Source organism: Schistocerca serialis, unplaced genomic scaffold, assembly GCF_023864345.2.
Source record: "Schistocerca serialis cubense isolate TAMUIC-IGC-003099 unplaced genomic scaffold, iqSchSeri2.2 HiC_scaffold_1417, whole genome shotgun sequence".
Classification (NCBI taxonomy): domain Eukaryota; kingdom Metazoa; phylum Arthropoda; class Insecta; order Orthoptera; family Acrididae; genus Schistocerca; species Schistocerca serialis.
In genome coordinates, this window is record NW_026047644.1 from 22,006,826 (window position 1) to 22,078,914 (window position 72,089).

The window sequence follows — 72,089 nt, forward strand, 5'->3', positions numbered from 1 at the left end:
ACCATGAAACACATAAATATCAACGGAATTAAATACAAAAGGAACAATGCCGACTTAAGTACAAGAAGACTGAATCTTCTTACTGTCTATGTTCTGAGCCTTTCCTGTTAGACCAGTTTTAGACACCGATATTTTACTTCCGGTTTCCTGTATCCCTCGGACCTTCTTATTGACGATGAAACACAAATATTGCATCGGAATGAAATACAAAATGCACAATGCCGACTTAAGATCAAGAAGACTGACTCTTCTTACTGTCTAAATTTGAACCGTTCTTGTGGGATCAGTTTTAGATTCTGATGCTTCAATTCGGGTTTACTATATCTCTTGGACCTTCATATTGACGACGAAACACAGAAATTGCATCGGAATTAAATACAAAGGCACAATGCCCACTTAAGTACAAGAAGACTGGCTCTTCTTACTGTCTACGTATTGTGCCTTTCCTGAGAGACCAGTTTTATATTCCGATGCTTCACTTCAGGTTTACTGTATCCCTTGAACCTTCATATTGACGATGAAACACAGAAATTGCATCGGAATGAAATACAAAAGGCACAATGCCGACTTAAGAACAAGAAGACTGTCTCTTCTTACTGTCTATGTTTTGAACCTGTCCTGTGAGACCAGTTTTAGATTCCGATGCTTCACTTCAGGACCTATACATGAGTATTGCTCATCAGTGTGGGATCCGTACCAGATCAGTCTGACGGAGGAGATAGAGAAGATCCAAAGAAGAGCGGCGCGTTTCGTCACAGGGTTATTTGGTAACCGTGATAGCGTTACGGAGATGTTTAATAAACTCAAGTGGCAGACTCTGCAAGGGAGGCGCTCTGCATCGCGGTGTAGCTTGCTTGCCAGGTTTCGAGAGGGTGCGTTTGTGGACGAGGTATCGAATATATTGCTTCCCCTACTTATACCTCCCGAGGAGATCACGAATATAAAATTAGAGATATTAGAGCGCGCACGGAGGCTTTCAAACAGTCGTTCTTCCCGCGAACCATACGCGACTGGAACAGGAAAGGCAGGTAATGACAGTGGCACGTAAAGTGCCCTCCGCCACACACCGTTCGGTGGCTTGCGGAGTATCAATGTAGATGTAGATGTAGATGTAGATTACTGTATCCCTTGGACCTTCTTATTGACGATGAAACACAGAAATTGCATCGGAATGAAATACAAAGGGCACAATGCCGTCTTAAGAATAAGAAGACTGACTCTTCTTACTGTCTATGTTTTGAACCTTTCTTGTGAGACCAGTTTTAGATTCCGATGCTTCACTTCCGTTTTACTGTATCCCCTGGACCTTCTTATTGCCGAAGATACACAGAAATTGCATTAGAATTAATTACCAAAGGCACAATGCCGACTTAAGTACAAGGGGACTGACTCTTCTTACTTTCTATGATTTGAACCTTTCCTGTGAGACTAGTTTTAGATTCCGATGCTTCACTTCAGGTTTACTGTATCCCTTGGACCTTCTTATTGACGATGAAATACAGAAATTGCATTAAAATTAAATACAAAAGGCACAATGCCGACTTAAGTACCTTAAGACTGATTCTTCCTACTGTCTATGTTTTAAACCATTCCTGTGAGAGCAGTTTTAGATTCCGATGCTTACCTTAAGGTTTACTGTAATCCTTGGACCTTCTTATTGACGATGAAACACAGAAATTGCATCGGAATTAAATACAAAAGGCAAAATGCTGAGTTAAGTACAAGAAGACTGACTCTTCTTACAGTCTATGCTTTGAACCTTTGCTGTGAGATAAGTTTTAGATTCCGATGCTTCACTTCAGGTTCACTGTATTCCTAGGACCTTCTTATTGACGATGAAACACAGAAATTTCATCGGAATTAAATACAAAAGGCACAATGCAGACTTAAGCACAAGAAGATTGACTCTTCTTACCGTCGATGTTTTGAACCTTTATTTTAAGACCAGTTTTAGATACAGATGCTTCACTTCAGGTTTACTGTATCCCTTGGACCTTCTTATTGACGATGAAACACAAAAATTACATCGGAATTAAATACAAAATGCACAATGCCGACGTAAGTGCAAGAGGACCGACTTTTCTTACATTCTATGATTTGAACCCTTCCTGTGAGACCAGTTTTAGATTCCGATGCTTCACTTCAGGTTCACTGTATCCCTTAGACCTTCTTATTGACGATGAAACACAGATATTGCATCGGAATTAGATACAAAAGGCACAATGCCGATTAAGTACAAGAGGACTGACTCTTCTTACATTCTATGATATGAACCTTTCCTGTGTACCAGTTTTAGATTCCGGTGCTTCACTTCAGAATTACTGTATCCCTTGGACCTTGTTATTGACGATGAAACACAGACATTGCATCGGAATTAAAAACAAATGGCACAATGACGACATAAGTACAAGAAGACCCGAGTCTTCTTACTGTCTATGTTTTAAACCTTTCCTGTGAGAGCACTTTTAGATTCCGATGCTTCACTTCAGGTTTAGTGTAATCCTTGGACCATCTTATTGACGATGAAACACAGAAATTGCATCGGAATGAAATACAAAAGGCACAATGCCGTCTTAAGTACAAGAGGACTGACTCTTCTTACATTGTATGATTTGAACCTTTTCTGTGAGACCAGTTTTAGATCCCGATGCTTCACTTCAGGTTTACTCTATCCCTTGGACCTTCATATTGACGATGAAACACTGAAATTGGATCGGTATTAAATACAAAAGGCACGATGCCCACTTAAGTACAAGAGGACTGACTGTTCTTACATTCTATGATTTGAAAATATCCTGTGAGACCAGTTATGATTCCGATGCTTCACTTATGGTTTACTGTATCCCTTGGACCATCTGGTTGACGATGAGACACAGAAATTGCATCGGATTTCAATACAAAAGGCACAATGCCGACTTAAGAACCACAAGACTGACTCTTCTTTCTGTCTATGTTCTGAACCTTTCCTGTGAGACCAGTTTTAAATTCCGATGCTTCACTTCAGGCCCTATACATGAGTATTGCTCATCAGTGTGGGATCCGTACCAGATCGGTCTAACGGAGGAAATAGAGAAGATCCAAAGAAGAGCGGCGCGTTTCGTCACAGGGTTATTTGGTAACCGTGATAGCGTTACGGAGATGTTTAATAAACTCAAGTGGCAGACTCTGCAAGAGAGGCGCTCTGCATCGCGGTGTAGCTTGCTCGCCAGGTTTCGAGAGGGTGCGTTTCTGGATGAGGTATCGAATATATTGCTTCCCCCTACTTATACCTCCCGAGGAGAGCACGAATATAAAATTAGAGATACTAGAGCGCGCACGGAGGCTTTCAGACAGTCGTTCTTCCCGCGAACCATACGCAACTGGAACAGGAAAGGCAGGTAATTGCAGTGGCACGTAAAGTGCCCTCCGCCACACACCGTTGGGTGGCTTCCGGAGTATCAATGTAGATGTAGATGTAGATGTAGATTACTGTATCCCTTGGACCTTCTTATTGTCGATGAAACACAGAAATTGCATCGGAATGAAATACAAAGGGCACAATGCCGACTTAAGAATAAGAAGACTGACTCTTCTTACTGTCTATGTTTTGAACCTTTCTTGTGAGACCAGTTGTAGATTCCGATGCTTCACTTCAGTTTTACTGTATCCCTTGGAACTTCATATTGACGAAGAAACACAGAAATTGCATCGGAATGAAATACAAAAGGCACAATGCCGACTTAAGTACAAGAGGACTGACTTTTCTTACATTCTACGATTTGAACTTTCCTGTGAGACCAGTTTTAGATTCCGAAGCTTCACTTCAGGTTTACTGTATCTCTTGGACCTTCTAATTGACGATGAAACACAGAAATTGCCTCGGAATTAAATACAAAAGGTATAATGCCGGCTCTACTACAAGTAGACTGACTCTTGTTACTGTCTATGTTTGAACCTTTCCTGTGAGACTAGATTTAGATTCCGATGCTTCACTTCAGGTTTACTGTATCCCTTGGACCTTCTTATTGACGATGAAATACTGAAATTGCATTGGAATTAAATACAAAAGGCACAATGCCGACTTAAGTACCAGAAGACTGATTCTTCCTACTGTCTATGATTTGAACCTTTCCTGTAGGACCAGTTTTAGATACCGATGCGTCACTTCAGGTTTACTGTATCCCTTGGACCTTCTTATTGACGATGAAACACAAAAATTGCATCGGAATTAAATACAAAATGCACAATGCCTACGTAAGTGCAAGGGGACCGACTTTTCTTACATTCTATGATTTGAACCTTTCCTGTGAGACCAGTTTTAGATTCCGATGCTTCACTTCAGGTTCACTGTATCCCTTAGTCCTTCTTATTGACGATGAAACACAGATATTGCATCGGAATTAGATACAAAAGGCACAATGCCGATTAAGTACAAGAGGACTGACTCTTCTTACATTCTATGATTTGAACTTTTCCTGTGTACCAGTTTTAGATTCCGATGCTTCACTTCAGGATTACTGTATCCCTTGGACCTTCTTATTGACGATGAAACACAGACATAGCATCAGAATTAAAAACAAATGGCACAATGCCGACATAAGTACATGAAGACTGACTCTTCTTACTGTCTATGTTTTGAACCTTTCCTGTGAGAGCAGTTTTAGATTCCGCTGATTCACTTCAGGTTTAGTGTAATCCTTGGACCTTCTTATTGACGATGAAACACAGAAATGGCATCGGAATGAAATACAAATGGCACAATGCCGTCTTAAGTACAAGATAACTGACTCTTCTTACATTATATGATTTGAACCTTTCCTGTGAGACCAGTTTTAGATTCCGATGCTTCACTTCAGGATTACTGTATCCCTTGGACCTTCTTATTGACGATGAAACACAGAAATTGCATCGGAATTAAATACATAAGGCAAAATGCCGACTCTAGTACAAGAAGACTGACTCTTCTTACTGTCTATGTTTGAACCTCTTTCTGTGAGACTAATTTTAAATTCCGATGCTTCACTTCAGGTTTACTGTATCCCCTGGACCTTCTTATTGCCGAAGAAACACAGAAATTGCATCAGAAATAAATACCAAAGGCACAATGCTGACTTAAGTACAAGGGGATTGACTCTTCTTACATTCTATGATTTGAACCCTTCCTGTGAGACTAGTTTTAGATTCCGATGCTTCACTTCAGGTTTACTGTATCCCTTGGACATTCTTATTGAGGATGACATACAGAAATTGCATTGGAATTAAATACAACATGCACAATGCCGACTTAAGTACAAGTAGACTGATTCTTCTTACTGTCTAAGATTTGAACCTTTCCTGTGATACCAGGTTTAGATTCCGATGCTTTATTTCCGGTTTACTAAGTCTCTTCAACCTTTCTTACTGACGATGAAACACCGAAATTTCATCGGAATTAAAGACAAAAGGCACAATGCCGACTTAAGTACAAGAAGACTGACTCTTCTTACTGTCTATGTTTTGTACCTTTCCTGTGAGACCAGTTTGAGATTCCGAAGCTTCGCTTCAGGTTTACTGTATCCCTTGGACCTCCATATTCACGATGAAACACAGAAATTGTATCGGAATTAACTACATAAGGCACAATGCCTATTTAAGTTCAAGAGGACTGACTCTTCTTACATTCTTTGATTCGGACCTTTCCTCAGAGACCAGTTTTAGATTCTGATGCTTCATTTCAGGTTTAATGTATCCCTTGGATCCTCTTATTGACGATGAAACACCTAAATTGCATCGGAACTAAATACAAAAGGCACATGCCGAATTAAGTACAAGTAAACTGACTCTTCTTACTGTCCCTGTTTTGAACCTTTCCTGTGAGACCAGTTTTAGATTCCGATTATTGACTTCAGGTTTATTGTATCCCTTTGACCTTCTTATTGACGACGAAACACAGAACTTGCATCGGAATTATATACAAACGGCACAATGCCGTCTTAAGTACAAGAAGACTGACTCTTCTTATTGACTATGTTTTGAACCTTTCCTGTGAGACCAGTTTTAGATTTCGATGCTTCACTTCAGGTTTACTGTATCCCTTGGACCACCTTGTTGACGATGAATCGCAGAAATTGCATCGGAATGAAATACAAAAGGCTCAATCCCGTTTTTATTACAAGAAGACTGACTCTTCTTACTGTCTATGATTTGAACCCTTCCTGTGAGACCGATTTTAGATTCCGATGCTTAACTTCAAGTTTACTGTATCCCTTGGACCTTCCTATTGACGATGAAACACAGAAATTGCGTCGGAATTAAATACAAATCGCACAATGCCGACTTAAGTACAAGAAGACTGACTCTTCTTACTGCCTATGCTTTGAACCTTTCCTGTGAGTCCAGTTTTATATATCGATGCGTCACTGCAGGATTACTGTATCGATTCTACCTTCTTATTGACGATGAATCACTGAAATTGCATCTGAATTGAATACAAAAGGCACAATGCCGACTTAAGTACAAAAGGACGGACTCTTCTTGCTGTCTATGTTTTGAACCTTTCCTGGGAAACCAGTCTTAGATTCCGATGCTTCACTTCAGGTTTACTGTCTCCGTTGGACCTTCTTATTGATGAAACACAGAAATTGCATCGGAATTAAATACAAAAGGCACAATGCCGACTTAAGTACAAGTAGACTGACTCTTCTTACTGTCTATTCTTTGAACCTTTCCTGTGAGACCAGTTTCGGATTCCGATGCGTCACTTCAGGTTTACTGCATCCATTCTACCTACTTATTGACGATGAAACACAGAAATTGCATCTGAATTAAATACAAAAGGCACAATGCCGACTTAAGTACAAGAAGACTGACTCTTCTTACTGTCCATGTTTTGAACCTTTCCTGTGAGACCAGCTTTAGATTCCGATGCTTCACTTCAGGTTTACTGTATCCCTTGGACCTTCTTATTGACGACGAAACACAGATATTGCATCGTAATTAAATACAAAACGCACAATGCCGAATTAAGTACAAAAAAACTGAATCTTCTTACTGTCTATGTTTTGAACATTTCCTGTGAGACCAGTTTTAGATTCCGATGGTTCACTTCAGGTTTACGGAATCCCTTGGACCCTCTTATTGACGATGAAACACAGAAATTGCATCGGAAATAAATATAACAGGCACAATGCCGACTTAAGTACTAAAAGACTGACTCTTCTTACTGTCTATGTACTGAACCTTTCCTGTGAGACCAGTCTCAGATGCCGATGCTTCACTTCAGGTTCACTGTATCCGTTGGACCTTCTTATTGATGAAACACAGAAATTGCATCGGAATTAAATACAAAAGGCACAATGCCAACTTCAGTACAAGAGGACTGACTCTTCTTACATTATATGATTTAAACCTGTCCTGTTGGACCAGTTTTCGATTCCGATGCTTCACTTCAGGTTTACTGTATCCCTAGGAACTTCATATTGACGATGAATCACAAAAATTGCATCGGAATTAGATACAAAAGGCACAATGCCGATTAAGTACAAGAGGACTGACTCTTCTTACATTTTATGATTTGAACATTTCCTGTGTACCAATTTTAGATTCTGATGCTTCACTTCAGGCGTAGTGTATCCCTTACACCTTCTTATTGACGATGAAACACAGAAATTGCATCGGAATTAAATACAAAAGGTACAACGCCGACTTAAGTACAAGAAGTCTGACTCTTCTTACTGTCTATGCCTTGAACCTTACCTGTGAGACCAGTTTTAGTTTCCGATGCTTCACTTCAGGTTTACTGTATCCCTTGGACCATCTAATTGACGACGAAACACAGAAATTGCATCGGAACTAAATACAAAAGGCACAATGCCGAATTAAGTACAAGAAAACTGACTCTTCTTACAGTCTCTGTTTTGAACCTTTCCTATGAGACCAGTTTTAGATTCCGATGTATCACTTCAGGTGTACGGAATCCCTTGGACCTTCTTATTGACGATAAAACACAGAAATTGCATCGGAAATAAATATAACAGGCACAATGCCGACTTATGTACTAGAAGACTGACTCTTCTTACTGTCTATGTATTGAATCTTTCCTGTGAGACCAGTTTTGGATTCCGATGCTTCACATCAGGTATACTGTATCCCTTTGAGCTTATTTTTGACGATGAAATACAGATATTGCATTGGAATTAAGTACAAAAGTCACAATGCCGACTTAAGTACAAGAAGACTGATTCTCCTTACTGTCTTTGCTTTCAACCTTTCCTGTGAGACTAGTTTTAGATTATGATGCTTCACTTCAGGTTTAATGTTTCCCTTGGACCATCTGATTACCGATGAAACACAGAAATTTCATCGGAATTAAATACAAAAGGCACAAAGCCGACTTAAGTACAACAAGACTGACTCTTCTTACTGGCTATGTTTTGAACCTCTCCTGTGCGACCCGTTTTAGATTCCGATGCTTCACTTCAGGTTCACTGTATCCCTTAAACCTTCTTATTGACGATGAAACACAGAAATTGCATCGAAATTAAATACAAAAGGCACTATGCCGACTTAAGTACAAGTAGACTGACTCTTCTTACTGTCTATGATTTGAAACTTTCCTGTGAGACCAGTTTTAGATTCCGATGCTTCATTTCTGGTTTACTGTATTTCTTGGACCTTCTTACTAACGAAGAAACGCAGAAATTGCATCGGAATTAAATACAAAACGCACTATGCCGACTTAAGTGCAAGAAGACTGTCTCTTCTTATTGTCTACGCTTTTGAGCATTTCCTGTGAGACCAGTTCTAGATTCCGATGCTTCAGGTTTACTGTATCCGTTGGACCTTCTCATTGACGATGAAACACAGAAATTGCATCGGAATTAAATACAAAAGGCACAATGCAGACTTAAGTACAAGAAGACTGACTGTTCTTACTGTCTATGTTTCAAACCTTTCCTGTGAGACCAGTTATACATTCCGATGCTTCACTTCAGGTTTAGTGTATCCCTTGGACCTTCTTATTTACGATGAGGCACAGAAATTGCTTCGGAATTAAATACAAAAGCCACAATGCCGACTTAAGTACAAGAAGCCTGGCTCCTCTTAATGTCAATGATTTGAGCCTTTCCTGTGAGACCAGTTTTACATTCCGATGCTTCACTTCAGGTTTACTATATCCCTTGGACCTTCATATTGACGATGAAACACAGAAATTGCATCGGAATTACAAACAAATTGCACAAGACCGACTTAAGTAAAAGAAGACTGACTCTTCTTACTGTCTATGTTTTGAACCTTTCCTGTGAGACCAGTTTTCGATTCCGATGCTTCATTTGATGTTTTCTGTATCACTTGGACCTTCTTACTGACGAAGAAACACCGAAATTGTATCGGAATTAAATACAAAAGACACAATGCCGACTTAAGTATAAGAAGACTGACTCTTCTTACAGTCTACGATTTGAGCCTTTCCTGTGAGACCAGTTTTAGATTCCGATGCTTCACTTCAGGTTTACTGTATCCCCTGGACCCCCTTGTTGACGATGAAGCACAGAAATTGCATTGGAATTAAATACAAACCGCAAGATGCCGACTTAAGTACAAGAAGACTGACTCTTCTAAACAGTCTATGATTTCAACGTTTCCTGTGAGACTAGTTTTCGATTCCGATGCTTCACTTCAGGTTGATTGTATCCCTTGGACCTTCTTACTGACGATGAAACACAGAAATTGCATCGGAATTAAATCCAGATGCACAATGCCGACTTAAGTACAAGAAGACTGACTCTTCTTGCTGTCTATGTTGCGATCCTTTCAAGTAAGACCAGTTTTAGATACCGATGCTTCACTTCAGGGTTACCGAATCCCTTGGACCTTCATATTGACGATGAAACACAGAAATTGCATCGGAATTAAAAACAAATGGCACAATGCCGACATAAGTACAAGAACACTGTCTCTTCTTAGTGTCTATGTTTTGAAAATTTCCTGAGAGACCAGTTTTAGATTCCGATGCTTCATTTCAGGTATACTGAATCCCTTGGACCTTCTTAATGACGATGAAACACAGAAATTGCGTCGGAATTAAATACAAAAGGCACAATACCGACTTAAATACAAGAAGACCGCCTCTTCATACTTCCTAAGGTTGGAACCTTTCCTGTGAGACCAGTTTTAGATTCCGATGCTTCACTTCAGGTTTACTGTATCCCTTGGACCATCATATTGACGATGAAACACAGAAATTGAATCGGTACTTTATACACAAGGCACAATGCCGACTTAAGTACAAGAGGACTGACTCTTCTTACATTGTATGATTTCAACCTTTCCTGTGAGCCCAGTTTTGGATTCGGAAGCTTCACTTCAGGTTTACTGTATCCCTTGGACCTTCTTATTGACGTTAAAACACAGAAATTGCATTGGAATTAAATAGAAAAGCAACAATGCCGACATAAGTACAAGAAGACTGACTCTTCTTACTGTCTATGATTTGAACCTTTCCTGTGAGACCAGTTTTAGAATTCGATGCTTCACTTGAAGTTTACTGTATCACTTGGACCTTCTTATTCACGATGAAACACAGAAATTGCATCGGAATTAAATACAAAAGGCACAATGCAGACTTAAGTACAAGAGGTCTGACTCTTCTTACATTCTACGATTTGAACCTTTCCTTTGAGAGCAGTTTTAGATTCCAAAGCATCAATTCAAATCTACTTTATCCCTTGGACCTTCATATTGACGATGAAACACAGAAATTGGATCGTTATTAAATACAAAAGGCACGATGAAGACTTTAGTACAAGAAGACTGACTCTTCTTACATTCTATGTTTCGTACCTCGCCTGTGAGACCAGTTTAAGATTCAGATGCTTCACTTCAGGTTTACTGTATCCCCTGGACCTGGTTATTGACGAAGAAACACAGGAACTGCATCGGAATTAACTACAAAAGGCACAATGCCGACTTAAGTACAAGAGGACTGACTCTTCTTACATTCTATGATTTGAACCTTTCCTGTGAGACCAATTTTAGATTCCGATGCTTCACTTCAGGTTTACTGTATCCCTTGGACCTCCTTGTTACGATGAAGCACAGAAATTGCATTCGAATTATATACAAAAGCCAGAATGCCGACATAAGTACAAGGAGACTGACTCTTCTTACAGTCTATGCTTTCAACCTTTCCTGTGAGACTATTTTTAGATTCCGATGCTTCACTTCAGGTTTACTGTATCCCATGGACCTTGTTACTGTCGATGAGACACAGAAATTGCATCGGAATTAGATACAAAAGGCACAATGCCGACTTAGGTACAAGAAGACTGACTTTTCTTACTGTCTAAGTTTTGAACCTTTCCAGTAAGACCAGTTTTAAATACCGATGCTTCACTTCAGGGTTACAGTATCCCATGGACCTTAATATTGACGATGAAACACAGAAATTGCATCGGAATTAAAAACAAATGGCACAATGCCATCATAAGTACAAGAAGACTGACTCTTCTTACTGTCTATGTTTTGAACCTTTCCTGAGAGATCAGTTTTAGATTCCGATGCTTCATTTGAGATATACTGATTCCCTTGGATCTTCTTACTGACGATGAAACACAGAAATTTCATCGGAATTAAATACAAACGGCACAATGCCGACTTAAGTACAAGAAGACTGACTCTTCTTATTGTCTATGTTTTAAGCCTTTCCTGTGAGACCAGTTTTAGATTCCGATGCCTTACTTCAGGTTTACTGTATCCCTTGGACCTCCTCATTGACGATGAAACACAGAAATTGCATCGGAATTAAATACTAAAAGGCACAATACCGACTTAAGTACAAGAAGACTGACTCATCTTACTGTCTATGTTTTGAACTTTTCCTGTGAGACCAGTTTTAGATTCCGATGCTTCACTTCAGGTTTAATGTATCCCTTGGACCTTCTTACTGACGATGAAACACAGAAATTTCATCGAAATTAAATTCAAAAGTCACAATGCCGGCTTAAGTACAAGAAGACTGACTCTTCTTACTGTCTATGATTTGAACCTTTCCTGTGAGACCAGTTTTAGATTTCGATGCTTCACTTCAAGTTTACTGTATCACTTGGACCTTCTTATTCACGATGAAACGCAGAAATTGCATCGGAATTAAATACAAAAGGCACAATGCAGACTTAAGTACAAGAGGTCTGACTCTTCTTACATTCTACGATTTGAACCTTTCCATTGAGAGCAGTTTTAGATTCCAAAGCATCAATTCAAATCTACTCTATCCCTTGGACCTTCATATTGACGATGAAACACAGAAATTGGATCGTTATTAAATACAAAAGGCACGATGAAGACTTTAGTACAAGAAGACTGACTCTTCTTACATTCTATGTTTCGAACCTCGCCTGTGAGACCAGTTTAAGATTCAGATGCTTCACTTCAGGTTTACTGTATCCCCTGGACCTGGTTATTGACGAAGAAACACAGGAACTGCATCGGAATTAACTACAAAAGGCACAATGCCGACTTAAGTACAAGAGGACTGACTCTTCTTACATTCTATGATTTGAACCTTTCCTGTGAGACCAATTTTAGATTCCGATGCTTCACTTCAGGTTTACTGTATCCCTTGGACCTCCTTGTTACGATGAAGCACAGAAATTGCATTCGAATTATATACAAAAGCCAGAATGCCGACATAAGTACAAGGAGACTGACTCTTCTTACAGTCTATGCTTTCAACCTTTCCTGTGAGACTATTTTTAGATTCCGATGCTTCACTTCAGGTTTACTGTATCCCATGGACCTTGTTACTGTCGATGAGACACAGAAATTGCATCGGAATTAGATACAAAAGGCACAATGCCGACTTAAGTACAAGAAGACTGACTTTTCTTACTGTCTATGTTTTGAACCTTTCCAGTAAGACCAGTTTTAAATACCGATGCTTCACTTCAGGGTTACAGTATCCCATGGACCTTAATATTGACGATGAAACACAGAAATTGCATCGGAATTAAAAACAAATGGCACAATGCCATCATAAGTACAAGAAGACTGACTCTTCTTACTGTCTATGTTTTGAACCTTTCCTGAGAGATCAGTTTTAGATTCCGATGCTTCATTTGAGATATACTGATTCCCTTGGATCTTCTTACTGACGATGAAACACAGAAATTTCATCGGAATTAAATACAAACGGCACAATGCCGACTTAAGTACAAGAAGACTGACTCTTCTTATTGTCTATGTTTTAAGCCTTTCCTGTGAGACCAGTTTTAGATTCCGATGCCTTACTTCAGGTTTACTGTATCCCTTGGACCTCCTCATTGACGATGAAACACAGAAATTGCATCGGAATTAAATACAAAAGGCACAATACCGACTTAAGTACAAGAAGACTGACTCATCTTACTGTCTATGTTTTGAACTTTTCCTGTGAGACCAGTTTTAGATTCCGATGCTTCACTTCAGGTTTAATGTATCCCTTGGACCTTCTTACTGACGATGAAACACAGAAATTTCATCGAAATTAAATTCAAAAGTCACAATGCCGGCTTAAGTACAAGAAGACTGACTCTTCTTACTGTCTATGTTTTGAGCCTTTCCTGTGAGACCAGTTTTAGATTCCGATGCCTCACTTCAGGTTTACTGTATCCCTTGGACCATCATGTTGACGAGGAAACACAGAAATTGGATCGGTATTTTATACACAGCGCACAATGCCGACTTAAGTACAAGAGGACTGACTCTTCTTACATTCTGTGATTTGAACCTTTCCTGTAAGACCAGTTTTAGATTCCTTTGGTGTCACCGCCAAACACCACACTTGCTAGGTGGTAGATTAAATCGGCCGCGGTCCATTTAGTACATGTCGGACCCGCGTGTCGCCACTGTGTGATCGCAGACCTAGCGCCACCACAAGGCAGGTCTCGAGATACGATAGAGCACTCGGCAAAGTTGTACGACGACATTGCTAGCGACAATATGGACGAAGCCTTCCTCTCATTTGCCGAGAGACAGTTAGAATAGCCTTCGGCTAAGTCCATGGCTACGACCTAGCAAGGCACCATTAGCCTTCCCTAGTTTGAGAGTTATCGTATAAATGTCTCAAGACGAACGCTGTATTCATCAAAGAATAAAAGTTAAGTATAAAGCAGCTACGTACTTTTCTTGCTACCATTCATTAGTTATCCTGTTCCAGAAATGACGCCAGTAGGCGTGTGCCTTTCTTTCGGCTCCCTTCCCAGTGTGGCGTAGCAAGCTTGTTACGCCACAACAATTCTGCTGCTTCCCTTCAGGTTTAATGTATCTCTTGTACCTTCTTATTGACGATGAAACACAGAAATTGCATCGGAATTAAATAAAAAAGCACAATTCCGATTTAAGTACAAGAGGACTATTTCTTCTTACATTGTATGATTTGAACCTTTCCTGTGAGGCCAGATTAGGATTCCGATGCTTCACTTCAGGTTTACTGTATCCCTTGGACCTTCTTAATGACGATGTAACACAGAATTTGCATCGGAAACAAATACAAAAGGCACAAAACCGACTTAAGTACAAAAAGACTGAGTCTTCTTACTGTCTATGATTTGAACCTTTCCTGTAAGACCAGTTTTAGATTCTGATTTTTCACTTCAGGTTTACAGTATCCCTCGGACCTTCATAATGACGATGAAACACAGAAATTGCATCGGAATTAAAAACAAATTGCACAATGCCGACTTAAGTACAAGAAGACTGACTCTTCTTACTGTCTATGTTTTGAACCTTTCCTGTGAGACCAGTTTTAGATTCATATGCTTCATTTATGGTTTACAGTATCCCTTGGACCTTTTTACTGACGATGAAACACAGGACTTGCATCGGAATTAAATAGAAAAGGCACAATGCCGACGTAAGTACAAGAAGACTGACTCTTTTTACTGTCTATGATTTGAACCTTTCCTGTGAGACCAGTTTTAGATTACGATGCTCCACTTCAGGTTTACAGTATCTCTTGGACCTTCTTATTGACGATGAAACACATTAATTGCATCGGAATTAATTACAAAAGGCACAATGCCGACCTAAGTACAAGAAGACTGACTCTTCTTACTGTGTATGAGTTGAACCTTTCCTGTGAGACCAGTTTTGGAGTCCGATGCTTCACTTGAGGTTTATTGTATGCCTTGGACTTTCTTATTGATGATGAAACACAGAAATTGCATCGGAATTAAATACAAAAGGCAGAATGCCGACTTACGTACAAGAGGACTGACTCTTCTAACATTCTATGATTTGAGCCTTTCCTCTGAGACCAGTTTTAGATATCGATGCTTCACTTCAGATTTACTGTATCCCTTGGACCTTCTTTTCTTGATGAAACTCAGAAATTGCATCGGAATTAAATATATAAGGCACAATGCCGACTTAAGTACAAGAAGACTGACACTTCTTACATTCAATGATTTGAGCCTTTCCTGTGAAACCAGTTTCAGATTCCGAAGCATAACTTCAGATTTACTGTATCCCTTGGACCTTCTTATTGTCGATGAAACACGTAAATGGAATCGGAATTAAATACAAAAGGCACAATTCCGAATTAAGTACAAGAAGTCAGACTCTTCAAATTCTCTAAGCTTTGAGCCTTTCCTGTAAGACCAGTTATAGATTCCTATGCTTCACTTCAGGTTTACTGTTTCCCTTGGACCATCTTATTGACGCTGAAACACAGAAATTGCATCAGAATTAAATACAAAAGGCACAATGCCGACTTAAGTACAAGAGGACTGACTCTTCTTACTGTCTATGTTTTGAACCATGAATGTGAGACCAGTTTTAGATTCCGATGCTTCACTTCAGGTTTACTGTATACCTTGGACCTCCGTATTCACGATGAAACACAGAAAGTGCATCGGAATTAATTACAAAAGGCAGAATGCCGACTTAAGTACAAGAAGACTGACTCTTCTTACTGTCTATGTTTTGTACCTTTCTTGTGAGACCAGTTTTAGATTCCGATGCTTCACTTCAGGAATACTGTATCCCTTGGAGATTCTTATTGACGATGAAACACAGAAATTGCATCGGAACTAAATACAAAAGGCACAATGATGACTTAAGTACAAAAGACTGCCTCTTCTTACTGTCTATGGTTTGAACCTTTACTGTGAGACCAGTTATAGATTCCGAAGCTTCACTTCACGTATACTGTATACCTTGGACCTTCATATTGACGATGAAACACAGAAATTGCATTGGAATTAAATACAAAAGGCACAATGCCGACTTAAGTACAAGAGGACTGACTCTTCTCACATTCTCTGATTTGAACCTTTCCTGTGAGAACAGTTTTAGATTCCGAGGCTTCACTTCAAGTACACTGTATCCCTTGGACCATCTCATTGACGATGAAACAGATAAATTGCATCAGAATTAGATACAAACGGCACAATGCCGATTAAGTACAAGAGGACTGACTCTTCTTAAATTCTATGATTTGATCCCCTCCTGTAAACCGGTTTTAGATTCCGATGCATCACTTCAGTTTTACTGTATCCCTTGGACCACCTTATTGTCGAAAAAACACAGAAATTGCATCGGAATTAAATACAAAAGGCACAATGCCGACCTAAGTTTAAGAAGACTGACTCTTCTTATTGTCTATGATTTGAACCCTTCCTGTGAGACCAGTTTTATATTCCGATGCTTAACTTCAGGTTTTCTGCATCCTTTAGCTCTTCGTTTTGACGATGAAACACAGAAATTGCATCGGAATTAATTACAAAAGGCACAATGCCGACTTAAGTACAAGAAGACTGACTCTTCACACATTCTATGATTTGAGCCTTTCCTCTGACTCCAGTTTTAAATATCGATGCTTCACTTCAGGTATACTGTATCCCTTGGACATTTTTTTGACGATGAAACTCGCAATTTGCATCGGAATTAAATATAAAAGGCACAATGCCGACGTAAGTACAAGAAGACGGACTCTTCTTACATTCTATGATTTGAGCCTTACCTGTGAAACCAGTTTCAGATTCCGATGCTTCACTTCAGGTGTACTGTAGCCCTTGGACCTTCGTATTTACGATGAAACACAGAAATTGCATCGGAATTAAATACTAAAGGCACAATGCCGACTTAAGTACAAGATGACTGACTCTTCTTACCGTCTATGTTTTGAGCCTTTCCTGTGAGACCAGTTTTAGATTCTGGTACTTCACTTCAGGTTTACTGTATCCCTTGGACCTTGTAATTGACGATGAAACATAGAAATTGAATCATAATTAAATACAAAAGGCACAATGCCGACTTAAGTACAAGAGGACAGACACTTCTTACATTACATAATTTGAACCATTTCTGTGAGACTAATTTTAGATTCCGATGCTTCACTTCAAGTTTACTATATTCCTTGGACCTTCTTATTGACGATGAAACACAGAAATTGCATCGGAATTAATTACAAAAGGCACAATGCCGACTTAAGTACAAGAGGACTGACTCTTCTCACATTCTCTGATTTGAACCTTTCCTGTGAGACCAGTTTTGGATTCCGATTCTTCACTTCAGGTTTAGTGTATCCCTTGGACCATCTTACTGACGATGAAACATAGCAATTGCATCGGAATTAAATACAAAAGGCACAATGCCGATTTAAGTACAACAAGACTGACTCTTCTTACTGTCTATGATTTGAACCTTTCATGTGAGCCCAGTTTTAGAATCCGATGCTTCACTTCAGGCTTACTGTATCCCTTGGAACTTCTTATTGACGATGAAACACAGAAACTGCATCGGAATTAAATACTAATGGCACAATGCCGACTTACGTGCAAGAAGACTGACTCTTCATACATTCTACGATTTGAACCTTTCCAGTGAGACCAGTTTTAGATTCCGATGCTTCACTTCAGGTTTACTGTATCCCATGGACCTTATAATTGACGATGAAACACAGAAATTGCTTCGGAATTAAATACAAAAGGTAAAATGCCGACTCTAGTACAAGTAGACTGACTCTTCTTACTGTCAATGTTTGAACCTTTCCTGTGAGACTAGTTTTAGATTCCGATGCTTCACGTCAGGTACACTGTAGCCCTTGGACCATCTTACTGAAGAAGAAACACAGAATTTGCATCGGAATTAAATACAAAAGGCACAATGACGACTTAAGTACAAGAAGTCGGTCTTCTCTCTCATTTTGTGATTTGAGCCTTTCCTGTGAGACCTGTTTTAGATTCCGATGTTTCACTTCAGGTTTACTGTATCCCTTGGACCTTCTTATTGACAATGAAACACAGAAATTGCATCGGAATTCAATACAAAAGGCCCAATGCCGACTTAAGTACAAGTGGACTGACTCTTCTTAAATTCCATGATTTGAGCCTCTCCTCTGAGACCAGATTTAGATATCGATGTTTCACTTCAGGTTTACTGTATCCCTTGGACCTTGATATTGACGATGAAACTCAGAAATTGAATCGGAATTAAATACTAAAGGCACAATGCCGACTTAAGTACAAGAACACAGACTCTTCTTAAATTCTATGATTTGAGCCTTTCCTGTGAAACCAGTTTCAAATTCCGATGCTTCACATCAGGTGTACTGTATTCCTTTGTCCTTCTTATTGACGATGAAACAAAGAAATTGCATCGAAATTAAATACAAAAGGCACTATGCCGACATAAGTACAAGTAGACTGACTCTTCTTACTGTCTATGTTTTGAACCTTTCCTGTGAGACCAGTTTTAGATTACGATTCTTCACTTCAGGTTTACTGTATTCCTTGGAGCTTCTTATTGACGATGAAACACAGAAATTGCATCGGATTAATATACAAAAGGCACAATGCCGACTTAAGTACAAGAGGACTGACTCTTCTTACATTATATGATTAGAAAATTTCCTGTGAGACCAGTTTTAGATTCCGATGCTTCACTTCAGGGGTACTGTAGCCCTTCGACCATCTTACTGACGATGAAATACAGAATTTGAATCGGAATTAAATACAAAAAGCACAATGACGACTTAAGTACAAGAAGCCGGCCTCTTCTCACATTCTGTGATTTGAGCCTTTCCTGTGAGACCAGTTTGACATTATCATGTTTCACTTCAGAATTACTGTATCCCCTGGACCTTCTTATTGACGATGAAACTCAGAAATTGAATCGGAATTTAAAACTAAAGGCACAATGCCGACTTAAGTACAAGAACACTGACTCTTCTTAAATTCTATGAATTGAGCCATTCCTGTGAAACCAGTTTCAAATTCCGATGCTTCACTTCAGGTGTACTGTATCCCTTAGTCCTTCTTATTGACGATGAAACACAGAAATTGCATCGAATTTAAATACAAAAGGCACTATGCCAAGTACAAGTAGACTGACTCTTGTTACTGTCTATGTTTTGAACCTTTCCTGTGAGACCAGTTTTAGATTCCGATTCTTCACTTCAGGTTTACTGTAACCCTTGGAGCTTCTTATTGGCGAAGAAACACAGAAATTGCATCGGAATTATATACAAAAGGCACAATGCCAACTTAAGTACAAGAAGACTGACTCTTCTTACTGTCTATGATTTGAACCTTTCCTGTGAGACCAGTTTTAGATTCCGATGCTTCACTTCAGGTTTACAGTATCCCTTGGACCTTCTTACTGACGATGAAACACATTAATTGCATCGGAATTAATTACAAAAGGCACAATGCCGACCTAAGTACAAGAAGACTGACTCTTCTTACTGTCTATGATTTGAACCATTCCAGTGAGACCAGTTTTGGAGACTGATGCTTCACTTCAGGTATATTCTATCCCTTGGATCTTCTTATTGATGATGAAACATAGAAATTGCATCGGAATTAAATACAAAAGGCAGAATGCCGACTTACGTACAAGAGGACTGACTCTTCTTACATTCTATGATTTGAGCCTTTCCTCTGAGACCAGTTTTAGATATCGATGCTTCACTTCAGGTTTACTGTATCCCTTGGACCTTCTTTTTCTTGATGAAACTCAGAAATTGCATCGGAATTAAATATAAAAGGCACAATGCCGACTTAAGTGCAAGAAGACTGACTCTTCTTACATTCTATGTTTTGAGCCTTTCCTGTGAAACCAGTTTCAGATTCCGAAGCTTCACTTCAGGTTTACTGTATCCCTTGGACCTTCTTATTGTCGATGAAACACGTAAATTGAATCGGAATTAAATACAAAAGGCACAATGCCGAATTAAGTACAAGAATTCTGACTCTTCTAGCCCTCTATGCTTTGGGCCTTTCCTGTGAGACCAGTTACAGATTCCTATGCTTCACTTCAGGTTTACTGTATCCCTTGGACCATCTTATTGACGCTGAAACACAGAAATTGCATCGGAATTAAATACAAAAGGCACAATGCCGACTTAAGTACAAGAAGACTGACTCTTCTTACTGTCCATGTTTTGTACCTTTCCTGTGAGACCAGTTTTAGATTCCGATGCTTCACTTCAGGTTTACTGTAACCCTTGGAGCTTCTTATTGGCGAAGAAACACAGAAATTGCATCGGAATTATATACAAAAGGCACAATGCCGACTTAAGTACAAGAAGACTGTCTCTTCTTAGTGTCTATGTTTTGAACCTTTCCTGTGAGACCAGTCTTAGATTCCGATGCTTCATTTCAGGTATACTCTATACCTTCGACCTTCATATTGACGATGAAACACAGAAATTTCATCGGAATTAAATACAAAAGGCACGATGCCGACTTAAGTACCAGAGGACTGACTCTTTTCACATTGTCTGTTTTGAACCTTTCCTGTGAGAACAGTTTTAGATTCCGAGGTTTCACTTCAGGTTCACTGTATCCCTAGGACCATCTTATTGACGATGAAACAGATAAATTGCATCAGAATTAGATACAAACGGCACAATGCCGATTAAGTACAAGAGGACTGACTCTTCTTACATTCTATGATTTGATCCTCTCTAGTGTACCGGTTTTAGATTCCGATGCTTCACTTCAGTTTTACTGTATCCCTTGGATCACCTTATTGTCGAAAAAACACAGAAATTGCATCGGAATTAAATACAAAAGGCACAATGCTAACTTAAGTACAAGAAGACTGACTCTTCATACATTCTATGATTTGAACCTTTCCTCTGATACCAGTTTTAGAGATTGATGCTTCACTTCAGGTATACTGTATCCCTTGGACATTTTTTTGACGATGAAACTCGCAATTTGCATCGGAATTAAATATAAAAGGCACAATGCCGACGTAAGTACAAGAAGACGGACTCTTCTTCCATTCTATGATTTGAGCCTTTCCAGTGAGACCAGTTTTAGATTCCGATGCATCACTTCAGGTTTACTGTATCCCTTGGACCATCATATTGACGATGAAGCACAGATATTGGATCGGTATTAAATACAAAACGCACAATGCCGACTTAAGTACAAGAGGACTGACTCTTCATACATTCTACGATTTGAACCTTTCCAGTGAGACCAGTTTTAGATTCCGATGCTTCACTTCAGGTTTACTGTATCCCTCGGACCTTCTAATTGACGATGAAACACAGAAATTGCTTCGGAATTAAATACAAAAGGTAAAATGCCGACTCTAGTACAAGTAGACTGACTCTTCTTACTGTCTATGTTTGAACCTTTCCTGTGAGACTAGTTTTAGATTCTGATGCTTCACTTCAGGTATACTGTAGCCCTTGGACCATCTTACTGACGATGAAACACGGAATTTTCATCGGAATTCAATACAAAAGGCACAATGCCGACTTAAGTAGAAGAGGACTGACTCTTCTTACATTCTGTGATTTGAGCCTTTCCTCTGAGACCAGTTTTAGATATCGGAGTTTCACTTCAGGTTTACTGTATCCCTTGGACCTTGTTTTTGACGATGAAACTCAGAAATTGAATCGGAATCAAAAACTAAAGGCACAATGCCGACTTAAGTACAAGAACACTGACTCTTCTTAAATTCTATGTTTATAGCCTTTCCTGTGAAACCAGTTTCAAATACCGATGCTTCACTTCAGGTGTACTGTATCCCTCGGTCCTTCTTATTGACGATGAAACACAGATATGGCATCGAATTTAAATACAAAAGGCACTATGCCGACTTAAGTAAAAGTAGACTGACTCTTCTTACTGTCTATGATTTGAACCTTTCCTGTGAGACGTTTTAGATTCCAATTCTTCACTTCAGGTTTACTGTATCCCTTGGAGCTTCTTATTGACGATGAAACGCAGAAATTGCATCTGATTTATATACAAAAGGCACAATGCCGACTTAAGCACAAGAGGACTGACTCTTCTTACATTATATGATTTGGACTTTTCCTGTGAGACAAGTTTTAGATTCCGATGCTTCACTTCAGGTTTACTGTTTCCCTTGGACCTTCACATTGATGATGAAACACAGAAATTGCATGGGAAGTAAAAAGAAATAGCACAATATCGACTTAAGTACAAGACGACTGACTCTTCTAACTGTCTATGTTTTGAACCTTTCCTGTGAGACCAGTTTTAGATTCCGATGCTTCATTTCTGGTTTACTGTATTTCTTGGACTTTCTTACTAACGAAAAAAAGCAGAAATTGCATCGGAATTAAATACAAAATGCACTATGCCGACTGAAGTACAAGAAGACTGTCTCTTCTTATTGTCTACGCTTTTGAGATTTCCTGTGAGACCAGTTCTAGATTCCGATGCTTCAATTCATTTGTACTGTATCCCTTGGACTTTTCTCTTATTGTCGATGAAACACAGAAATTGCATCGGAATTAAATACAAAAGGCACAATGCCGACTTAAGTACAAGAAGACTGACTGTTCTTACTGTCTATGTTTTCAACCTTTCCTGTGAGACCAGTTATACATTCCGATGCTTCCTTTCAGGCTTAGTGTATCCCTTGGACCTACTTATTTACGATGAAGCACAGAAATTGCTTCGGAATTAAATACAAAAGCCACAATGCCGACTTAAGTACAAGAAGATTGGCTCCTCTTAATGTCAATGATTTGAGCCTTTCCTGTGAGACCAGTTTTACATTCCGATGCTTCACTTCAGGTTTACTATATCCCTTGGACCTTCATATTGACGATGAAACACAGAAATTGCATCGGAATTAAAAACAAATTGCACAGGACCGACTTAAGTAAGAGAAGGATGACTCTTCTTACTGTCTATGTTTTCAACCTTTCCTGTGAGACTAGTTTTACATTCCGATCCTTCACTTCAGGTTTACTGTATCCCATGGACCTTGTTACTGAGTTGAGACGAAGAAATTGCATCGGAATTAGATACAAAAGGCACAATGCCAACTTAAGTAAAAGAAGACTGACTCTTCTTAGTGTCTATGTTTTGAAAATTTCCTGAGAGACCAGTTTTAGATTCCGATGCTTCATTTCAGGTATACTGAATCCCTTGGACCTTCTTACTGACGATGAAACAAAGAAATTGCATCGGAATTAAATACAAAAGGCACAATACCTACTTAAGTACAAAAGGCTGACTCTTCATACTTCCTACGGTTGGAACCTTTCCTGTGAGACCAGTTTTAGATTCCGATACTTCACTTCAGGTTTACTGTATCCCTTGGACCTTCGTATTGACGATGTAGCACAGAAATTGCATCGGAATTAAATGCAAAAGGCACAATGCCGACTTAAGTACAAGAGTACTGACACTTCTTTCATTCTAGGATTTGAACCCTTCCAGTGAGACCAGTTTTAGATTCCGATGCTTCACTTCAGGTTTGCTGTATCCCTTGGACCATCATATTGACGATGTAACACAGAAATTGATTCGGTACTTTATACACAAGGCACAATGCCGACTTAAGTACAAGATGACTGACTCTTCTTAAATTCTGTGATTTGAACCTTTCCTGTAAGACCAGTTTTAGATTCCGATGCCTCACTTCAGGTTTAGTGTATCCCTTGGACCATCTTATTGACGATAAAACACAGAAATTGCATCAGAATTAAATACAAAAGGCACAATGCCGACTTAAGTACAACTAGACTGACTCTTCTTACTGTCTATGATTTGAACCTTTCCTGTGAGACCAGTTTTAGATTCCGTTGCTTCACTTCAGATTTACTATATCGCTTGGACCTTCTTATTGACGATGAAACACGGAAATTGAATCGGAATTAAATAAGAAAGAACAATGCCGACTTAAGTACAAGAGGACTGACTCTTCTTACTTTGTATGATTTCAACCTTTCGTGTGAGCCCTGTTTTGGATTCCGATGCTTCACTTCAGGTCTACTCTATCCCTCGGGCCTTCATATTGACGATGAAACACAGAAATTGGATCGGTATTAAATACAAAAGGCACGATGCCGACTTAAGTACAAGAAGACTGACTCATCTTACTGTCTATGTTTTGAACTTTTCCTGTGGGACCAGTTTTAGATTCCGATGCTTCACTTCAGGTTAACTGTATCCCTTGGACCATCATATTAATGATGAAACACAGAAATTGGATCGGTATTTTATACACAAGGCACAATGCCGACTGAAGTACAAGACGACTGACTCTTCCTACATTCTGAATTTGAACCTTTCCTGTAAGACCAGTTTCAGATTCCGATGCTTCACTTCAGGTTTAGTGTATCTCTTGGACCATCTTATTGACGATGAAACACAGAAATTGCATCAGAATTAAATACAAAAGACACAATGCCGACTTAAGTACAACTAGACTGACTCTTCTTACTGCCTATGTTTTGAACCTTCCTGTGAGACCAGTATTAGATTCCGATGCTTCACTTCAGGTTTACTGTATCCCTTGGACCTACTTATTGACGATGAAGCACAGAAATTGCATCGGAATTATATAAAAGAGCACAATGCCGACCTAAGTACAAGAGGACTGACTCTTCTTACTTTGTATGATTTGAACCTATCCTGAGAGACCAGTTTTCGATTCCGATGCTTCACTTCAGGTTTACTGTATCCCTTGGTCCTTCTTATTGACGATGAAGCACAGAAATTGCATTGGAATTAAATACAAAAGGCAAAATGCCGACTTAAGTACAAGGAGACTGACTCTTCTTACAGTCTATGTTTTCAACCTTTCCTGTAAGACTAGTTTTAGATTCCGATGCTTCACTTCAGGTTTACTGTAGCCCTTGGACCTTGTTACTGACGATGAAACACAGAAATTGCATCGCATTTAAATACAAAAGGCACAATGCCGACTTAAGTACAAGGAGACTGACTCTTCATACTGTCTATGTTTGAACCGTTCCAGTAAGAACAGTTTTAGATACCGATGCTTCACTTCGGGTTTACTGTATCCCTTGGACCTTCATATTGACGATGAAACACAGGAATTGCATCGGAATTAAAAACAAATTGCACAAAGCCGACTTAAGTACAAGAAGACTGACTCTTCTTACTGTCTATGTTTTTGAACCTCTCCTGTGAGACCAGTTTTAGATTCATATGCTTCATTTCTGGTTTACAGTATCCCTTGGACATTCTTACTGACAATGAAACACAGGAATTGCATCGGAATGAAATACAAAAGGCACAATGCCGACTTATGTACAAGAAGACTGACTCTTCTTACTTTCTACGTTTTGAGCCATTCCTGTGAGACCAGTTTTAGATTCCGATGCTTCATTTCAGGTTTACTGTACCCCTTGGCCCTTCTCATTGGCGATGAAACACAGAAATTGCATCGGAATGAAATACAAAAGGCACAATGCCGGCTTAAGTACAAGAAGACCGACTCTTCTTACTGTCTATGATTTGAACCTTTCCTGTAAGACCAGTTTAGGTTCCGTGGCATCACTTCAGGTTTACTGTACCCCTTGGACCTTCATATTGACGATGAAACACAGAAATTGCATCGGAATGAAATGCAAAAGGCACAATGCCGACTTAAGTACAGGAAGATTGACTCTTCTTACATTCTATGACTTGAACCTTTCCTGTGAGACCAGTTTCAGATTTCGATGCTACACTTCACGTGTACTGTATCCCCTGGAGCTTCTTATTAACGATGAAACACAAAAATTCCATCGGTATTAAATACAAGGGGCACTATGCCAGCTTCAGTACAAGAAGACTGTCTCTTCTTACTGTCTATGATTGAACCTTGCCTGTGAGACCAGTTTTAGATTCCGATGCATCACTTTAGGTTTACTGTTTCCCCTGGACCTTTATTTGACGATGAAACATAGAAATTGCATCGGAATTAAATACAAAAGGCACAATGCCGAGGTAAGTACAAGAAGACTGACTCTTCTCACTGTCTATGTTTTGAAACTTTCCTGTAAGATCAGTTTTAGATTCCGATGCTTCACTTCAGGTTTACTGTATTCCTTGGACCTTCTTATTGACGACGAAACACAGAAATTGCATCGGAATTAAATACAAAACGCACAATTCTGACTTAAGTACAAGAGGATTGACTCATCTTACTTTCTATGATTTGAGCCTTTAATGTGAGACCAGTTTTAGATATCGATGCTTCACTTCAGGTTTACTGTATCCCTTGGACCTTCTTATTGACGATGAAACACAGAAATTGCATAGGAATTAAATAAAAAACGCACAATGCCGACTTAAGTACAAGAGGAATGTCTCTTCTTTCTGTCTATGTTTTGAACTATTCCAGTGAGACCAGCTTTAGATTCCGATACTTCACTTCAGGTTTACTGTATCCCTTGGACCATCTTATTGACGATGAAACACACAAATTGGATGGGAATTAAATACAAAAGGCACAATGCCGACTTAAGTACAAGAAGACTGACTCTTCTTACTGTCTATGTTTGAACCGCTGCTGTGAGACCACTCTTAGATTCCGATGCTTCACTTCACGTTTACTGTATCCGTTGGACCTTCTCATTGACGATGAAACACTGAAATAGCATCGGAATTAAATACAAAAGGCACAATGCCGACTTAAGTACAAGAACACTGACTCCTCTTACTGTCTATGTTTTGAACCTTTCCTCTGAGACCAGTTTTAGATTCCGATGCTTCACTTCAGGTTTTATTGTATCCCTTGGACCTTCTTATTGACGATGAAACACAGAAATTCCATCGGAATTAAATACTAAAGGCACAATGCCACCATAGGTACAAGAAGACTGACTCATCTTACTGTCTATGTTGTGAACCTTTCTTTTGAGACCAGCTTTAGATTCCGATGCATCACCTCAGTTTTACTATATCCCTTGGACTTTCTTATTGACGATGAAACACAGAAATTGCATCGGAATGAAATACATAGAGCACAATGCCGACTTAAGTACAAGAAGACTGACGATTCTTACTGTCTACGTTTCGAAACTATCGTGTGAGACCAGTTTTTGATTCCGATGCTTCACTTCAGGTTTACTGTATCCCTTACACCTTCTTAATGACGATGAAGCACAGAAAATGCATCGGAATTAAATACATAAGGCACAATTCCGACTTAAGTACAAGAGAACTGACTCTTCTTACTGTCTATATTTTGAACCTTTCCTGTGAGACCAGTTTTAGATCCCATGCTTCACCTCAGGTTTACTGTATACCTTGGACCTTATTTTTGACGATGAATCACAGAAATTGCATCATAATTAATTACAAAAGGCACAATGCCAACTTAAGTACAAGAAGACTGACTCTTTTTACAGTATTTGATTTGAACCTTTCATTTGAGACCAGTTGTAGATTCCGATGCATCACTTCAGGTTTACTGTGTCCCTTGGACTTTCGTATTGACCATGAAACACAGAAATTGCATCGGAATTAAATACAAAAGGCACAATGCCGACTTATGTACAAGAAGACTGACTCTTCTTTCTGTCTATGTATTGGACCTTTCCTGTGAGACCGGTTTTAGATTCCGATGCTTTACTTCAGGTTTACTGTATCCCTTGGACCTTCGTATTGACGATGAAACACAGAAATTGCATCGGAATTAAATACAAAAGGCACAATGCCGACTTAAGTACAAGAGAACTGTCTCTTCTTACATTCAATGATCTGAACCTTTCCTGTGAGACTACTTTTTGTTTCAGATGCTTCACGTCGGGTTTACTGTATCCCTTGGACACTCTTATTGACCATGAAACACAGAAATTGCATCGGATTTAAATACAAAGGGCACAATGCCGACTTAAGTACAAAAAGACTGAATCTTATTACTGTCTATGTTTTGAACTTTTCCTGAGAGACCAGTTTTAGATTCCGATGCTTCACTTCAGGTTTACTGTTTCCCTTGTTCCCTTGGACCTTCATATTGACGATGAAACACAGAAATTGCATCGAAATTAAATACAAAAGGCGCAATGCCGACTCAAGTACAAGAGGACTGATTCTTTTTACATTCTTTGATTTGAACCTTTCCAGTTAGACCAGTTTTAGATTTCGATGCCTCACTTCAGATTTACTGTATTCCTTGGACCTTCGTTTTGACGATAAAACACAGAAATTGCATCGGTATTAAATGCAAAAGGCACAATGCTGACTTATGTACAAGAGGACTGACACTTCTTACTGTCTATGTATTGACCCTCTCCTGTGGGACCAGTTACAGATTCCGATGATTCACTTCAGGTTTACTGTATCCCTTGGACCTTCTTATTGACGATGATACACACATATTGCATCGGAATTAATACAAAAGAAACAATGCCGACTTACGTACAAGAAGACTGACTCCTCTTACTGTCTATGTTTTAATCCTTTCCTGTGAGACCTGTATCGGATTCCGATGCTTCACTTCAGGTATACTGTATCTCTTGGACCTTCTAATTGACGATGAAAGACAGAAATTGCATCGGAATTAAATACTAAGGCACAATGCCTACTCAAGTACATGAAGACTGACTCTTCTTACTGTCTATGTTTTGAACCTTTCCTGTGTGATCAGTTTTGGATTCTGATGCTTCACTACAGGTTTACTGTATCCCTTGAACCTTCTTGTTGACGATGAAACACAGAAATTGCATCGGAATTAAATACAAAAGGCACAATGCCTACTTAAGTACAACAAGACTGACTCTTCTTACATTCTATGATTTGAGCCTTTCCTGCGAGACCAGTTTCAGATTTCGTTGCTTCACTTCTGGTTTATTGTATCCCTTGGACCTTCTTATTGACGATGAAACACAGTAATTGCATCGGAATTAAATACAAAATGCACAATTCCGACGTAAGTACAAGAGGACTGACTCTTCTTACTGTCTATGATTTAAACCGTTACTGTGAGACCAGTTTTAGATTACGATGCTTCACTTCTGGTTTACTGTATTCCTTGGAGCTTCTTATTGACGATGAAACAGAAATTGTATCGGAATTACATACAAAAGGCACAATGCCGACTTAAGTACAAGAAGACTGACTCTTCTTACTGTCTATGTTTTTAACCTTTCCTGTGAGACTAGGTTTAGATTTTGATGCTTCAAGTCTGGTCTACTGTGTCCCTTGGACCTTCTTATTGACGATGAAACATAGAAATTGCATCGGAATTAAATACAAAAGGCACAATGCCGACTTAAGTACAAGAAGACTGACTCCTCTTACTGTCTATGGTTTGAGCCTTTTCTTTGACACCAGTTTTAGATTCCGTTGCTTCACTTCAGGTTTACTGTATCCCTTGGACCTTCTTATTGACGATGAAACTCAGAAATGGCATGGGAATTAAATACAAAAGGCACAATGATGACTTAATTACAACAGGAATGTCTCTTCATACTGTCTACGATTTGAACTCTTCCTTTGAGACCAGATTTAGATTCCCATGCTTCACTTCTGGTTTACTGTATCCCTTGGACCTTCCAATTGACGATGAAACACAGAAATCGCATCGGAATTAAATACAAAAGACGCAATGCCGACTTAAGTACAAGAAGACTGACTCATCATACTGCCTATGCCTTCAACCTATCCTGTGAGACCAGTTTTAGATTCCGATGCTTCACTTCTGGTTTACTGTGTCCCTTGGACCTTGTTATTAAAGACGAAACACAGAAATTGCATCGGGATTAAATACAAAAGGCACAATGCAGACTTAAGTACAAGAAGACTGTCTCTTCTTACTGTCTTTGATTTGAACCTTTCCTCTGACACCAGTTTTTGATACCGATGCTTCACTTCATGTTCACTGTATCCCGTGGAAATTCCTATTGACCATGAAACACAGAAATTGCATCGGAATTGAATACAACAGGCACAATGCCTACTTAAGCACAAGAAGACTGACTCTTGTTTCTGTCTACGTATTGAACCTTTCCTGTGAGACCAGTTTTAGATTCCGATGCTTCACTTCAGGTTCACTGTATCCCTTGGACCTTCTTATTGACGGTGAAACACGGATATTGCATCGGAATTAAATACAAAAGGCACAATGCCGGCTTAAGTACAAGAAGACTGACTCTTCTTACTGTCTTTGATTTGAACCTTTCCTGTGAGACCAGTTTTAGATTCCGATGCATCACTTCAGGTTTACTGATTCCCCTGGATATTTTTATTGGCGATGAAACACAGAAATTGCATCGGAATTAAATACAAAAGGCACAATACCGACTTAATTACAAGAAGACTCACTCTTCTTATTGTCTATGTTTTGAACCTTTTGTGAGACCAGATTTAGATACCGATGCTGCACTTCAGGTTTACAGTATCCTTTGGACCTTCTTATTGACGATGAAACACAGAAATTGCATCGGAATTAAATACAAAATGCAAAATGCCAACTTAAGTACAAGGAGACCGACTCTTCTTACTGTCTATGCTTTGAACCTTTCCTGTGAGACCAGTTTTAGATTCCGATGCCTCAATCCAGGTTTACTGAATCCCTTGGACTTTCTTATTGACGATGAAACACAGACATTGCAAGGAGTTAAATACTAAAGGCACAATGCCACCATAAGTACAAGAAGACTGACTCATCTTACTATCTATGTTGTGAACCATACTTTTGAGACCAGCTTTAGATTCCGATGCATTACTTCAGTTTTACTGTATCCCTTGGACCTTCTTATTGACGATGAAACACAGAAATTGCATCGGAATTAAATACAAAAGAACACAATGCCGAATTAAGTACAAGAAGACTGACTCGTCTTACTATCTGCGCTTTGAACCTTCCCTGTGAGACCAGTTTTAGATTCCGATGCTTCATTACAGGTTTAGTGTATCCCTTGGACCTTCTTATTGACGATGAAACACAGAATTCGCATCGGAATTCAATACAAAAGGCACAATGCCGACATAAGTACAAGCGGACTGACACTTCTTACTGTCTATGTTTTAAACCTTTCCTGTGAGACCATTTTATATTCCGATGCTTCACTTCAGGTTTACTGTATCCCTTGGACCTTTTTTTTGATCATGAAACACAGAAATTGCATCGGAATGACATACATAAAGCACAATGCCGACTTAAGTACAAGAAGACTGACGATTCTTACTGTCTATGTTTCGAACCATTCGTGTGAGACCAGTTTTTGATTCCGATGCTTCACTTCAGGTTTACTGTATCCCTTAGTCCTTCTTATTGACGATGAAGCACAGAAAATGCATCGGAATTAAATACATAAGGCACAATGCCGACTTAAGTACAAGAGGACTGACTCTTCTTACTGTCTATGTTTTGAACCTTTCCTGTGAGACCAGTTTAAATTCCGATGCTTCAGTTCAATTTTACTGTATCCCTAGGACCTTCTTATTGACGATGAAACGCAGCAACTTCATCGGAATAAAATACAAAAGGCACAATGCAGACTTAAGTACAAGAGGACTGACTTTTCTTACATTCTATGATTTGAACCTTTCCTGTGAGTCCAGTTTTAGATTCCAAAGCCTCACTTCAGGTTTACTGTATCCATCGGACCTTCGTATTGACGATGAAACACAGATATTGCATCGGAATTAAATACAAAAGGCACAATGCCGAGTTAAGTACAAGAGGACTGACTCTTTTTACAGTATTTGATTTGAACCTTTCCTGTGAGACCAGTTATAGATTCCGATGCTTCACTTCAGGTTTACTGTATGCATTGGACCTTCTTATTGACGATGAAACACAGAAATTGCATCGGAATTAATTACAAAAGGCACAATGCCAACTTAAGTACAAGAGAACTGTCTCTTCTTACATTCAATGGTATGAACCTTTCCTGTGAGACTAGTTTTTGTTTCCGATGCTTCACTTCTGGTTTACTGTATCCCTTGGATCTTCTTATTGACGATGATACACACATATTGCATCGGAATAAAGTACAAAAGGCACAATGCCGACTTAAGTACAAGAAGACTGATTCCTCTTACTGTCTATGTTTTGATCCTTTCCTGTGAGACCTGTATCGGATTCCGATGCTTCACTTCAGGTATACTGTATCTCTTGGACCTTCTAATTGACGATGATACACAGAAATTGCATCGGAATTAAATACTAAGGCACAATGCCTACTCAAGTACATGAAGACTGACTCTTCTTACTGTCTATGTTTTGAACCTTTCGTGTGTGCTCAGTTTTAGATTCTGATGCTTCACTACAGGTTTACTGTATCCCTTAAACCTTCTTACTGACGATGAAACACAGAAATTGCATCGGAATTAAATACAAAAGGCACAATGCCTACTTAAGTACAACAAGACTGACTCTTCTTACATTCTATGATTTAAACCGTTACTGTGAGACCAGTTTTAGATTACGATGCTTCATATGTGGTTTACTGTATTCCTTGGAGCTTCTTAATGACGATGAAACAGAAATTGTATCGGAATTACACACAAAAGGCACAATGCCGACTTAAGTACAAGAAGACTGACTCTTCTTACTGTCTATGTTTTGAACCTTTCCTGTGAGACTAGGCTTAGATTTTGATGCTTCAAGTCTGGTCTACTGTGTCCCTTGGACCTTCTTATTGACGATGAAACATAGAAATTGCATCGGAATTAAATACAAAGGGCACAATGCCGACTTAAGTACAAGAAGACTGACTCTTCTTACTGTCTATGGTTTGAGCCTTTCCTTTGACACCAGTTATAGATTCCGATGCTTCACTTCAGGTTTACTGTATCCCTTGGACCTTCTTATTGACGATGAAACTCAGAAATGGCATGGGAATTAAATACAAAAGGCAAAATGATGACTTAATTACAACAGGAATGTCTCTTCTTACTGTCTATGATTTGAACTCTTCCTTTGAGAAAAGATTTAGATTCCCATGCTTCCCTTCTGGTTTACTGTATCCCTTGGACCTTCCAATTGACGATGAAACACAGAAATCGCATCGGAATTAAATACAAAAGACGCAGTGCCGACTTAAGAACAAGAAGACTGTCTCATCATACTGTCTATGCCTTCAACCTATCCTGTGAGACCAGTTTTAGATTCCGATGCTTCACTTCTGGTTTACTGTGTCCCTTGGACCTTCTTATTAACGACGAAACACAGAAATTGCATCGGGATTAAATACAAAAGGCACAATGCAGACTTAAGTACAAGAAGTCACAGTCTTCTTACTGTCTATGACTTGAGCCTTTCCTCTGACACCAGTTTTAGATACCGATGCTTCACTTCAGGTTAACGGTATCCCTTGGAAATTCTTATTGACGATGAAACACAGAAATTGCATCGGAATTGAATACAACAGGCACAATGCCTACTTAAGTACAAGAAGACTGACTCTAGTTTCTGTCTACATATTGAACCTTTCCTGTGAGACCAGTTTTAGATTCCGATGCTTCACTTCAGGTTCACTGTATCCCTTGGACCTTCTTATTGACGGTGAAACACAGATATTGCATCGGAATTAAATGCAAAAGGCACAATGCCGGCTTACGTACAAGAAGACTGACTCTTCTTACTGTCTTGGATCTGAACCTTTCCCGTGAGACCAGTTTTAGATTCCGATGCATCACTTCAGGTTTACTGATTCCCCTGGACATTTTTATTGACGATGAAACACAGAAATTGCATGGGAATTAAATACAAAAGGCACAATACCGACTTAATTACTAGAAGACTCACTCTTCTTACTGTCTATGTTTTGAACCTTTTGTGAGACCAGATTTAGATACCGATGCTGCACTTCAGGTTTACAGTATACTTTGGACCTTGTTATTGACGATGAAGCACAGAAATTGCATCGGAATTAAATACAAAATGCAAAATGCCTACTTAAGTACAAGGAGACCGACTCTTCTTACTGTCTATGCTTTGAACCTTTCCTGTGAGACCAGTTTTAGATTCCGATGCCTCAATCCAGGTTTACTGAATCCCTTGGACTTTCTTATTGACGATGAAACACAGAAATTGCATCGGAGTTAAATACTAAAGGCACAATGCCACCATAAGTACAAGAAGACTGACTCATCTTACTGTCTATGTTGTGAACCATCCTTTTGAGACCAGCTTTAGATTCCGATGCATTACTTCAGTTTTACTGTATCCCTTGGACCTTCTTATTGACGATGAAACACAGAAATTGCATCGGAATTAAATACAAAAGAACACAATGCCGACTTAAGTCCAAGAAGACTGACTCGTCTTACTATCTGCGTTTTGAACCTTCCCTGTGAGACCAGTTTTAGATTCCGATGCTTCATTTCAGGTTTAATCTATCCCTTGGACCTTCTTATTGGCGATGAAACACAGAATTCGCATCGGAATTCAATACAAAAGGCACAATGCCGACTTAAGTACAAGCGGACTGACACTTCTTACTGTCTATGTTTTAAATCTTTCCTGTGAGACCATTTTATATTCCGATGCTTCACTTCAGGTTTACTGTATCCTTTGGACCTTTTTTTTGATCATGAAACACAGAAATTGCATCGGAATGACATACATAAAGCACAATACCGACTTAAGTACAAGAAGACTGACGATTCTTACTGTCTATGCTTCGAACCATTCGTGTGAGACCAGTTTTTGATTCTGATGCTTCACTTCAGGTTTACTGTATCCCTTAGACCTTCTTATTGACGATGAAGCACAGAAAATGCATCGGAATTAAATACATAAGGCACAATGCCGACTTAAGTACAAGAGGACTGACTCTTATTACTGTCTATATTTTGAACCTTTCCTGTGAGACCAGTTTTAGATCCCATGCTTCACTTCAGGTTTACTGTATACCTTGGACCTTATTTTTGACGATGAATCACAGAAATTTCACAAGAATTAATTACAAAAGACACAATGCCAATTAAAGTACAAGAAGACTGACTCTTCTTACTGTCTATGTTTTGAACCTTTCCTGTGAGACCAGTTTAAATTCCGATGCTTCACTTCAGGTTTACTGTATCCCTTGGACCTTCTTATTGACGATGAAACACAGAAATTGCATCGGAATTAATTACATAAGGCACAATGTCAACTTAAGTACAAGAGAACTGTCTCTTCTTGCATTCAATGATATGAACCTTTCCTGTGAGACTAGTTTTTGTTTCCGATGCTTCACTTCTGGTTTACTGTATCCCTTGGACATTCTTATTGACCATGAAACACAGAAATTGCATTGGAATAAAATACAAAAGGCACAATGCCGACTTATGTACAAAAAGACTGAATCTTCTTACCGTCTATGTTTTGATCCTTTCCTGTGAGATCAGTTTTACATTCCGATGCTTCACTACAGGTTTACCGTAGCCCATTGGACCTTCTTATTTATGATGAAACACAGAAATTGCATCGGAATTAAGTACAAAAGGCTCAATGAGGACTTAAGTACAAGAAGACTGATTCTTCTTACTGTCTATGCTTTGATTCTTTTTGTGAGACCAGTTTTAGATTCCGATGCTTCACTTCAGGTTTACTGTAATCCTCGGACCTTCTTATTGACGATGAAACACAGAAATTGCATCGGAATTAAATACAAAGGCACAATGCCGTCTTATGTACAAGGAGACTGACTCTTTTTACTGTCTAAGTATTGAATCTTCCTGTGAGACCAATTTCAGATTCCGATGCTTCTCTTCAGGTTTACTGTATCCCTTGGACCTTCTTATTGACGATGATACACAGATATTGCATCGGAATTAAATACAAAAGAAACAATGCCGACTTAAGTACAAGAAGACTCACTCCTCTTACTGTCTATGTTTTGATCCTTTCCTGTGAGACCTGAATCGGATTCCGATTCTTCACTTCAGGTATACTGTATCTCTTGGAAATTCTAATTGACGATGAAACACAGAAATTGCATCGGAATTAAATACTAAGGCACAATGCCGACTCAAGTACATGCAGACTGACTCTTCTTACTGTCTATGTTTAGAACCTTTCCTGTGAGATCAGTTTTAGATTCTGATGCTTCACTACAAGTTTACTGTATCCCATGAACCTTCTTATTGACGATGAAACACAGAAATTGCATCGGAATTAAATACAAAAGGCACAATGCCTACTTAAGTACATCAAGACTGACTCTTCTTACATTCTATGATTTGAGCCTTTCCTGCGAGACCAGTTTCAGATTTCGTTGTTTCACTTCTGGTTTATTGTATCCCTTGGACCTTCTTATTGGCGATTAAACACAGAAATTGCATCGGAATTAAATACAAAATGCACAATGCCGACGTAAGTACAAGAGGACTGACTCTTCTTACTGTCTATGTCCTGAACCATTCCTGTGAGACCAGGTTTAGATTTTGATGCTTCACGTCTGGTTTACTGTGTCCCTTGGACCATATTATTGACGATGAAACATAGAAATTGCATCGGAATTAAATACAAAAGGCACAATGCCGACTTCAGTACAAGAAGACTGACTCTTCTTACCGTCTATTGTTTAAGCCTTTCCTTTGACACCAGTTTTAGATTCCGATGCTTCAGGTTTACTGTATCCCTTGGACCTTCTTATTGACGATGAAACTCAAAAATGGCATGGGAATTAAATACAAAAGGCACAATGATGACTTAATTACAACAGGAATGTCTCTTCTTACTGTCTATGATTTGAACTCTTCCTTTGAGACCAGATTTTGATTCCCATGCTTCACTTCTGGTTTACTGTATCTCTTGGACCTTCCAATTGACGATGAAACACAGAAATCGCCTCGGAATTAAATACAAAAGACACAATGCCGACTGAAGTACAAGAAGACTGACTCATCTTACTGTCTATGCCTTCAACCTTTCCTGTGAGACCAGTTTTAGATTCCGATGCTTCACTTCTGGTTTACTGTGTCCCTTGGACCTTCTTATTAACGACGAAACACAGAAATTGCATCGGTTATAAATACCAAAGGCACAATGCCGGCTTTAGTACAAGATGACTGACTCTTCTTACTGTCTATGATTAGAACCTTTCCCGTGAGACCAGTTTTAGATTCCGATGCCTCAATCCAGGTTTACTGAATCCCTTGGACTTTCTTATTGACGATGAAACACAGAAATTGCATCGGAATGACATACATAAAGCACAATGCCGACTTAAGTACAAGAGGACTGACTCTTCTTACTGTCTATATTTTGAACCTTTCCTGTGAGACCAGTTTTAGATCCCATGCTTCACTTTAGGTTTACTGTATAACTTGGACCTTACTTATGACGATGAATCACAGAAATTTCATCAGAATTAATTACAAAAGACACAATGCCAACTAAAGTACAAGAAGACTGACTCTTCTTACTGTCTATGTTTTGAAACTTTCCTGTGAGACCAGTTTAAACTTCGATGCTTCACTTCAGGTTTACTGTATCCCTTGGACCTTCTTATTTACGATTAAACACAGAAATTGCATCGGAATTAAATACAAAAGGCACAATGCAGACTTAAGTACAAGAGGACTGTCTTTTCTTACATTCTATGATTTGAACCTTTCCTGTGAGTCCAGTTTTAGATTCCGATGCCTCACTTTAGGTTTACTGTATCCCTCGGACCTTCATATTGACGATGAAACACAGATAATGCATCGAAATTAAATACAAAAGGCACAATGCCAACTTAAGTACAAGAGGACTGACTCTTTTCACAGTATTTGATTTGAACCTTTCCTTTGAGACCAGTTTTAGATTCCGATGCTTCACTTCAGGTTTACTGTATGAATTGGACCATCTTATTGGCGATGAAATACAGAAATTGCATCGGAATTAATTACAAAAGGCACAATGGCGACTTAATTACAAGAAGATTCACTCTTCTTATTGTCTATGTTTTGAACCTTTTGTGAGACCAGTTTTAGATACCGATGCTACACTTCAGGTTTACAGTATCCTTTGGACCTTCTTATTGACGATGAAACACAGAAATTGCATCGGAATAAAATACAAAAGGCACAATGCCGACTTATGTACAAAAAGACTGAATCTTCTTACTGTCTATGTTTTCAACCTTTCCTGAGAGAACAGTTTTAGTTTCCGATGCTTCACTTCAGGTTTACTGTTTCCCTTGCTCCCTTAGACCTTCATATTGACGATGAAACACAGAAATTGCATCGAAATTAAATACAAAAGGCGCAATTTTGACTTAAGTACAAGAGGACTGATTCTTTTTACATTATTTGATTTGAACCTTTCCTGTTAGATTAGTTTTAGATTTCGATACCTCACTTCAGGTTTACTGTAACCCTTGGACCTTCGTATTGACGATAAAACACAGAAATTGCATCGGTATTAAATGCAAAAGGCACAATGCTGACTTAAGTACAAGAAGATTGACTCTTCTTACTGTCTATGTATTAAACCTTTCCTGTGGGACCAGTTATAGATTCCGATGCTTCTCTTCAGGTTTACTGTATCCCTTGGACCTTCTTATTGACGATGAAACACAGAAATTGCATCGGAATTAAATACAAAGGCACAATGCCGTCTTATGTACAAGGAGACTGACTCTTACTACTGTCTAAGTATTGAATCTTCCTGCGAGACCAGTTTCAGATTTCGTTGCTTCACTTCTGGTTTATTGTATCCCTTGGACCTTCTTATTGACGATGAAACTCAGAAATGGCATGGGAATTAAATACAAAAGGCACAATGATGACTTAATTACAACACGAATATCTCTTCTTACTGTCTATGATTTGAACTCTTCCTTTGAGACCAGATTTAGATTCCCATGCTTCACTTCTGGCTTACTCTATCCCTTGGACCTTCCAATTGACAATGAAACACAGAAATCGCATCGGAATTAAATACAAAAGACACAATGCCGACTTAAGTACAAGAAGACTGACTCATCTTACTGTGTATGCCTTCAACCTTTCCTGTGAGACCAGTTTTAGATTCCGATGCTTCACTTCTGGTTTACTGTGTCCCTTGGACCTTCTTATTAACGACGAAAAACAGAAATTGCATCGGGATTAAATACAAAAGGCACAATGCAGACTTAAGTACAAGAGGTCTGACTCTTCTTACTGTCTATGATTTCAGCCTTTCCCCTGACACCAGTTTTAGATACCGATGCTTCACTTCAGGTTAACTGTATCCCTTGGAAATTCTTATTGACGATGAAACACAGAAATTGCTTCGGAATTAAATACAACAGGCACAATGACTACTTAAGTACAAGAAGACTGACTTTTGTTTCTGTCTATGTATTGAACCTTTCCTGTGAGACCAGTTTTAGATACCGATGCTACACTTCAGGTTTACAGTATCCTTTGGACCTTTTTATTGACGATGAAACACAGAAATTGCATCGGAATTAAATACAAAATGCAGTATGCCAACTTAAGCACAAGGAGACCGACTCTTCTTACTGTCTATGATTAGAGCCTTCCCTGTGAGACCAGTTTTAGATTCCGATGCCTCAATCCAGGTTTACTGGATCCCTTGGACTTTCTTATTGACGATGAAACACAGAAATTGCATCGGAGTTAATTACTAAAGGCACAATGCCACCATAAGTACAAGAAGACTGACTCATCTTACTGTCTATGTTGTGAACCATCCTTTTGAGACCAGCTTTAGAATCCGATGCATTACTTCAGTTTTACTGTATCCCTTGGACCTTCTTATTGACGATGAAACACAGAAATTGCATCGGAATTAAATACAAAAGCCACAATGCAGACTTAAGTACAAGAGGACTGACTTTTCTTACATTCCATGACTTGAGCCTTTCCTGTGCGACCAGTTTCAGATTTCGATGCTTCACTTCAGGTGTACTGAATCCCTTGGACCTTCTTAATAACGATGAAACACAGAAATTGCATCGGAATTAAATACAAAATGCACAATACCGGCTTAAGTACAAGAAATGGTACTCTTCCTAATGTCTATGATTTGAACCTTTCCTGTGAGACCAGTTTTAGATTCCGATGCATCACTTCAGGTTTACTGTTTTCCCTGGACCATTTTATTGACGATGAAACACAGAAATTGCATCGGAATTAAATACAAAAGGCGCATTGCCGACTTAAGTACAGGAAGATTGACTCTTCTTACATTCTATGACTTGAGCCTTTCCTGTGGGACCAGTTTAAGATTTCGATGCTTCACTTCAGGTGTTCTGTATCCCTTGGACCTTCTTATTAACGATGAAACACAGAAATTGAATCGGAATTAAATACAAAAGGCATAATGCCGGCTTAAGTACAAGAAGACTGACTCTTCTTACTGTCTATGATATGAGCCTTACCTGTGAGACCAGTTTTAGATTCCGATGCATCACTTCAGGTTTACTGATTCCCCTGGACATTTTTATTGACGATGAAACACAGATATTACATCGGAATTAAATACAAAAGGCACAATACCGGCTTAAATACAAGAAATGGTACTCTTCCTAATGTTTACGATCTGAACCTTTCCTGTGAGTCCAGTTTTAGATTCCGATGCTTCACTTCAGGTTTACTGTTTCCCTTGGACTTTCGTATTGACGAAGAAACACAGAAATTGCATCGGAATTAAATACAAAAGGCACAATGCCGACTCAAGTACATGAAGACTGACTCTCCTTACTGTCTATGTTTTGAACCTTTCCTGTGAGATCAGTTTTAGATTCCGATGCTTCACTACAGGTTCACTCTATCCCTTGGAGCTTCTTTTTGACGATGAAACACAGAAATTGCATCGGAATTAAGTACAAAAGGCTCAATGAGCACTTAAGTGCAAGAAGACTGATTCTTCTTACTGTCTATGCTTTGAATCTTTTTGTGAGACCAGTTTTAGATTCCGATGCTTCAGTTCAGGTTTACTGTATCCCTTGGACCTTCTTATTGACGATGAAACACAGAAATTGCATCGGAATTAAATTCAAAAGGCACAATGCCGACTTTAGTACAAGAGCACTGACTCATCTTACGTTCTATGATTTGAGCCTTTCCTCTGAGATGAGTTTTTAGTGTCGATGCTTCACTTCAGGTTTACTGTTTCCCTTGGACATTCTTATTGACGATGAAACACAGAAATTGCATCGGAATTAAACACAAAAGGCACAATGCAGACTTAAGTACAAGAGGACTGATTTTTCTTACATTCTATGATTTGAACCTTTCCTGTGAGTCCAGTTTTAGATTCCGAAGCCTCACTTCAGGTTTACTGTACCCCTCGGACCTTCATATTGACGATGAAACACAGATATTGCATCGGAATTAAATACAAAAAGCACAATGCCGACTTAAGTACAAGAGGACTGACTCTTTTTACAGTATTTGATTTGAACCTTTCCTTTGAGACCAGTTTTAGATTCCGATGCTTCACTTCAGGTTTACTGTATGCATTGGACCTTCTTATTGACGATGAAACACAGAAATTGCATCGGAATTAAATACAAAAGGCACAATGCCTACTTAAGTCCAACGAGACTGACTCTTCTTACATTCTATGATTTGAGCCTTTCCTGCGAGACCAGTTTCAGATTTCAATGCTTCACTTCTGGTTTATTGTATCCCTTGGAACTTCTTATTGATGATGAAACACAGAAATTGCATCGGAATTAAATACAAAAGGCACAATGCCGACGTAAGTACAAGAGGACGGACTCTTCTTACTGTCTATGTTTTGAACCTTTCCTGTGAGACCGGTTTTAGATTGAGATGCTTCACTTCTGGTTTACTGTGTCCATTGGACCTTCTTATTGACGATGAAACATAGATATTGCATCGGAATTAAATTTAAAAGGCACAATGCCGACTTAAGTACAAGAAGACTGACTCTACTTACTGTCAATATTTTGAACCTTTCCTGTGAGGCCAATTTTAGATTCCGATGCTTCACTTCAGGTTTACTCTATCCCTTGGACCTTCCTACTGACGATGAAACACAGAAATTGCATCGGAATTAAATACAAAAGGCACAATGCCGACTTAGGTACAAGAAGTATGACTCTTCTTACTGTCTATGTTTTGAGCCTTTCCTGTGAGACCAGTGTTAGATTTCGATGCTTCACTCCCGGTTTACTGTATCCCTTGGACCTTCTTTATGACGAAGAAAGACATAAATTCCATTAGAATTAAATACAAAAGGCACAATGCCGACTGAGGTACAAGAGGATTGACTCTTCTTACATTCTATGATATTAGCCTTTCCTGTGAGACCAGTTTTAGCTATCGATGCTTCACTTCAGGTTTACTGTATCCCTTGGACCTTCTTACTGACGATGAAACACAGAAATTGCATCGGAATTAAATACAAAAGGCACAATGCCGACTTAAGTACAAGAAGACTGACTCTTCTTACTGTCTATGTTTTGAACCTTTCCTGTGAGACCAGTTTTTGATTCCGATGCTTTACTTCAGGTTTACTGTATCCCTTGGACCTTCTTATTGACGATGAAACACAGAAATTGCATCTGAATTAAATACAAAAAGCACAATGCAGACTTAAGTACACGAAGACTGACTCTTCTTACTGTCTATGTTTCGAACCTTTCCTGTGAGACCAGTTTTAGATTCCGATGCTTCACTTCAGGTTTACTGTATCCCTTGGACCTTCTTATTGACGACGAAACACAGAAATTGCATCGGAATTAAATACAAAAGGCACAATGCCGACTTAAGTACAAGAGCATTGACTCTTCTTACTTTCTATGTTTTTAGCCTTTCCTGTGAGACCAGTTTTAGATATCGATGCTTCTCTTCAGGTTTACTGAGTCCCTCGGACCTTCTTACTGACGATGAAACACAAATATAACATCGGAATTAAATAAAAGGGGCACAATGCCGACTTAAGTACGAGAGGACTGACTGTTCTTACATTCTATGATTTGAGCCTTTCCTGTGAGAGCAGTTTTAGATATCGATGCTTCACTTCAGGTTTACTGTATCCAATGGACCTTCTTTTTGACGATGAAACATGGAAATTGCATCGGAATGAGATACAAAAGGCACAATGCCGACTTAAGTACGAGAAGACTGACACTTCTTCCTGTCTATGTTTCGAACGTTTCCTGTGAGATCAGTTTTAGATTCCGATGCTTCACTTCAGGTTTACTGTTGCCCTTGGACCTTCTTATTGACGATGAAACACATAAATAGCATCGGAATTAAATATAAAAGGCACAATGCCGACTTAAGTACAAGAAGACTGACTCTTCTTACTGTGTATGTTTTGAACCTTTCCTGTGAGACCAGTTTTAGATTCCCAAGCTTCACTTCAGGTTTACTGTATCCCTTGGACCTTGTTATTAACGATGAAACACAGAAATTGCATCGGAATTAAATACAAAATGTACAATGCCAACTTAACTACAAGAGGACTGATTCTTCTTATATTCTATGATTTGAGTCTTTCCTCTGAGACCAGTTTAAGATATCGATGCTTCACTTCAGGATTACTGTATCCCTTGGGCCTTCTTTTTGACGATGAAACAAAGAAATTGCATCGGAATTAAATACAAAAGGCACAATGCCGACTTAAGTACAAGAAGACTGACTCTTCTTACTGTCTATACTTTGAACCTTTCCTGTGAGGCCAGATTTAGATTCAGATGCTTCACTTTAGGTTTGCTCTATCCCTAAGACTTTCTTACTGACGATGAAACACAGAAATTGCATCGGAATTAAATACAAACGGCACAATGCCGACATTACAAGAAGTGTGACTCTTCTTACTGTCTATGATTTGAGCCTTTCCTGTGAGACCAGTTTTAGATTCCGATGCTTCACTTCAGGTTTACTGTATCCCTTGGACCTTCTTATTGACGATGAAACACATAAATAGCATTGGAATTAAATACAAACGGCACAATGTCGACTTGAGTACAAGAGCATTGACTCCTCTTACATTCTATGATTGTAGCCTTTCCTGTGAGACCAGTTTTAGATATCGATGCTTCACTTCAGGTGTACTGTATCCCTTGGACATTCTTATTGACGATGAAACACCGAAATTGCATCGGAATCAAATACAATAGCAAAATGCCGACTTAAGTACAAGTGCATTGACTGTTCGTACATTCTATGACTTTAGCCTTTCCTTTGAGACCAGATTTAGATATCTTCAGGTGTACTGTATCACTAGGACCTTCTTATTGACGATGAACCTTAGAAATTGCATCGGAATTAAATACAAAAGGCACAATGCCGACTTAAGTACAAGAAGACGGACTCTTCTTACATTCTATGATTTCAGCCTTTCCTGTGAGACCAGTTTTAGATTCCGATGCTTCACTTCAGGTTTACTGTATCCCTTGGACCTTCTTATTGACGATGAAACACATAAATAGCATTGGAATTAAATACAAACGGCACAATGCCGACTTGAGTACAAGAGAATTGACTCCTCTTACATTCTATGATTTTAGCCTTTCCTGTGAGACCAGTTTTAGATATCGATGCTTCACTTCAGGTTTACTGTATCCCTTGGACCTTGTTACTGACGATGAAACACAAAAATTCCATCGGAATTAAATACAAAAGGCACAATGCCGACTTAAGTACAAGAAGACTGACTCTTCTTACTGTGTATGCTTTGAACCTTTCCTGTGAGGCCAGTTTTAGATTCCCATGCTTCACTTCAGGTTTACTCTATCCCTTGGACCTTCTTACTGACGATGAATCACAGAAATTGCATCGGAATTACATACAAAAGGAACAATGCCGACTTAAGTACAAGAAGTGTGACTCTTCTTACCGTCTATGTTTTGAGCCTTTCCTGTGAGACCAGCTTTAGATTCCGATGCTTCACTTCAGGTTTACTGTATCCCTTGGACCGTGTTATTGAAGGTGAAACACATACATTGCACCGGACGTAAATGCAAAAGGCACAATGGCGACTTAAGTACAAGCAGTCTGACTCTTCTTACTGTCTATGTGTTGAGCCTTTCCAGTGAGACCAGTGTTAGATTCCGATGCTTCTCTTCTGGTTTACTGTATCCCTTGGACCTTCTTATTGACGATGAAACACAGTAAATTGAATCGGAATTAAATACAAAAGGCACAATGCCGACTTAAGTACAAGAGGACTAACTCTTCTCACACTCTTTGATTTGAACTTTTCCTGTGATACCAGTTTTAGATTCCGATGTTTCACTTCACGTTTCCTGTATCCCTTTGACCTTCTTATTTATGAATAAACACAGAAATTGCATCGGAATTTATTACAAAAGGCACAATGCCGACTAAAGTACAAGATGAATGACTATTCCTTTTGTCTATGTTTCGAACCCTTCCTGTGAGACCAGTGTTAGATTAAGATGCCTCACTTCAGGTTTAATGTATCCCTTGGACCTTCCTATTGACAATGAAACACATATATTGCATCGGAATTAAATACAAAAGGCACAATGCCGACTTAAGTACGAGAAGACTGAATCTACTTACATTCTATGATTTGCACCTTAACTGTGAGACCCGTTTTAGATTTTGTAGCTTCACTTCAGGTTTCCTGCATCCCTTGGGCCTTCTTATTGACGAGGAGACACAGAATTTTATTCAGAATTAAATACAAAAGGCACAATGCCGATTAAGTACAAGAGGACTGACTCTTCGTACATTCTCTGAATTGAAACTTTCCTGTGATACCAGTTTTAGATTCCGATGCTTCACTTCAGGTTTACTGTATCTCTTGGACCTTCTCGTTGACGATGAAACGCAGATATTGCATCGGAATTAATTACAAAAGGCACAATGCCGACGTAAGTACGAGAAGACTGACATTTCTTACTGTCTAAGATTCGATCATTTCCTCTGAGACCAGTGTTAGATTCCGATGCTTCACTTCAGGTTTACTCTATCCCTTGGATCTTCTTATTGACGATGAAACACATAAATTGCATCGGAATTAAATACAAAAGGCACAATGCCGATTTAAGTACAAGAAGACTGACTCTTCTTACTGTCTAAGCTTTGAGCCTTTCCTGTGAGACCAGTTTTAGATTCCGATGCTTCACTTCAGGTTGACTGTATCCCTTGGACCTTGTAATTGACGATGAAACAGAGAAATTGCAACGGAATTAAATACAAAATATACAATGCCGACTTAACTACAAGGGGACTGATTCTTCTTACTGTCTATGTTTTGAATCTTTCCTGTGAGACCAGTTTTTGATTCCGATGCTTTACTTCAGGTTTACTGTATCCCTTGGACCTTCTTATTGACGATGAAACACAGAAATTGCATCTGAATTAAATACAAAAGGCACAATGCCGACTTAAGTACACCAAGACTGACTCTTCTTACTGTCTATGTTTCGAACCTTTCCTGTGAGACCAGTTTTAGATTACGATGCTTCACTTCAGGTTTACTGTATCCCTTGGACTTTCTTATTGACGATGAAACACATAAATTGCATCGGAATTAAATACAAAAGGCACAATGCCGACTTAAGTACAAGAGCATTGGCTCTTCTTACTTTCTATGTTTTTAGCCTTTCCTGTGAGACCAGTTTTAGATATCGCTGCTTCACTTCAGGTTTACTGTATCCCTTGGACCTTCTTACTGACCATGAAACACAAATATAGCATCGGAATTAAATACAAAAGGCACAATGCAGACTTAAGTACAAGAGGACTGACTATTCTTACATTCTATGATTTGAGCCTCTCCTGTGAGAGCAGTTTTAGATATCGATGCTTCACTTCAGGTTTAGTGTATCCCTTGGACCTTCTTACTGACGATGAAGCACAAAAATTGCATCGGAATTAAATACAAAATGCACAATGCCGACTTAAGTACAAGAAGACTGACTCTTCTTACTGTGTATGTTTTGAACCTTTCCTGTGAGACCAGTTTTAGATATCTATGCTTCACTTCATGTTTACTGTATCCCTTGGACCTTCTTACAGACGATGAAACACAGAAATTGCATCGGAATTAGATACGAAAGGCACAATGCAGACTTAAGTACAAGAAGACTCACTCTCCTTACTGTCTATGTTTCGAAACTTGCCTGTGAGACCAGTTTTAGATTCCGATGCTTCACTTCAGGTTTACTGTATCCCTTGGACCTTCTTATTGACGATGAAACACATAAATTGCATCGGAAAAATACAAAAGGCACAATGCCGACATAAGTACAAGAGCATTGACTCTTCTTAAATTCTATGCTTTTAACATTACCTGTGAGACCAGTTTTAGATTTCGATGCATCACTTCAGGTTTACTGTAACTCTTGGACCTTCTTATTCACGATGAAACGCAGAAATTGCATGGGAATGAAATACAAAAATCACAATGCCGACTTAAGTACGAGAAGACTGATACATCTTACTGTCTATGTTTTGATTCTTTCCTGTGAGACCAGTTTTTGATTCCGATGCTTTACTTAAGGTTTATGTTTCCCTTGGACCTTCTTATTGACGATCAAACACAGAAATTGCTTCGGAATTAAATACAAAAGGTTCAATGCCGACTTAAGTAGAAGAGGACTGACTCTTCTTACATATTATGATATGAACCTTTCCTGTGAGACCACTTTTAGATTCCGATGCTTCGCTTCAGGTTTACTGTATCCCTTGGACCTTCACATTGACCATGAAACACTGAAATTGCATCGGAATTAAATACTAAAGGCACAAAGCCGTCTTAAGTAGATGAGGACTGAATCTTCTTACTGTCTAAGCTTTGAGCCTTTCCTGTGAGACCAGTTTTAGATTCCGATGCTTCACTTCAGGTTGACTGTATCCCTTGGACCTTGTAATTGACGATGAAACAGAGAAATTGCAACGGAATTAAATACAAAATATACAATGCCGACTTAACTACAAGGGGACTGATTCTTCTTACTGTCTATGTTTTGAATCTTTCCTGTGAGACCAGTTTTTGATTCCGATGCTTTACTTCAGGTTTACTGTATCCCTTGGACCTTCTTATTGACGATGAAACACAGAAATTGCATCTGAATTAAATACAAAAGGCACAATGCCGACTTAAGTACACCAAGACTGACTCTTCTTACTGTCTATGTTTCGAACCTTTCCTGTGAGACCAGTTTTAGATTACGATGCTTCACTTCAGGTTTACTGTATCCCTTGGACTTTCTTATTGACGATGAAACACATAAATTGCATCGGAATTAAATACAAAAGGCACAATGCCGACTTAAGTACAAGAGCATTGGCTCTTCTTACTTTCTATGTTTTTAGCCTTTCCTGTGAGACCAGTTTTAGATATCGCTGCTTCACTTCAGGTTTACTGTATCCCTTGGACCTTCTTACTGACCATGAAACACAAATATAGCATCGGAATTAAATACAAAAGGCACAATGCAGACTTAAGTACAAGAGGACTGACTATTCTTACATTCTATGATTTGAGCCTCTCCTGTGAGAGCAGTTTTAGATATCGATGCTTCACTTCAGGTTTAGTGTATCCCTTGGACCTTCTTACTGACGATGAAGCACAAAAATTGCATCGGAATTAAATACAAAATGCACAATGCCGACTTAAGTACAAGAAGACTGACTCTTCTTACTGTGTATGTTTTGAACCTTTCCTGTGAGACCAGTTTTAGATATCTATGCTTCACTTCATGTTTACTGTATCCCTTGGACCTTCTTACAGACGATGAAACACAGAAATTGCATCGGAATTAGATACGAAAGGCACAATGCAGACTTAAGTACAAGAAGACTCACTCTCCTTACTGTCTATGTTTCGAAACTTGCCTGTGAGACCAGTTTTAGATTCCGATGCTTCACTTCAGGTTTACTGTATCCCTTGGACCTTCTTATTGACGATGAAACACATAAATTGCATCGGAAAAATACAAAAGGCACAATGCCGACATAAGTACAAGAGCATTGACTCTTCTTAAATTCTATGCTTTTAACATTACCTGTGAGACCAGTTTTAGATTTCGATGCATCACTTCAGGTTTACTGTAACTCTTGGACCTTCTTATTCACGATGAAACGCAGAAATTGCATGGGAATGAAATACAAAAATCACAATGCCGACTTAAGTACGAGAAGACTGATACATCTTACTGTCTATGTTTTGATTCTTTCCTGTGAGACCAGTTTTTGATTCCGATGCTTTACTTAAGGTTTATGTTTCCCTTGGACCTTCTTATTGACGATCAAACACAGAAATTGCTTCGGAATTAAATACAAAAGGTTCAATGCCGACTTAAGTAGAAGAGGACTGACTCTTCTTACATATTATGATATGAACCTTTCCTGTGAGACCACTTTTAGATTCCGATGCTTCGCTTCAGGTTTACTGTATCCCTTGGACCTTCACATTGACGATGAAACACTGAAATTGCATCGGAATTAAATACTAAAGGCACAGTGCCGTCTTAAGTAGATGAGGACTGACTCTTCTTACTGTCTATGCTTTGAGCCTTTCCTGTGAGACCAGTTTTAAACATCGTTGCTTCACTTCAGGTTTACTGTATCCCTTGGACCTTCTTACTGACGATGAAACACAGAAATTGCATCGGAATTAAATACAAAATGTACAATGCCGACTTAACTACAAGAGGACTGATTCGTCTTGCATTCTATGAATTGAGCATTTCCTCTGACACCAGATTTACATATCGATGCTTCACTTCAGGTTTACTGTACCCCTTGGACCTTCTTTTTGACGATGAAACAAAGAAATTGTATTGGAATTAAATACAAAAGGCACAATGCCGACTTAAGTACAAGAAGAAAGACTCTTCTTACGTTCTATGATTTGAGCCTTTCCTGTGAGACCAGTTTCAGAATCCGATGCTTCGCTTCAGGTGTACTGTATCCCTTGGACCTTCTTATTGACGATGAAACACAGATATAGCATCGGAATTAAATACAAAAGGCACAATGCAGACTTAAGTACAAGAAGTCTGACTCTTCTTACTGTCTATGTTTTGAGCCTTTCCTGTGAGACCAGTTTTAAATATCGATGCATCTCTTCAGGTTTACTGCATCCCTTGGACGTTCTTACTGACGATGAAACACAGAAATTGCATCGGAGTTAACTACAAATGGCACAAAGCCGACTTACGTGCAAGAAAACTGACTCTTCTTACTGTCTATGGTTTTAACCTTTCCTGTGAGACCAGTTTTTGATTCAGATGATTCACTTCAGGTTTACTGTATCTCTTGGACCTTCTTATTGACGATGAAACGTAGAAATTGCATCGGAATTAAATACAAAAGGCACATTGCCGATTAAGTAAAAGAGGACTGACTCTTCGTACATTCTATGATTTGAAACTTTCCTGTGATACCTGTTTTAGATTCCGATGCTTCACTTCCGGTTTACTGTATCCCTTGGACCTTCTTATTGACGATGAAACACATAAATTCCATCGGAATTAAATACAAAAGGCACAATGCCGATTTAAGTACAAGAGCAGTAACACTTCTTACATTCTATGATTTTAACCTTTCCTGTGACACCCGTTTTAGATATCGATGCTTCACTTCAGGTTTACTGTATCCCTTGGACCTTTTTACTGACGATGAAACACAAATATAGAATAGGAATTAAATACAAAAGGCATAATGCCGACTTAAGTACAAGAGGACTGACTATTCTTACGTTCTATGATTTGAGCCTTTCCTGTGAGAGCAGTTTTAGAATTCGATTGCTTCACTTCAGGTTTACTGTAACCCTTGGACCTTCTATTTGACGATGAAACACAGAAATTCCATCCGAATTAGATGCAAAAGGCACAATGCCGACTTAAGTTCGAGAAGACTGACACTCCTTACTGTCTATGTTTAGATCCTTTCCTGTGAGACCAGTCTTAGAATCCGATGTTTCACTTCAGGTTTACTGTATCACTTGGACCTTCTTATTGACGATGAAACACAGAAATTGCATCGGAATTAAATACAAAATGTACAATGCCAACTTAACTACAAAAGGACTGATTCTTCTTACATTCTATGATTTGAGCTTTTCCCTCTGAGACCAGTTTTAGATATCGATGCTTCACTTCAGGTTTACTGTATCCCTTGGACCTTCTTCTTGACTATGAAACAAAGAAATTGCATCGGAATTAAATACAAAAGGCTCAATGCCGATTTAAGTACAAGAAGACAACCTCTTCTTACGGTCTATGATTTGAGCCTTTCCCGTGAGATCAGTTTCAGATTCCGAAGCTTCACTTCAGGTGTACTGTATCCCTTGGACTTTCTTATTGACGATGAAACACAGAAATTGCATCGGAATTATATACAAAATTCACAATGCCGACTTAAGTACATGAAGACTGACTCTTCATACTGTTTATATTTTGAACCTTTTCTGTGAGGCCAGTTTTAAATTCCGACGCTTCACTTCAGGTTTACTGTATCCCTTGGACCTTCTTATTGACGATGAAATACAGAAATTGCATCGGAATTAAATACAATAGGCACAATGCCGACTTAAGTACAAGAAAACAGACTCTTCTTACTGTCTATGCTTTTAACCGTTCCTGTGAGTACAGTTTCAGATTCCGATGCTTCACTTCGGGTTTACTGTATCTCTTGGACCATCTTATTGATGGTAAAACACAGAAATTGCATCGGAAATAAATGCAAAAGGCACATTGCAGACTTAAGTACAAGAAGACTGACTCTTCTCACTATCTATGTTTTGAGCCTTATCTGTGAGACCAGTTTTATATTCTGATGCTTCACTTCAAGTTTACTGTATCCCTTGGACCTTCTTATTGACGATTAAACACTGAAATTGCATTTGTATTAAATACAAAAATCACAATGCCGACATAAGTACAAGAAGACAGACTCTTCTTACTGTCTATGTTTTGTACCTTTCCTGTGAGACCTTTTTTAGATTCTGATGCTTTACTTCAGGTTAACTGTATCCCTTGGACCTTCTTATTGACCATGAAACACAGAAATTCCATCGGAATTATATACTAAAGCACAATGCTGACTTAAGTACAAGAGGACTGACTCTTCTTACATTCTATGATTTGAACCTTTCCTATGATACCAGTTTTAGATTCCGATGCTTCACTTCAGGTTTGCTGTATCACTAGGATCTCCTTATTGACGATGAAACACAGAAATTGCATCGGAATTAAGCACAAAAGGCACAATGCCGCCTTAAGTACAAGATGACTGACTATTCTTACTGTCTGCGTTTGAACTTTTCCTGTGAGACCAGTTTTAGATTCCGAAGCTTCACTTCAGATTTACTGTATTCCTTGGACCTTCTTATTGACGATGGTAACACAGGAATTGCATTGCAATTAAATACAAAAGGCACAATACCGACTTAAGTACAAGAAGACTGACTCTTCTTACTGTCAATGTTTTAACCTTTCCTGTGAGACCAGTTTTAGATTCCGATGCTTCACTTCAGGTTTACTGTACTCCTTGGACCCTGTTATTGATGATGAAACATAGAAATTGCATCGGAATTTAATACAAAACGCACAATGCCGTATAAGTAACGGAGGACTGACTCTTATTACTGTCTATGTTTTGACCCTTTCCTGTGAGCCCAGTTTTAGATTCCGATGTTTCATTTCAGGTTAACTATTTCCCTTGGACCTTCTTATTGGCGATGAAACACAGAAATTGCGTCGGAAATAAATGCAAAAGGCACAATGCCGACTTAAGTACAAGAGGACTGAGTATTTTTACATGCTATGATTTCAGCCTTTCCAGTGAGACCAGTTTTAGATATCGATGCTTCTCTTCAGGTTTACTGTATCCCTTGGACCTTCTTTTTGCCGATGAAACACAGAAATTGCATCGGAATTAAATACAAAAACACAATGCCAAGTAGAAGAGGACTGAATCTTCTTACACACTATGATTTGAACATTTCCTGTGATACCAGTTTTAGATTCCGATTCTTCACTTCAGTTTTACTGTATGCCTTGGCCCTTCATATTGATGTTGAAAAACAGAAATTGCATCCAAAATAAATACAAAAGGCACAATGTCGACTTAAGTACAAGACGACTGACTATTCTTACATTCTACGATTTGAGCCTTTCCTTTGAGGCCAGTTTTAGATATCGATTCTTCACTTCAGGTTCACTGTTTCCCTTGGATCTTCTTTTAGACGATGAGACACAGAAATTGCACCGGAATTAAATACAAAAGGCACAATGCCGAGTTAAGTACAAGAAGACTGACTCTTCTTACATTGTATGATTTGAGCCTTTCCAGTGAGACCAGTTTCAGATTCCGATGCTTCACTTCAGGTGTACTGTATCCCTTGCACCTTCTTATTGACGATGAAACACATAAATTGCATCTGAATTAAATACACAAGCACAATGCCGAATTAAGAACAAGAAGACAGACTCTTCTAACTGTCTATGTTTTGAACCTCCCTGTGAGAACAGCTTCAGATTCCGATGCTTCCCTTCAGGTTTACTGTATCCATTCGATCTTCTTATTGACGATGAAACACAGAAATTGCATCGGAATTAAATACAAAAAAGCACAAAGCCGACTTACGTACAAGAAGGCTGTCTCTTCTTACTGTCTACGTTTTGAGCCTTTCCTGTGACACCAGTTCTAGATTCCGATGCATCACTTCAGGTTTACTGTATCCCTTTCACCTTCTTATTGAAGATGAAACACAGAAATTGCATCGGAATTAAATACAAAAGGCACAATGCCGACTTAAGTACAAGATGACTGACTCTTCTTCCTGTCTATGTTTTGTTTGTTTCCTGTGAGACCGGTTTTTGATTCCGATGCTTTACTTCAGGTTTACTCTATCCCTTGGACCTTCTCATTGACGATGGAATACAGAATTTGCATCGGAATTACTTACAAAAGCACAATGCCGACTTAAGTACAAGGGGACTTACTCTTCTTATATTCTATGGTTTGAACCTTTAGTGTGAGATCAGTTTTGATTTCGATGCATCACTTCAGGTTTACTGTATCCCTTGGACCTTCTTATTGACGATGAAACACAGATATTGATTCGGAATTAAATACAAAAGGCACAATGCCGTTTAAGTACAAGAGGACTGACTCTTCTTACACTCGATGACTTGAACCATTCCTGTGATACCAGTTTTAGATTCCAATGCTTCACTTCAGGTTTACTGTATGCCTTGGCTCGTCTTATTTATGTTGAAACACAGAAATTGCATCGGAATTAAATACAAAGGCACAATGCCGACTCAAGTACAAGAAGATTGACTCTTCTTACTGTCTATGATTTGAACCTTTTTCTGTAAGACCAGTTTTAAATTCCGATGCTTCACTTCAGGTTTACTGTATCCCTCGGACCTCCTTATTGTCGATGATTACTCAGAAATTGCATCGGAATTAAATTCAAAAGGCACAATGCCGACTTAAGTACTAGAAAACTGTCTCTTCTTACATTCTATGATTTGAGCCTTTCCTGTGAGACCAGTTTGAGATTCCGATACTTCCCTTCAGGATTACTGTATGTATTGGATCTTCTTACTGACGATGAAGCACAGAAATTGCATCGGAACTAAATACAAAAGGCACAATGCCGACTTAAGTACAAGAAGACTGAATCTTCTTACTGTCTATGATTTGAACCTTCCCTGTGAGTCCAGTTTTAGATTCCAATGCTTACTCTCAGGTGTACTGTATCCCTTGGACCTTCTTATTGACGATGAAACACAGAAATTGCATCCGAATTACATAGAAAAGCAGAATGCCGACTTAAGTAATAGAAGACTGACTCTTCTTACTGTCAATGTTTTGAGCCTTTCCTGTGATACAAGGTCTAGATAATGATGCATCACTTCAGGATAACTATATCCCTCGGACTTTCTTATTGACGATGAAACACAGAAATTGCATCGGAATTAAACACAAATGGCACTGCCGACTTAAGTACAAGAATACAGACCCTTGTTACTGTCTATGTTTGAACCTTTCCTGTGAGACCAGTTTTAGATTCCGAAGCATCACTTCAGGTTTACTGTATCCCTCGGCCCTACTTATTGACGATGAAACACAGAAATTGCATCGGAATTAAATACAAAAGGCACAATGCAGACTTAAGTACAACATGACTAACTCTTCTATCTCTCTATGCTTTGAACCTATCCTGTGAGAACAGTTTCAGATTCCGACGCTTCCCTTCAGGTTTACTGTATCCATTGGTTCTTCTTATTGACTATTAAACACAGTAATTGAAACGGAATTAAATACAAAAGGCCCAATGCCGACTTAAGTACAAGGAGACTGACTCTTCTTACTGTCTATGATTTGAAGCTTTCCTGTGAGACCGGAATTAGATTCCGATGCTTCACTTCAGGTTTACTGTATCCCTTGGACCTTCTCATTGACGATGAAACACGGAAATTGCATCGGAATTAAATACAAAAGGCCCAATGCCAACTTAAGTACAAGAAGATTGACTCTTCTTTCTGTGTGTGCTTTTAACCTTTCCTGTGAGACGAGTTTTAGATTCCGATGTTTCACTTTAGGTTTACTGTATCCCTTGGACCTTCTTATTGACGATGAATCACAGAAACTGAAACGGAATGAAACACAAAAGGATCAATGCCGACTTAACTACAACAGGACCGACTCTTCTTACTGTCTATGTTTTGAACCTTTCCTGTGAGACCAGTTTTAGATTCCGATGCCTCACTTCAGGTTTACTGTATCCCTCAGACCTACTTATTGACGATGAAACACAGAAACTGCATCGGCATTAAATACTAAAGACACAATGCCGACTTAAGTACAAGAAGACTGACTCTTCTTACTGTCTATGTTTTGTACCTTTCCTGTGAGACCAGCTTTAGATTACGATGCTTCACATCAGGTTTGCTGTATCCCTTGGTCCTTTTTATTGACGATGAAACATAAAAATTGCATCGGAATTAATATCAAAAGGCACAATGCCGACTTAAGTACAAGAAGACTGAATCTCTTTACTGTCTATGATTTGAACCTTCCCTGTGAGTCCAGTTTTAGATTCCAATGCTTACTCTCAGGTGTACTGTATCCCTTGGACCTTCGTATTGACGATGAAACACAGAAATTGCATGGGAATTACATAGTAAAGGCACAATGCCGACTTAAGTAAAAGAACACTGACTCTTCTTACCGTCAATGTTTCGAGCCTTTCCTGTGAAACCAGTTCTAAATTATGATGCTTCACTTCAGGATTACTATATCCGTTGGACCTTCTTATTGACGATGAAACTCAGAAATTGCATTGGAATTAAATACAAAAGGCACAATGCCGACTTAAGTACAAGAAGACTGACTCTTCTTACTGTCAATGCTTTGAACCATTCCTGTGAGACCAGATTGAGCTTCCGATGCATCATTTCAGCAATACTGTATCCCTTGGACCTTCTTATTGACGATGAAAGACAGAAATTGCATTGGAATTAAATACAAAAGGCACAATGCCGACTTAAGTACAAGAGGACTGACTCTTTTTATATTCTATAATTTTAACCTTTCCTGTGAGACCTGTTTTAGATTCCGATGCTTCACTTCAGGTTTACTGTATCCCATGGCCCTTCTTATTGACGATGAAACACAGAAATTGCATCGGAATTAAATACAATAAGCACAATGCCGACTTAAGTACAAGAAGACAGATTCTTGCTACTGACTATTTCTTTGAACCTTTCCTTTGAGGCCACTTTTAGATTCCGATGCTTCACTTGAGGTTAACTGTATACCTTGGACCTTCTTATTGACGATGAAACACAGAAATTGGATCGGAATTTCATACAAAAGGCACAATCCCGACATAAGTACAGAAAGGCTGACTCTTCTTCCTGTCTTTGCATGGAGCCTTTCCTTACATTCTATGATTTGAACCGTTCCTGTGAGACCAGTTTCAAAATCCGATGTTTCACTTCAGGTTTACTGTATCCTTTGGACCATCTTTTTGACGATGAAACACAGAAAGTGCATCGGAATTAAATTCAAAAGGCACAATGCCGACTTAAGTACAAGAGGATTGTCTCTTCTTACATTCTATGATTTTCACCTTTCCTTTGAGACCAGTTTTAGATATCGACGATTCACTTCAGGTTTACTGTATCCCTTGGACCATCTTATTGATGATGAAACACTGAAAGTGCATCGGAATTAAATTCAAAAGGCACAATGCCGACTTAAGTACAAGAGGAATGACTCTTCTTATATTCTATGATATGAACCTTTCCTGTGAGACCAGTTTTAGATTTCGATGCTTCCCTTCAGGTTTACTGTATCCCTTGGACCTTCTTAGGGACGATGAAACACAGAAATTGAACCGGAATTAAATACAAAAGGCACAATGTCGATTAAGTACAAGAGGACTGACTCTTCTCACAATCTATGATATGAACCTTTCCTTTGATACCAGTTTTACATTCCGATGTTTCACTTCAGTTTTACTGTATGCCTTGGCCCTTCTTATTGATGATGAAACACAGAAATTGCATTGGAATTAAATACAAAAGGCACAATGCGGACTTAAGTACAAGAAGACAGAATCATCTTACTGTCTATGTTTCGACTCTTTCCTCTGAGACGAGTTTCAGATTCCGATGCTTCACTTCATGTTCACTGTATCCCTTAGACCTTCTTCTTGACGATGAAACACATAAATTGCATCGGAATTTAATAGAAAAGGCACAATGCCGACTTAAGTACAAGAGCATTGACAGTTCTTACATTCTATGACTATTGCCTTTCCTGTGAGACCAGTTTTAGATATCGATGCTTCACTTCTGGTTTACTGTATCCCTTGGACGTTCTTACCGACGATGAAACACAGAAATTGCATCGGATTTAAATACAAAAGGCACAAGGCCGACTTAAGTGCAAGAAGACTGACTCTTCTAACTGTCTATGATTTGAAACTTTGCTGTGAGACCAGTTTTAGATTCCGATGCTACACTTCAGGTTTACTCTATACCCTGGACCTTCTTATTGTCGATGAAACACAGAAATTGCATCTGAATTAAATACAAAAGGCAAAAAGTAGACTTAAGTGCAAGAGGACTGTTTCTTCTTACATTCTATGGTTGGAGCCTTTCCTCTCAGACAAGTTTTAGATATCGATGCTTCACTTCAAGTTTACTTTATCATTTGGACCTTCTTTTTGACGATTAAACACAGAAATTGCGTCGGAATTAAATACAAAAGGCACAATGCCGACCTAAGTACAAGAGGACTGACTATTCCTACATTCTATGATTTGAGCCTTTCCTGTTTAGACAAGTTTCAAATTTCGATGCTTCACTTCATTTGTACTGTATCCCTTGGACTTTTTCTTATTCACGATGAAACACAGAAATTGCATCGGAATTAAATACAAAATGCACAATGCCTACATAAGTACAAGAAGACTAACTCTTCGAACTGTCTATTTTTCGAACCTTTCCTGTGAGAACAGTTTCAAATTCCGAAGCTTCCCTTCAGGTTTACTGTATACATTGGATTTTCTTATTGGCGATGAAACACAGAAATTGCATCGGAATTAAATACAAAAGGCACAATGCTGACTTAAGTACAAGAAGACTGACTCTTCTTACTGTCTATGTTTTGAACCTTCCCTGTCTGAACAGTTTTAGTTTCCGATGCTTCCTTTCAGGTGTACTGTATCCCTTGGACCTTCTTATTGACGATGAAACACAGAAATTGCATCGGAATTAAATACAAAAGGCACAATGCCGACTTAAGTAAAGAATACTGACTCTTCATACTCTCTATCCTTTAAACCATTCCTGTGAGACCAGTTTTAGATTCCGATGCCTCACTTCAGGTTTACCGTATCCCTTGCACCTTCTTATTGACGATGAAACACAGAAATTACATCGGAATTAAATACAAAAGGCACAGTGCCGACTTAAGTAGAAGATGACTGACTCTTCTTACATTCTATGATTTGAACCAATCCTGTTAGACTAGATTTAGATATTGATGATTAACGACACGTTTACAGTATCCCTTTGACCTTCATATTGACGATGAAACACAGAAGTTGCATCGGAAAGAATTACAAAAGGCACAATGCCGACTTAAGTTCGAGAGGACTGACTCTTCTTACATTCTATGATTTGAACCTTTCCTGTGATACCGGTTTTAGATTCCGATGTTTCACTTCAGGAATACTGTATGCCTTGGCCCTTCTTATTGATGATGAAACACAGAAATTGCATTGGAATTAAATACAAAAGGCACAATGCGGACTTAAGTACGAGAAGACAGACTCTTCTTACTGTCTATGTTTCGACCCTTTCCTGTGAGACCAGTTTTAGATTCCGATGCTTCCCTTCAGGTTTACTGTACACATTGGATCTTCTTATTGACAATGAAACACAGAAATTGCATCGGAATTAAATACAAAAGGCACAATGCTGACTCAAGTACAAGAAAACTGACTCTTCTAACTGTCTATGAATTGAACCTTTCCTGTGAGACCAGTTTTAGATTCCGATGCTTCACTTCAGGTTTACTGCATCCCTTGGACCTTCATGTTGACGATGAAACACAGAAATTGCATCGGAATTAAATAGAAGAGGCACTATGCCGACTTTAGTACAAGATGAATTACTTTTCTTATATATTATGATTTGAACCTTTCCTGTGGGATCAGTTTTAGATTTCGATGCTTCACTTCACTTTTGCTGTATCCCTTTGACCTTCTTGTGGACGATGAAACACAGAAATTGATCCGGAATTAAATACAAAAGGCACAATGTCGATTAAGTACAAGAGGACTGACTCTTCTTACAACCTATGATATGAACCGTTCCTGTGATACCAGTTTTAGATTCCGATGCTTCACTTCAGTTTTACTGTGTGCCTTGGCCCTTCTTATTGATGATGAAACACAGAAATTGCATCGGAATGAAATACAAAAGGCACAATGCGGAATTAAGTACAAGAAGACAGACTCTTCTTACTGTCTATGTTTCGACCCCTTCCTGTAAGACCAGATTTAGAAATCGATGCTTCACTTCATGTTTACTGTATCCCTTGGACCTTCTTATTGACGATGAAACACATAAATTGCATCGGAATTTAATAGAAAATGCACAATGCCGACTTACGTACAAGAGCATTGACTCTTCTTACATTCTATAATTTTTGCCTTTCCTGTGAGACCAGTTTTAGATATCGATGCTTCACTTGAGGTTTACTGTATCCCTTGGACGTTTTTACCGACTATAAAACCCAGAAATTGAATCGCATTTAAATACAAAAGGCACAATGCCGACTTAAGTACAAAAAGACTGACTCTTCTAACTGTCTATGAATTGAACCTTTCCTGTGAGACCAGTTTTAGATTCCGATGCTTCACTTCAGGTTTACTGCATCCCGTGGACCTTCATGTTGACGATGAAACACAGAAATTGCATCGGAATTAAATAGAAAAGGCACAATGCCGACTAAAATATATGAGGACTGATTCTTCTTACATTCTATGATTGGAGCCTTTCCTCTGAGACCAGTTTTAGATTTCGATGCTTCACTTCAGGTATACTGTACCATTTGGACCTTCTTTTAGACGATGAATTTCAAATATTGCATCGGAATTAAATACAAAATGCACAAGGCCGACTTAAGTACAAGAAGCCTGATTCCTCATACATTCTATGATTTGAGCATTTCCTGTGAGACCAGTATCAGATTTCGATGCTTCACTTCAGGTTTACTGTATCCCATGGACCTTCTTATTGACGATGAAGCACAGACTTTGCGTCGGAATTAAATACAAAAGGCACAATGCAGAATTAAGTACAAGAAGACAGACTCTTCTTACTGTCTATGTTTCGACCCTTTCCTGTGAGACCAGATTTTGCTATCGATGCTTCACTTCATGTTTACTGTATCCCTTGGACCTTCCTATTGACGATGAAACACAGAAATTGCATCGGAAATAAATACAAAAGGTACAAAGGGCACTTAAGTACAAGGAGACTGACTCTTCTTACTGTCTAAGCTTTGAACCTCTCCTGTGAGACCAGATTTAGATTCCGATGCTTCACTTCAGGTTAACTGTATCCCTTGGACCTTCGTATTGACGATGAAACACGGAAATTGCATAGGAATTAAATACAAAAGGCACAATGAAGACTTAAGTACAAGAAGACTGACTCTTCTTACTGGCTATGTTTTGAAGCTTGCCTGTGAGACCAGTTTTAGATTGCGATGCTACACTTCAGGATTACCGTAACCCTTGGACCGTCATATTAACTTTAAACACAGGAATTGCATCGGAATTAAATACAAAAGGCACAATGCCTACATAAGTACAAGAAGACTGACTCTTCTAACTGTCTATGATTTGAACCTTTCCTGTGAGATCAGTTTTAGATTACGATGCTTCACTTCAAGTTTACTGTATCCCTCGGACCTTCTTTTTGACGATGAAACACAGAAATTGCATCGGAATTAAATACAAAAGTCACAATGCCGACGAAAGTACAAGAAGATTGACTCTTCTTACATTCTATGATTTGAGGCTTTCCTGAGGGGCCAGTTTCTGATTCCGATGCCTCACTTCAGGCGTACTGTATCCCTTGGCCCTTCTTATTGACAATGAAACAGACAAATTGCATCGGAATTAAATACAAAAGGCACAATGCCGACTTAAGTACAAGAAGACTGACTCTTCTTACTGTGTATGCTTTTAACCTTTCCTGTGAGACCAGTTCTAGATTCCAATGCTTCACTTCAGGTTTACTGTATCCCTTGGTCCTTCTTATTGACGATGAAACACAGAAATTGGATCGGAATTAAACACAAAAGGAACAATGCCGACTTAAGTACAAAAGGACTGACTCTTCCTACTGTTTATGTTTTGTACCGTTCCTGTGAGACCAGTTTTAGATTCCGATGCTTCACTTCAGGTTTACTGGATCCCTTGGACCGTCTTATTGACGATGAAACACAGAAATTGCATCGAAATTAAATACAAAAGGCACAATGCCGACTTAAGTACAAGAAGACTTACTCTTCTTACTGTCTATGTTTTGAACCTTCCGTGTGAGACCTGGTTTAGATCCGATGCTTCACTTTAGGTTTACTGTATCCCTTGGAATTTCTTTTTGACGATGAAACACAGAAATTGCTTCGGAATTAAAAGCAAAAGGCCAAATGCCGACTTAAGTACATGAAGACTGACTCTTCTTACATGCTATGATTTGAGCCTTTCCTGTGAGACCAGTTTCTGATTCCGATGCTTCACTTCAGGTGTACTGGATCCCTTGGACTTTTTCTTATTGACGATGAAACACAGAAATTGCATCGGAATTAGATACAAAAGGCACAATGCCGACTTACGTACAAGAAAACTGACTCTTCTTACTGTTTATGCTTTTAACCTTTCCTGTGAGCCCAGGTTTAGATTCCAATGCCTCACTTCAGGTTTACTGTATCCCTCAGACCTACTTATTGACGATGAAAGACAGAAATTTCATCGGAATTTAATTAAAACGGCACAATGCCGACATAAGTACAAGAAGACTAACTCTTCGAACTGTCTATGATTTGAAACTTTCTTGTTAGAACAGTTTCAGTTCCGATGCTTCCCTTCAGGTTTACTGTATCAATTGGATCTTCTTATTGACGATGAAACACAGAAACAGCATCGGAACTAAATACAAAAGGCACAATGCCCACTTAAGTACAAGAAGACTGAATCTTCTTACTGTCCATGTTCTGAACCTTCCCTGTGAGTCCTGTTCAGATTCCGATGCTTACTTTCAGGTGTACTGTATCCCTTGGGCCTTCTTATTGACGATGAAACACAGAAAGTGCATCGGAATTACATAGAAAATGCACAATGCCCACTTAACCACAAGAACACTCACTCATCTTACTGTCAATGTTTTGAGCCTTTCGTTTGAAACCAGTTTTAGATTATGATGCTTCACTTCAGGATTACTATATCCGTTGGACATTCTTACTGACGATGAAACTCAGAAATTGCATCGGAATTAAATACAAAAGGCACAATGCCGACATAAGTAGAAGATGACTAACTCTTCATACATTCTATGATATGAACCATTCCTGCGAGACCAGATTTAGATTTTGATGCTTCACTTCAGGTTAACAGTATCCCTTGGACCTTCTTATTGAAGATGAAACGCAGAAATTTCATCGGAAAGAAATACAAAGGGCACAATGCCGACTTAAGTTCAAGAGGACTGACTCTATTTACATTGTATGATTTGAACCTTTCCTGTGAGACCAGTTTTAGATTCCGATGCTTCACTTCAGGTTTACTGTATGTCTTGGACCTTCTTATTGACGATGAAACACAATGCCGACTTAAGTACATAAAGACTGACTCTTCTTACTGGTTATGTTTTAAACCTTTCCTGTGAGACCAGTTTTAGATTCTGATGCTTCACTTCAGGTTTACTGTATCCCTTGGACCTTCTTATTGACGATGAAACACGGAAATTGCATCGGAATTAAATACAAAAGGCACAATGCCGACTTAAATACATAAAGACTGAATCTTCTTACTGTCTATGTTTTGTACCATTCCTGTGAGACCAGTTTTAGATTCCGATGCATCACTTCAGGTTTACTGTATACCTTGTACCTTCTTATTGAAGATGAACCATAGAAATTGCATCGGAATTGAATACAAAACGCACAATGCCGAGTTAATTACAAGAAGACTGACTCTTCTTACTGTGTATGCTTTTAACCTTTCCTGTGAGACCAGTTTTAGATTCCAATGCTTCACATCAGATTTACTGCATCCCTTGGAACTTCTTATTGGCGATGAAACACAGAAATTGCAACGGAATTAAACAAAAAGGGAACAATGCCGACTTAAGTACAAAAGGACTGACTCTTCTTACTGTCTATGTTTTGTACCATTCCTGTGAGACCAGTTTTAGATTCCAATGCCTCACTTCAGGTTTACTGTATCCCTCAGACCTACTTATTGACGATGAAGGACAGAAATTTCATCGGAATTTAATTAAAACGGCACAATGCCGACATAAGTACAAGAAGACTAACTCTTCGAACTGTCTATGTTTTGAACCTTTCCTGTGAGAACAGTTTCAGATTCCGATGCTTCCCTTCAGGTTTACTGTATCAATTGGATCTTCTTACTGACGATGAAACACAGAAATTGCATCGGAACTAAATACAAAAGGCACAATACCGACTTCAGTACAAGAAGACTGAATCTTCTTACTGTGTATGTTTTGAACCTTCCCTTTGAGTCCAGTTTTAGATTCTGATGCTTACTTTCAGGTGTACTGTATCCCTTGGACCTTCTTTTTCACAATGAATCGCAGAAATTGCATCGGAATTAAATGCAAAAGCCACAATGCCGACTTAAGTACAAGAAGACTGAATCTTCTTACAATCTATGATTTGAGCCTTTCCTGTGAGACCACTTTCAGTTTCCGATGGTTCACTTCAGGTCTACTGTATCCCTTGGACCTTCTTTTTGACGATGAAACACAGAAATTGCATCGGAATTAAATAGGAAAGGCACAATGCTCACTTAAGTACAAGTAGACTGACTCTTCTTACATTCTATGATTTGAGCCTTTCGTGTGACACCAGTTTCAGATTCTGATGCTTCAATTCAGATGTACTGTATCCCTTGGACCTTCTTATTGACGATGAAACACAGAAATTTCATCGGAATTAGATACAAAAGGCTCAATGAGGAGTTAAGTACAAGGAGACTGACTCTTCTTACTGTCTATGTTTTAACCTTCCCAGTGAGACCTGTTTTAAATTCCGATGCTTCACTTCAGGTTTACTGTATCCCTTGGACCTTCTTTTTGACGATGAAACACAGAAATTTCATCGGAATTAAATAGAAAAGGCTCAATGAGGACTTAAGTACAAGGAGACTGACTCTTCTTACTGTCTATGTTTTTAACCTTCCCTGTGAGACCTGTTTTAATTTCCGATGCTTCACTTCAGGTTTACTGTATCCCTCGGACCTACTCATTGACAATGAAACACAGAAATTGCATCGGAATTGTATACAAAAGGCACAATGCCGACTTCAGTTCAAGAAGACTGACTCTTCTCACTGTCTATACTTTGAAACTTTGCTGTGAGGCCAGTTATAGATTCCGATGCTTCACTTCAGGTTTAGTGTATCCCTTGGACCTTCTTATTGACGATGAAACACAGACATTGCGTCGGAATTAAATACAAAAGGCACAAAGGGGACTTAAGTACAAGGAGACTGACTCTTCTTACTGTCTATATTTTGAACCATTCCTGCGAGACAAGATTTAGATTCCGATGCTTCACTTCAGGTTTACTGTATCCCTTGGACCTGAGTATTGACGATGAAACACGGATATTGCATCGGAATTAAATGCAAAAGCCACAAGGCCGACTTAAGTACAAGAAGACTGAATCTTCTTACAATCTATGATTTGAGCCTTTCCTGTGAGACCAGTTTCAGATTCCGATGCTTCACTACAGGTGTACTGTATCCCTTGGACTTTTTCTTATTGGCGATGAAACACCAAAATTGCAACGAAATTAGATACAAAAGGCACAATGCCGACTTAAGTACAAGAAGACTGACTCTTCTTACTGTGTATGTTTTTACGTTTCCTGTGAGACCAGTTTTAGATTCCGATGCTTCACTTCAGGTTTACTGTATTCCTTGGTCCTTCTTTTTGACGATGAAACACAGAAATTGCATCGGAATTAAATACAAAAGGCACAATGAAGACTTAAGTACAAGATGACTGACCCTTCTTACTGTCTATGTTTAGAACCTTCCCTGTGAGACCAGTTTTGGAATTCGATGCTACACTTCAGGTTTACTGTAACCCTTGGACCTTCATATTGACGATGAAACACAGGAATTGCATCGGAATTAAATACAAAAGGCACAATGCCAAATTCAGTACAAGAAGACTGACTCTTCTTACTGTGTATGTTTTGAACCTTCCCTTTGAGTCGAGTTTTAGATTCCGAATCTTACTTTCAGGTGTACTGTATCCCTTGGACCTTCTTATTGACGATGAAACACAGAATTTACATCGGAATAGAATACAAAAGCAAAATGCCGACTTTAGCACAAGAAGACTGATTATTCTTACTGTCTATGTTTTGAACGTTTCCTGTGAGAACAGATTTAGATTTCGATGCTTCACTTCAGGTTTACTGTATCCCATGGACCTTCTTATTGACGATGAAACACGGAAATTGCATCGGAATTAAAAACGAAAGGCACAATGCCGACTTAAGTACATAAAGACCGACTCTTCTTACTGGTTACGTTTTGAACCTTTCCTGAGAGACCAGTTTTAGATTCTGATGCTTCACTTCAGGTTTACTGTATCCCTTGACAGGAATTGCATCGGAATTAAATACAAAAATCACAATGCCGACTTAAGTACAAGAACACTGACTCTTCTTACTGTCTATGCTTCGAGCCCTTCCTGTGAGACCAGTTTTAGATTCCGATACTTCACATCAGGATTACTGTATCCCTTGGACCTTCTTTTTGACGATGAAACACAGAAATTGCATCGGAATTAAATACAAAAGGCACAATGCCGACTTAAGTACAAGAAGACTTACTCTTCTTACATTCTGTGATTTGAGCCTTTGCTGTGAGACCTGTTTCAGACTCCGATGGTTCACTTCAGGTGTACTGTATCCCTTGGACCTTCTTATTGACGATGAAACACAGAAATTGCATCGGAATTAAATACAAAAGGCACAATGCCGATATAAGTACAAGAAGACTGATTCTTCTTACTGTGTATCCTTTTAACCTTTAATGTGAGACCAGTTTTAGATTCCGATGCTTCACTTCAGTTTTACTGTATCCCTTGGACCTTCTTATTGACGATGAAACACAGATATTGCAACTGAATTGAACACAAAAGGAACAATGCCGACTTAAGTACAAGAAGACTGACTCTTCCTACTGTCTATGTTTTGAACCTATCCTGTGTGAACAGCTTTAGATTCCGCTGCTTCCCTTCAGGTTTACTGTATCCATTGGTTCTTCTTATTGACGATGAAACACAGAAATTGCGTCGGAATTAATTACAAAAGGCACCATGCCAACTTAAGTACAAGAAGACTGACTCGTCTTACATTCTATGATCTGAACCTTTCCTGTGAGACCAGTTTTAGAATCCTATGCTTCACTTCAGGTTTACCTTTATCCCTTGGACCTTCTTATTGACGATGAAACACAGAAATTGAATCGAAATTATATACAAAAGGCACAATGCCGACTTAGGTACAAGAAGACTGACTCTTCCTACTGTCTATGTTTTGAACCTATCCTGTGTGAACAGCTTCAGATTCCGATGGTTCACTTCAGGTGTTCTGTATCCCTTGGACCTTCTTATTGACGATGAAACACAGAAATTGCGTCGGAATTAAATACAAAAGGCACAATGCCGACGTAAGTACAAGAAGACTGACTCTTCTCACTGGCTATGATTTGAACCTTTCCTGTGAGACCAGATATAGATTCCCATGCTTCACTTCAAGTTTACAGTATCCCTTGGACCGTCATATTGACGATGAGACACAGGAATTGCGTCGTAATTAAATACAAAAGGCACAATGCCAACTTAAGTACAAGAAGACTGTCTCTTCTTACTGTCTATGTTTTGAACCTATCCTGTGTGAACAGCTTCAGATTCCGCTGCTTCCCTTCAGGTTTACTGTATCCATTGGTTCTTCTTATTGACGATGAAACACAGAAATAACGTCGGAATTAAATACAAAAGGCACCATGCCAACTTAAGTACAAGAAGACTGACTCGTCTTACATTCTATGATCTGAACCTTTCCTGTGAGACCAGTTTTAGATTCCTATGCTTCACTTCAGGTTTACCTTTATCCCTTGGACCTTCTTATTGACGATGAAACACAGAAATTGAATCGAAATTATATACAAAAGGCACAATGCCGACTTAAGTACAAGAAGACTGACTCTTCTTACTTTCTATGATTTGAGCCTTTCCTGTTTGACCAGTTTCAGTTTCCGATGCTTCAATTCATTTGTACTGTATCCCTTGGACTTTTCTCTTATTGACGATGAAACAAAGAAATTGCATCGGAATTAAGTACAAAAGGCACAATGTCGACTTAAGTACAAGAATACTGACTCTTCTTACATTCTATGATTTGAACCTTTCCTGTGAGACCAGTTTTAGATTCCGATCCTTCACTTCAGGTGTACTTTATCCCTTGGACCTTCTTATTGACGATGAAACACAGAAATTTCATGGGAATTAAATACAAAAGGCACAATGATGACTTAAGTACAAGAAGACTGACTGTTCTTACTGTGTATGTTTTTAACCTTTCCTGGGAGACCAGTTTTAGATTACGATGCTTCACTTCCGGATTAATGTATCGCTTGGACCTTCATATTGCCGATGAAACACAGGAATTGCACACGAATTCAATACAAAAGGCAGAATGCCGAGATGAGTACAAGAAAACTGACTCTTCTTACTGTCTATGTTTTGATCCTTTCCTGTGAGACCAGTTTTAGATTCCGATCCTTCACTTCAGGTGTACTGTATACCTTGGAACTTCTTATTGACGATGAAACACAGAAATTTCATCGGAATTAAGTCGGTATTGTGCCTTTTGTATTTAAGTACAAGAAGACTGACTGTTCATTCTGTGTATGTTTTTAACCTTTCCTGTGAGAGCAGTTTTAGATTCCGATGCTTCACTTCAGGTTTACTCTATCCCTTTGACCTTCTTATTGACGATGAAACACGGAAATTGCATCGGAATTAAATATATATGGCTCAATGAGGACTTAAGTACAGGAAGGCAGACTCTTATTGCTGTCTATGTTTTTAACCTTCTCTGTGAGACCTGTTTAGATTCCGATAATTCACTTCAGGTTTACTGTATCCCTTGGACCTTCTTATTCACGATGAAACACAGAAATTGCATCGGAATTACAAACAATAGGCCCAATGCCGGCTTAAGTACAAGAAGACTGACTCTTCTTACTGGCTATAATTTGAAACTTTCTTGTGAGTCCAGTTTTAGATTCCGATGCTTCACTTCAGGTTTACTGTATCCCTTGGACCTTTACATTCACGATGACAGACAGGAATTGCATCGGAATTAAATACAAAAGGCACAATGCCGACTTAAGTACAAGAAGACAGACTCTTCCTACTGTCTATGTGTTCAACCTATCCTGTGAGACCAGTTTTAGATTCCGATGCTTCACTTCAGGTGTACTGTATCACTTAGACCTTCTTATTGACGATGAAACACGGAAATTGCATCGGAATTAAATTCAAAATGCACAATGCCAACTTAAGTACAAAAAGACTGACTCTTCTTACTGGCTATGTTTTGAACCTTTCCTGTGAGACCAGTTTTAGATTCCGATGCTTCACTTCAGGCGTACTGTATCCCTTGGACCTTCTTATTGACGATGAAACACGGAAATTGCATCGGAACTAAATACAAAACGCACAATGCCAACTTAAGTACAAGAAGACTGACTCTTCTTACTGGCTATGTTTTGAACCTTTCCTGTGAGACCAGTTTTAGATTCCGATGCTTCACTTCAGGTTTACTGTATCGCTTGGACCTTCTTATTGACGATGAAACACAGAATTGTATCGGAATTAAATACAAAAGGCACAATGCCGACTTAAGTACAAGAAGACTTACTCTTCTTACATTCTGTGATTTGAGCCTTTCCTGTGAGACCTGTTTCAGATTCCGATGGTTCACTTCAGGTGTACTGTATCCCTTGTACCTTCTTATTGACGATGAAACACAGAAATTGCATCGGAATTAAATACAAAAGGCACAATGCCGACATAAGTACAAGAAGACTGATTCTTCTTACTGTGTATCTTTTAACCTTTAATGTGAGATTAGTTTTAGATTCCGATGCTTCACTTCAGGTTTACTGTATCCCTTGGACCTTCTTATTGACGATGAAACACAGATATTGCAACTGAATTAAACACAAAAGGAACAATGCCGACTTAAGTGCAAGAAGACTGACTCTTCCTACTGTCTATGTTTTGAACCTATCCTGTGTGAACAGCTTCAGATTCCGCTGCTTCCCTTCAGGTTTACTGTATCCATTGGTTCTTCTTATTGACGATATAATACAGAAATTGCATCGGAATTAAATACTACAGGCACAATGCCGACGTAAGTACAAGAAGACTGACTCTTCTCACTGGCTATGATTTGAACCTTTCCTGTGAGACCAGATATAGATTCCCATGCTTCACTTCAGGTTTACAGTATCCCTTGGACCGTCATATTGACGATGAGACACGGGAATTGCGTCGTAATTAAATACAAAAGGCACAATGCCAACCTCAGTACAAGCAGACTGACCCTTCTTACTTTCTATGATTTGAGCCTTTCCTGTTTGACCAGTTTCAGTTTCCGATGCTTCAATTCTTTTGTACTGTATCCCTTGGAATTTTCTCTTATTGACGAGGAAACACAGAAATTGCATCGGAATTAAATACAAAAGGCACAATGCCGACTTAAGTACAAGAATACTGACTCTTCTTACATTCTATGATTTGAACCTTTCCTGTGAGACCAGTTTTAGATTCCATTGCTTCACTTCAGGTTTACTGTATCCCTTGGACCTTCATATTGACGATGACAGACAGGAATTGCATCGGAATTAAATACAAAAGGCACAATGCCGACTTAAGTACAAGGAGACTGACTCTTCTTACATTATATGATTTGAGCCTTTCCTGTGAGACCAGTTTCGGATTCCGATGCTTCACTTCAGGTGTACTGTATCCCTTGGACCTTCTTATTGACGATGAAACACAGTAATTGCATCGGAATTAAATACAAAAGGCACAATGCCGACATAAGTACAAGATGACTGACTCTTCTTACTGGCTATGATTTGAACCTTTACTGTGTGACCAGTTTTAGATTTCGTTTCTTCACTTCAGGTTTACTGTATTCCTTGGACCTTCATATTGACGATGAAACACAGGAATTGCATCGGAATTAAATACAAAAGGCACAAAGCCGACTTAAGTACAAGAAGACTGACTCTTCTTACATTATATGATTTGAGCCTTTCCTGTGAGACCAGTTACAGATTCCGATTCTACACTTCAGGTGTACTGTATCCGTTGGAGGTTTTCTTATTGACAATGAAACACAGAAATTGAATCGGAATTAAATACAAAAGGCACAATGCCGACATAAATTTAAGAATACTGACTCTTCTTACGTTCTATGATTTGAACCTTCCTGTGAGACCAGTTTTAGATTCCGATGCTTCACTTCAGGTGTACTGTATCTCTCGGACCTTCTTATTGACGATGAAACACAGAAATTGCTTCGGAATTAAATACAAAAGGCACAATGCCGACATAAGTACAAGAAGACTGATTCTTCTTACTGTGTATCTTTTAACCTTTAATGTGAGACCAGTTTTAGATTCCGATGCTTCACTTCAGGTTTACTGTAACCCTTGGACGTTCTTATCGACGATGAAACACAGATATTGCAACTGAATTAAACACAAAAGGAACAATGCCGACTTAAGTACAAGAAGACTGACTCTTCCTACTGTCTATGTTTTGAACCTATCCTGTGTGAACAGCTTCAGATTCCGCTGCTTCCCTTCAGGTTTACTGTATCCATTGGTTCTTCTTATTGACGATGTAATACAGAAATTGCATCGGAATTAAATACAACAGGCACAATGCCGACGTAAGTACAAGAAGACTCATTCTTCTTACTGTGTATCCTTTTAACCTTTAATGTGATACCAGTTTTAGATTCCAATGCTTCACTTCAGGTTTACTGTATCCCTTGGACCTTCTTATTGACGATGAAACACAGATATTGCAACTGAATTAAACACATAAGGAACAATGCCGACTTAAGTACAAGAAGACTGACTCTTCCTACTGTCTATGTTTTGAACCTATCCTGTGTGAACAGCTT